The following is a 72,089-nucleotide window of genomic DNA, read 5'->3' on the forward strand; positions in this document are numbered from 1 at the left end:
TTCTCCCCTGCGCCGGCCGGACTCGCTGCGCTGCCAGTAATCCCCCCTCCAAGTCTCCCTATGCATGTTATTCAATTCGCTCATAAGTAGTTAGAGAAACTGTTTTCAGTTGCCACTAATAACTACTGACCTCCAGTGACACAGGCCAACAATGGGTTTGTCAGGCCTGAAACGCACAACCAAAGAAGCTGATTAGGAACTCAAGAGGTTTGAAGCAAGAATCAATGGCCGCTCTGTCCTGCCATGGTGCTTGCAGCATGGCACCGATGATTGTGGGACCTCCATTAGCTATGCCTCATTAAGTCCCGCAAACTCTTCTTTAGGAAAATTTGTTTAGCCAATTTCAAACCTCCTACTAAGGTGTGTTTAGACTCAAAGACAGGCAAGGTTGGAGAGAGTCCTGCCTGTAACTATTTACTGAGATATGTGTGCGACCCTGTGACATTAAGCACATAACACTCAGTCTATTTTTATTCTTTAATCTTCCTTTAACACCACTACATTTCAAGTTTTGTAGAAACACTTTGACACATTTCGACATTTCTGGTGAGACTAAGCTATAACGAGAGTATCAACATTAATACACTGTTCCCACAAGTAATTTAGGAATTATCTCCAATACTGTCAATTTAGGAATTCCAAAGGAACATGCTCCCATACAAAATATTTGACATTTTTATTTGGTTTTGGTGTTTTTTTTTTACCAAAGACATCTAATATCAAAATAGTGTAGTAAAATCGGACAGTGACCTAAACAGAAATGTATACGGATGTCAACATTGGTAACCAGCGTTTTTCATGTCATGAAAGACGAGCTTCTCCACAGGAGCTTTGCAAGCCATTGAAAAAAAAACTCCCATCCGTCTGTCTGTTATATCGGCAGGGCTACACATGATGTAATTATACTCCATCCTTGGAATGGGTTTCAATCTGCCCGGAACAACAAAAAAGAAAATCAAACAGGCATAAAAGACTTTTAATCGTCACCTCTGAATATGTGAGGAGTTCAAGTGAAAATGAGTAAGAAATTGAGTTTTTGTATTCAGAAATATGAACAGACACATTTACAGGACAAAAGAGCTCATCTCTGTCCTTCACAACACTCGTCTTTACTTTTGAACTAGCGAGCAGTTTTCTCCCAGCTCACCGTTGCCACAGTAATGGCCAGCTGCCAGTCTGTGGATTACTGGTTAATAGGGCCAGGGCTGAAGAGCAGTTCAATGAAGGTAGGCAATGGATAAGATCAGTGTGTGTTGGCTAGGATCATAGCTATCTATGTGTGTGTGCTTTTGTTCTTGTAAGTGTGTGTAGCTTTGTTTCATTTCTTTTTTGCTGTCTCTTTTAATTTTATAGACACTACTGAACCTCGACATAAAGTGTATTCATATAAACACAGCCATGCATTTTGATTTAAGATAAGTGTGCATGCTGCGAACACATAACACACAAAAGGGTCTGAAATCGTCCAAGTGAAAAAATGCTCGGAAAAATTCAAGGACGGCGCTTTAAACGTGCTTGTTTGCAAACAAAAACAAACCAACTAAAAAAAATGCTCTCAGAACTAGTTAATGGGGGGCAATGATCCAACGGCAAACAGCCAAACACACACACACACACACATTCACACACAAACACACAAATCGACATGAATGGCAAAAGACAACAGAAACAGCCACCACTCAATAGCTGCGTCTGTCAAATTAAGCCCAGAAGGACATAATCGTTTCTTCAAATATAACATTCTGTAATCTGCCCCCTCCAAAACACGCAGGAGTCTCAATATAACTGTCCCAGAGGGCCACGGGGGCCAAAGAGGACCACCCACTTTCTTTTCAATTATCATCTTGCAGCAACCTGTCTCCTCTCCAGCATTCAGCAGGAGACACTGACTGCTCTCCAGAGGGAATTACAATTAGACTGCTGTTTGTCTCTCGAATAAACTTCCAGACTGTAGCCGACAAGCTCAACTCTGTGGAGCATGTGACCCCAAGGACAAACAGGATTACGCCCCAAATCCCATGTTCCTTTACTCTCTCCTCTCCTCCTCTTGAGCTGCTGTGGTCAGGCAGTCTCAGGGTGGAGGCAGGGAAGGGTATGTGAAATGTGAAATGTGGGGATGTAGCTTAGTTCCCCCCTACTCTGCCAATACACATACATCAATGGTAGGTGACGTCAGTACATTCTGATAGCTTTTAACTCCTGTCTGTTAAATTGAGATGCTTCTCATACGGCAAAAAGTGATTCGTTTCACAACTACAAAGTTTGATTCATTTTGGGAGGTTCAATACAGTGTCTGACAAGAGCAAGTGTGCCACAACTTGAGGAAAAGCATACAAACAAGACACAAATGTGTTGTACTTACACACAACACAACTGATTACAGAGACACAGAGAAATACAGAAAATACAGAGAAAAATATACGGCGTGGCAAACACACAAACCCGAAAAAAAAAAACGAGACAGAAAAAAGCTGCAGGTCCAGCCGAGACAAGAGAAGTTCTCCAGGCCTCTAGGAGCGCTAAATGGACTAGCTGGGTTTTTTACCCAGTTAGTGAGGGACCAGAAACATGGAGCATGTTTTTGACATTGTATTGTTTCTGTATTTGCACTCTCCTTTTTTAAAATTTTGTGTGTGTATTTGTTTTTATTGCGTTTATTTGCATCACGTTCCTATGTTTATTTATGGTGTGTGTTCTGCGGTGCATTTTTCCTGAATCCTGCACATGTGGTTAAATTGATGAAGGTGTTTTCTCAATGTGACCATGTTCTGTCTGTTTGCATGCATTTTCTGAAGTTGCAGCGCCTTTGCCCATTCTGGCCACTGTAGTTTAAGTTTGGGTTAAGTAATTTAGGTCAAGTTTAGCATTTAAAGATACAATACCTAACATTTCTGCATTAAAATGTCTAAAAACAACTAGACATTTGCTATATATTTTGTTGAGCTGTGTACTGACATTATCTGTACATTTGTTCACGGTAACTAAGTGTGTTTCATTTGGCCGACTGTAGCTTTAACTTCCAAGAGAGAGTCCCAGAGTGGGGACGGAAGCAAGCAAACGTGACTACTGTGAATTAAAGTTAAGAACCTTACCTCGTCCATTTTCATTTCTGCCTCAGTTACGTAGATAGGTTTTAATCAGCAATGGTGGTTGTTAATCAGTGAAGAAAACAACTCTCATGATCCCACATTATTTACACAGTGGCAGAAATTACATACTGTACATTTATAGCCAACGCAGTGGTTCCCAACCTCGGGGCGAGATCACCCAAAGGGAGAGAATCAATCATAGAATTGTTTCTTCTTTCTTGTGACATATTGCATAAATAACAATCAGGCCATGAAAACTAAAAGAAAGTTAGGAAACGACTGATCTTAAAGTCAGTCAATAGTTTTAGATTAATATAGATTGAGTATTTATCATTTAAATAGTTTGGTTGCAAAGTGACATATTGTATTCAGCTCGATAATGTTTGATAGAACAAAATTTTAACATCAGCTTAAAAAAAATGTATTTAGATAGATTAATTATTTTGTATTTTAGTCTATGAATAACAACATTTGGATTTTTGTGGTTACATGGCTTTTGATATTGTAAAAACAAGGGAAGTCTACAACTAAGTAATAGGTTAGTTCGTTAAACTCAATGCATGTGTTTGTAGTACTATTATAAACAATTTTAAGAAACTCATAAGGCCTTTATTATGTACTTGAGCAGTCGATAAACCATGTACAGGTTTGTTGTACATGCTTATAAATGACTTATAATCTAACAATAAATATGTTTATAATGTTAATATAGTCTTACTAGCACATAAAAATGTCAATATGCATCTTATGATTACTTATACCAGCCTTATTACCTATTAACTAAAGCTAAATACAAGACCTTAATTTGCAGTGTTAAGAGGGAGTTTCCCTCTTTTCTTCCAGCAGGCTAACATTAGCCTATTATTTACTTGTAACTTGTATCTTCTGTGTATTAGCTGTCCGTTAAAACCTCATCAGTGCAAATAACAATCACACTGAGAATTTGTCTCAGGGACACCAATTAGGGCACAATCCACATTGGACAAAGGCTCTGTTTCAGAAGGGAGTCACACTGGCCAGTGGATCTAGAGTGTTTATTTGCCCCGGTGTAGCCAGCTGGTCATACGAAGGCACAGAAAGGGTACATTGACTCCACCCTGCAGGGGGTAGCGGCATAGCAAAGGGGAAATGGGACTCTTTTTCAACTCTCCTCTCCACAATGCAGCACACCCAATCAAAGAGCCCCAGACCCTTTTGTGGGGGTGGTGAGTGGACACGGGAGGGAGGGAGGGTGAGACGCTGAGATGGAGGGGGTGAGTTTGGGCTGCCAACCCCTCCTTCTGCTGCTGTCCTGTCTGTGCGGCCAGCCACACTTCACAGCTAATTAGCGGTCAGATCCACTGGCCCCTAATCAGCAGGACATGTTAAAACTGCCCTAATCAGGCCTAATCCTGGCTTTGTGTCACACACGCACCCTTCCCCTCCCTACTTACTCCGTCTGCTGTATTGATTATGGCATCATTTGGGGATTCGATGGTCAATACACTGCAATCTGTGATGAGCAACAGGTGTGCCCTGGATAACATTGCATGATGTCATCCAAATGAAACTTTAAAGTGAAGTTTGTTTAGGTGGCATGGGGTTTTTCTCCTGCCTCCTCAAATGATTCAAAGAATTGTAGAAATGTGAGTTCAGAAAAAGTCAGGAAAATAAGTTTTAATAACAGTCTATTGATGGGATAACTGAAAATACTTGTGTGAAAGATATACAAAACTTGTTCTTTGAAAAAATATTGCCAAATAAGATAACTGAAATAATGTAGCTCTACATAAGTAGAGCAAATTTTAAAGCTGTTTTACATGCATATGCTGTACATATTAAATTACAGTCCTGGATGATTCTGTTAAAAATAATGCCTTCTGCCTTATTTTCCATTCAGTCTTGGCCCACTGGGTAATAATTTGTTGTTTTCACATGTTACTTGTGTTGAGTTAGTATTGGACTAAGCATTAGTGAACATTATATTTCCAGTCTTTCTGACATTTTAACTTTTGCTCGATGTGGACTTAAGTTCTAAAGAATACAACAGACGGATCTTCAATAAAGAAGAAATGTGATAAGTAAATCGTGTGCAGGAACTTGTTTTTCTTCTTTCAAAGGGTCTCTGTGTTAAGGCTTGCAGCAATATACCATATCACGTGATACATGTATATTGTAAATGTGAGCTGATTCCTGACGTGATAAATTAGACCTTCCCCATCTCTCTCTGTTGCCTATGGAAGCCTGTGGATGATGTGTGGATTTAAGTTGTTTAATTTTGCTGGACTGTGGATTTCTTGGGTCGGATTTTGCACATAGATGGAGACAGTCCAAAAGGATGTGACTGTATGAACGCTCTTGATTGCGTCGCCTCGGTGCCTCTTTCCGCTCAGCTTACAGAGAGCAACAGTATATAATGTTTAAGAAATGGAATCCGCTAACATAACGACCGGCTTCCAGCACAACCCAAAGGTTCCACAAAGCTCCAAAACCTACATGAGATCCTTCCGCACAGCACCTAAAATATAGTTTATTCCTGGCTTATTAGTTTTATTAATCCATCTGTATAATCAATGTTTTTGTGAGTATCATCCAGAGTAAACAGACTTTCATTGAACAATCGTGTTGTAAAATTAGAATAAAAAAGCTTTGAATTGAAAATTATGAATCGCCCCGCACAATCTTTTTTTTTAAACAATGCACTGTACTACCACATACTTGATAAAACTAAAGCTCCAACATATCTGTTTTGCTTCACCATTACGTAGAATGCCATACCATTCAAATGCTACAACCACTTATTTAATGTATTTATCCAATTACTGAGCTGGCACATTTGTTGTAATTTATCACTTATTTCAGCTCTTAAGTCATTACCTGGTCTATAGTGTTAATTAGGATATAATGCACAGACACTTGTGCATGAATTATAAAACATTTTTTTCCGTGTGCAGATTATTCTTTAATCATTCACAAGTAATAGGCTTTTTGCCAGAGCAGAGAGGATGTAAACACAACCATGAGGAAGTGAAATGAATCTGTTATAAAGTAGACTGTTTATTTTTATTCATTATACTGTTCATAGTCTTTTCTCCTCATCCTGATGTCATCACCCCTGACACTAGTGCTGTCCACCTGCACCTAAATGACAGCTGTCCTATTTGCTTGATTCAGTCAATTCAGAGGCTACTTGGAAACTTTAGGAGGAAAAATTAGGTCATCAACATTGACAGTATGGATGGATTTTAATCCTAAAACTGAAGTGTAGAGAATGGATTAGGTAATTACCATACTTTCCAGCGATATAAGGCCATAAATTAAAATCTCCAACAACTTCTCAAGTGACAACTCATCTAATCAGGGGGACAATCATGTGGAGGCCTTGCTGTTTACTGATTGCTCTAATCAAAAACGGCTTCTTCAAACACAGCTAATTGGTCAGTTTACTCACGGAACGGGGAGGCAAATGTAGAGGGGCTACTGTCGTGATTTCAAGGACCCAAATATCTCCCATTTGCATTGAGTGCCACCAGAATACACTTGACTCCCACAAGTTATCAGCAAACCAGACAATTATTCATCAGGCACAAATTGGCACATCAAAGTCAAATCAGAGAATTACCGTCAGGAAGACCCCAAAGCAAGGGCTGAGAGAGGAAAAAGGTGGCCTTTGATTGACCGCGTTGCCCTTCGCTCAATCTACTAGCCCTATACCGTCGAGCTCATCACCTTCCAGAGAGCTTCAAACTGTTTCACAAGTAAAACCCCAGACCATCTCAAGCTGAAAAGAGGCAGGAAAACTGTCTACAGTTAGGCGGTTACCAAATAAGTCTAAACATATGCATTACAGGTCTCCAGACTAACTTTTTTTGCTAGGAGCACAGTGGCCCCTGACTGAAAATGTTAGGAGCACAATCACAAAATGTAGGGGCACACACCTTAAATCAATTATATTGACTATATAATATATATATCATAATATATATTATACAATATAACAAATATAATATAATAAGTAAGAAATTATTATATGTTGAGTTCAGTTTCACGCCGTTCTTCCTTTGCAGGTCAAGTTGGCCTTTATGTTTGGTAAAGGGTAGTTCTTCCTTGGCAATGAAAAAGGCTGTGTTAAACTTAAATATTAATTTGGCCTCCTCAGCGCACTGATTAACAGCCTCTTGCCTTCTAAATGCAACTGACAGTGGAGTTGCATTTTCAGGTCACGGCATATTTTATGCCTTAGACTAGCACTGTGTTTGACCAGTGTGTTGTGTTTTCACTGTGTAGTGCCAGCATTATCTGCAAATTTCCAGTTCCCCACATGTTGTGGGTATCTACAGCAAAATTTGCAGCTCAAGGAATTTATCTCTCTGAGACCTTAACCAGTCAAATTCTCACACCCATTCTTCATGAAATCAGTATTTTCTGCCCTTTTTCACCACACTTGTGTCCTCAGACTCAAACTCATCCTCTGAGTTAAGATTTGACTCTGGCTCACTCCTGGGCTTATTGGGGAGAAAATAAGTGTAAAGACTTTGTTTTGTCATTGTTTGCTGAAAGTAAAACCTCCTTCTGCACTCGGAACAACTTCAGGACCCGCCCCCTACACATTAGCCACTTACAGTGCCATTCCCCATTCCCCCCCTCTCAAACACATTGGCCTGCCACCTGTGATTCCAGATTCCAGATTATTTGATTCGCCCCTTCAACGTACCAGTGTATACTGACAAATTCACTGGTCGCACATGCAACTGAATGTCAAATGTATCTAAATGTAAATTTTGTCGCACTGTCTCAAATTTGTTATGATTACATAAATTCTAACTGAAAACTATCAAGTCTACAGCATTGCTAACACAGCCAAACATTAAGCAAGTGCAATAACATGAGACGTTGCAAGCCATCTTATATTACTTACCAGTTCAACAGCAATACATCCACCTGTCTTGCAGCTTTTTATTCATGTTGTTTTCTCCAAAGGCAAAAATCCAGTCCAAGATCCACTCTTGCTTACTTTTAGCTTCCTTCGTCAACGTTCTGTTTGTTTTTTCGCCTCAATCAACATTTACGTAGAGGTTGCTTAGCCCCAGGGGTGCAGATCCTATGTCAGGATTGGGAGGGACAAGAAAGTGATTTTTTATTTTTTTTTTGCCCGTATGCAACTCATACCATGCCACCATAAATCACAACTTTATAGAGGCTCGCCATATTATTCAAAAGGTACTGTTCACCTCCCTCCAACACTCCCAGATCCCCAATTCTTCTCACCATCTTCCTTTTCTCCCAGTGTATGGGACTACTTCATGCATGATTAATTGATATGGATGAATATCAAAGTATGAGGCCCTAACCAAGTTGTGTAAACTAACTGATCATGTTTTTACAATGCCAGTTATGATTGTAAACAGTTCTAAAAAAAAACACAGTTCTAAGAGAATCTAAAATGTGAAGAATGTGAAGTCTGAAAATACATTTGTTCAATTTTGAATCATTTAGGTTATTTTTATTGGGGGGGACAATTCATGTTTTTCAGAAATTGGGGGCGACATGTCCCCCCCGGTATCTGCACCCTTGCTTAGCCCGATTCTGTTACCTACTCGTCCGGCTTGTAAACCTCCTCCTCCAGTCTAAAAGTCATGCGTTAGGGGAGTCAAGGTCAGCCTCGCTACACAGCTAAATGAGCTAGCTAACTGGCAGCTACAGTTTGAAGTTACTATAAAAACAAGTAAGGCTATCTGTCCATTAAGAAACTTTAAAAAATTAAGAGGAGTTGAGGCAGAGGAGCCAAAGAACATCAGATTGAAAACCAGAATAAAATAAAGCATATAGCTTTGAAACAAGATTTTTTTTCAAGATGGCGGCTCGCACGGATTGTAAAGCCCTGTGTCTCTCCAGATTTTGCGAATTAGTGGTTGTCTGCTTGTTTGTTTAAACACAGTTTAGCAAACATATCGTACAGCTGACAGGAACTTTTGAACATCTGTTCCTACAATTCCGACAACTATCTGCACTATTTATACTGCAGATACTTTGCACTTTACTGCTTTTTTGCACTTCTGGTTAGATGCTAATGGAATTTGGTTGTCTATGTGCTTGTGCTGTGCACAATGACAATACAGTTGAATCTAATCTAATCTAATCTAAGTTTACTCTTCTACTCTGGACCACGGAGGGCTTCCACTTTGCAGATGGGGTATACATCAAAGTGCAGTTTCTCTTCTTTAGGCTTTCATTAGTTCAGAGATATTGTCACAACATTTTTGGCAGGATTAGAAATAACAAATGAATCTCTGACCAGCTCTTAACTGAAACTACAGTGATACTATTCTGAGATTTTTCCCCTGACACTTGATTAAAAAAAAGTAGTATTACACTTCTGTGACAGAATTGCGATGGAAACTTAGTCCATCTCAATCTTTGGGGCCGAACCATAAACATTATGTTCTTCAATTCACTCACTCTTCTGGCCTTGCCAAAACTTGTAGTCTGAAATATCCCCGACTACAAATAATTTGGTTGGAGATTCAGAGGTTTTATTCTAATAGCAGCTAATGTATCCTTATGCTGCTAGCCACATGCAAAGATGAGAAGCAGGCAACAGAGGTTGTGGTGAGTTTATTTTTTTATTTACAATCTCTTAAACCCTAACCAATGCTGACAGTGACATCACTAAAGGCAAATTATGAGATGTTTCAAATATACTACAAAATGTCATCTGTACATCCTGCAACAAGCAATGTAACACTCAAATCATGTGAGTGTGTAGCAGCACATGGGACAAGGACAGGAGAGCTCCAGTGACAAAGGACAACCACAGTATAATTATGCAAATATTGCAGTACTGTTCCTTGCCATATTGCACAGCATTACATAGACATGGCAGCAATGTAAAATAGAATCAGTAAAGCACTTAGTAAGCCTATAGCACTGATAACCACTGTGGAACAAACAGCATATCAGTGCTGATGGTAACAAAGTGAAATGTGTAGTATATATGAGTATTACGTATCATGCAGTAGAGGTGAGCTGCCTAGGAGAGAGGTACAATGGAGAAGCAGGCAATGAAAAAAGTCTGAAAAAACATGACTTCTGGGTTCAGATCTGGTGTAAAATCTTTGTAAAAGAGGTAAAATATTTAAGATACTTTCAACAGGACAACTTTATTGACTCCAAGAGGGAAAATTCATTTGCGTCCATACCAACAACTCCAAAACACAAGCAAGGTATTTCTATCTCAGAGGCAACAGATCAATATACATGGATCAAAGAAAAAAAACGATGAGCAGCACTAAATAAAATAACGAAAGTTTAGGGATTCATATATTTAACAATAACAGTAAGAAACATGTCAATGCCGTCTCCCATTTAGCCTGGTGCCATCATTCCTGGGAGTCAGGCAAAACCACTTCAAGAACTATGGTACATGATGGAAAGATATATTCATAATGTTACATTTCATGAACACAGCAAAACAACACAAATTGATGCCAAGTTATTCTGGTCTAAATGGTAACAAGAGATGCCTTGGCCTTTTCTAGCTAACAATAATTCATGTGACCTTAAAACTGTGTGAGCAACAAACCAATCTGTTGGTTTTCAAAATCTTTTTTTAATGTTACCACAGAAAAAAGGTGGAATCTAATCTGGGTGATACTGATGATCAGACATTAGGCTAACTCCTCTTGATGTAACGTTGGCTAGGCGTTATACGTTAGCTGGCTAGCTTGGTAGCATTAGCTATGCTCAAATGGCTTCTGCCGTCGGCAATGTAGCAAAAATGCTGGAGGCACCAGGTGTTAAAGGGGAAAACATGCATATCACAGAGCGAAAGTCCCCCTGAACAGACATTTTAAAAAAAGAAAAGAAAAAAATCCCATTAAGTGAATGCGTAAAATTTATGCTGTAATATAAACATCTAGTCAGTGACATCCCTTAAGTGCCCTTAAACCAGTTTTTTTTTGTACTTGCGCTGCAAAAACATGTATAAAGGACCTTTTTGTTGTTCAGGCAATAGAGAACTTTATTGTGATACATTTAAGCGCATGAGCAGTATGCAAGAAGCACATCATTTGAACTAGACTGCAGATAGACTGCATGTAGTGCTCCTGCAGCCATGTGGTGGTTACATGGATTTTAATCAACTGACAGGGACTGCCCTTCTAATTCAGTAGTAAAAGCGATTGTAGATATTATTGTTTGTACCCATTTTATCTTGCGTTTGCCCCTTTGCCTGATATATTTACTACCATAAATTGGAAATGTGAAAAACTTAAAATATTGTAGCTTACAGAAAAGTGGCCCATTATAGAGATGTGTGATGACTCCATCAACTATATATATATGGCAAAAATGCTCTCTGTAATTTTTGCAACAGGACATGTCTGGATGGACATAAGTGAAACTGCAATTTTACGATCTGCATCACCACAGCTGCATCTACATCACTGTACAACAGAAGTGAGTTTATTCAGAGCTTCATATCAACACAACAACAGTAGCCCAAACAAACAGCATAAGAAGGCTGATATCAATCATCTCTTAATATGAGATTATTGTTTTGGGTGTCAGAGAAACAATTCCTGGCCTACTACCCTCACACAGTTACTAGATACAGAATACTCATTTAGGGCTGTATGATACATTAAACATCTGTCAAACATAATTCAGTTATTACAATTTAAATGGAAAATTTTTTAAAGTCTATTTTCAATTAAATTTGCAAAACAGTGACAGGATTTTACTGACTGCTCTGCTTTAACCTGGACATTTTTGATTTGATATTAGTTTACTCGTCTTCTTCACCCTTAATTTGTCACAAACTTTCAACACTGAAATGAGCTCTTTCTAAATACTATACTATACACCGCCTCTATATTGACAAAATCAAAACAGAAAAACTCAATTTGGTATTTTTAAAGCACTCCTAATTACTTCCAATTAAGGTATTGGGTCAGAAATTAGCAATGATTTCATTAATATTCAATAAACTCGATAATAAATTTCATTTCAACAAATGGACACCTCGTTTTTGGAAAGAAACAGTTGTCCCTCAGTCTCTCTTAAATTGCTTGTCAATGTTTGTGGCATTGCTCACTTAAACCATTGGACACTGCCGACAAGGTTAATAAGGTGGCTTTTATGGAAAACAAAGGACAAATCTAACAACCCGTTTTGAACAAAGTGATAGTGGGAACGAGACATTAAGTTATCCTTTAAAATTCAAAATTAATTCAGAGATAGAAACATTCATATTTTTAGCAGTCCACATGCCTTTATATTTTAATCTCAACCTTTATGCAACAAATTACATGGTCATTAGTGTCTGAGGGCTCATATCTGATGAACCAAATAGAGCAGCAGTACTAAAGCACAGTTGCTTTATTCAGTCAGGTGAAAGCACTTACATTAAAGTCTGGTTAATAGTTGCTTCGATTGAAGGATCCACAAACATGTCCTTTCCTTTTTATACCTTTCAACAACTACTGGATGGATTGCTAGGAAATCTTATACAGACATTCATGGTCCACAGAGGATAAAAGCTGTAATGACCTTGGTGAGCCACTGACTTTTCATGTAGCACCAACAGCATGTTCGACACACAGGGAAATATCTTAACATCTACTATATATATTGTCATATGTCATGTTTGGTACAGACATTCATGGTTCCCAGACAATTAATCGATCTGACATTGGGGATTCACTCAGTTTTCTGTCAGTGTTGCCGCCTGTCCTTATCAGAAAAATGACTATAAAGGTCTACTGTGCAAGCAGCTTATTACGACCCATATATACAACTATTGTTTATGGCCTCATGGCCATAGCCACTATAATGGTACAAGGTAAGGTGAAAAAGAATACAGAGCAACAAAGTAAGGCATAGTAAGACTGATGTGATAGCGTGGCTAGTTGGGGAAAGCAAACCCAGCACTTTCACACAGAAGGCATATGTTCATATTCAATGTGAAACTAAAAGTCAATGACTGAGATACTCTAACTTACTTTGTTAACTTAAGATGCATAACATATGTACATAACTTAAGTTACTTAAGTCACATGTTTATTTTAACCCAAACCACAGTGCTTTCCTAAACCTTACCAAAATGTTCTAGTGCCTAGACCTAACCAAGCAGTATCAATGCCTTAACCTAACCAAGTAGTTTTAATGTATAAACCAAACCAAGTAGTTTTAGTGCTATAACCTAACCAGTTTGTTGTAGTACCTTAACCTAACCAAATATTCTTAGGTCTAACCAAGTCATTTACTACTGTCCAAACTTAAGCAGTAAAACCAAAACAGGAATATGTTAAACACTATGGCTGCTACCTTCATCATGTTACCACTGTCAGTAGGAGCATGTTTTGCCAAAGGTTCTCCTCACATGTCATTTTTTTCAATGTCATAAATTTAATCGTGTCCAAAATGCTTTCGAAAATATTACAAATGGGTGATAATCTACACAGTGTTTTATCTAGCACCCACTTTACTGCCATTGCTAATATGCCACTTTGTCACTGTACAACCAGTGCTTCATTGTAATCTGTAATGTAATGATCTATGGATGAGCTGAAGGAATAAACTGCCCTCAGCAAAGTTCATTGTTTCTGAATAGGTGAAAATGCATAAAAAATTATTGTGTTTTGCTTTTCCTGGATTAAAAACAAGTACTGTAGTCCATCCTTCACACAGAACACATGCATACAGATATATAATACTAATCTCGCTTCTATCTGACATGGTTTCTGGTGTTGAATCCAAGGTCGACATAATCACAGTCAGGTTTGGAATGCAGTAATTAACTATGTTGGGCATTAGAGTAATTGATTTCTTCATAGTAGAAACTTGCCATACACTGGAAATTAGTGTATGAATACATGAAAGAAACCTCATATATTTCATTGACGAACAGGATTTGTCCATCACAGCTGCAGAGGCTCATGAATTTCTCCTTTCCATTGAGGGACCTGAGGCTGAAATAAAGCTGGCAGATTCACAAGCTGCCTTGCCTAGTAATGACTTCCCTTTGTGCTAATGCCGTGGTGATGAAGAAGACTCAGCAGCACCATATTCTTTAAAGATGGAAAATCCACGTTGTCCTTCTTCACATGATGCATATGACTGCTGTAAACTAATGAGTGAATTCATTAATAGATTGAAGGATGAATATTCGACTCATATGTCACATCACTGCAAGTCATTTGATGTGGGGGTCTTTGGTGATCTCTACCAAGCTGCTGCACATTAACACACCTGACCGGTCTAAATGTGCTGCTAACTGCACATGCAGAGCTTTGAGGCATTTCATGAGGACATATCCAAAGCGAAAAGAGAGTAGCAGTTAAGGGGGAATTATTTAAGCCTCGCAATTAGGGCTGGGGTTGATACAATTTTAAAGCAACAGCAAAGTATATTTTGAAAGTATCCAACTGAAAAGAAAAGGTACACCTCGGCCTTTTAGAGCCACTCCACCCAAACACATGGACAAGCACAGCCTGTATACACAGACTGCCACGTAGCTCTTACTGGCCAGCTGGGAAATGTGTTAATGGCTAGTTTTCTACTTTCGACATGCTCTCTTAGCATTTTAGTCTATCAAATGCATACATAAAAACCTCTGCTTAATGTGAAAGTGCCACAATATTGTGAACATAAGCAAAACAGCCACCATGAACGTTCTTTAGTCTGAAAAGGCTACCATGCGTAACAGTTAGTCTTTACTGCGGTAGGTTTGTGCCTTGTGCTAAATGACCCAATGACAGGCATTCTATTTTCTGTTTCAATTTGTCGGAACTAGGAGTGACGTCATACCTGACTGATTCCCCGCACACCAAGTTGGAATATCAGGTCTAGCCAGGGAGATTGATAGCAATTTTTCCAATACCAGTTGATTAAAAATGCATTATGCAGTATTTTGCAAAGACAAACACCAAAGCAACATGTCTATGGATAGAAATTGGAGAGAACTGTCTGTAAGCCTGATTTAATAAGATAGTGCTACTGTAAGTGCTATCCATCGTCTCACTCACATATAGGTATATATAGGCTAGGTTTGGCTGCACTTTCACTGCCATTCTTGTGCAACTAGCTCGCTAATAGCTTGAGCAATTCATCAGCCTTGTGGAAGAGCTGAATGGGATGAGATGAAAGGACAGGGTTATCGAATGCCTGCAATAGCAAGAGATACAGGATTGTTTTTCTTTTATTTGTCAGAGTATTGGATTTATTGATTGATGTCAGAATGCTAGGATTTTTTAGGATCAAATGTTTTCACAGAGTTCAATAACTCTAATACTTATTTCAATGTATGAATAACAGAACACTGTTGAAAAAACAATACAAAAACTACAGATGCTATAAATACATAATGTAGAATGACAGCTGTTTTCTGTGGCGTTTTACGTAACGTTTACGAACTGTAGTACATAGTACATTGTTTGTTGTTCACTAGGTCTGGGACACATTTATTCCTCCTGAATGATGACCTAAATAGAGGGAAAACACAGGCTTACCCATGAAATGTTTTTTTTTCTCTGAGGGGCATTATCCCCATGCAGTACAAATAGTAGAGCAAACAAATATCAAAGCATGGAACTAATGAATAGGCCTACTGCTTGGCCTTCCTTTGCAGAGTTTGGAGCTTTTGAAAAGGAAACTAACTGAATGGCATATGTCGCTGTACTCATGTCAGTGTTGGCATACAAAGAGCTACACTTGTTTCTCTTGAGTCTACATCTAGAGGTTGGCACAAAAGATGTTTCTAAATCAGTCCCTAAAACGTAGAGATAAGCATCAGCTGGAGAGATCTTTGAATTATTCTTTGACCTTAGCAGCTGTAAAATGTTGATATCATTAATATTTAAAGTTCTATCCATTCATCCATCCATCCACCCTTCTCTTAATCCCATGCACCATTGTTACTCATGTGTCCTTCAGATTTTCATTCATCGAAAATCTGCTTAACACACACAGGTTGAAACCACGAGTCACATTTTACTTTCATGGTTTTCCTTATATTGTACTTTTGTTTACTACTTGCTGCTGCAACAATCCATCTGGTATTTATTGACCACTAGTTCAAGGCTGCCGTTGTCTGCTGCTATTCCATTTATTGTTCGATACAACCAAACTCAGTCTTTATACTGTATGTGCATGTGTTCGAGTAAATTCTAAAAAGACCAAAGTAAACTTTGAGAATACATTTGGCTGGAAACTCAGGTGTGACCATTGATATGGGAAATCATTCAAGATTGTTTGCGTATTTGCAAACTATCTTCTTAAATTCTATTTATTTACATTTTTATCCAAACCAACTTACAATAAGTGCAATCATGTACACATCTTGTAGTTAATGATCATCATACTGACCTATACAGTAGCTAAGTTATTGTTATTTATGTTTTTATGGCATTAAATTGTACAAGTGCTCTGCTGTGTTGTTGCTATGACAAGGCTTTGTCTAGAATCTCTCTTGTACTGATTGATTGAACTGACAATGCAATGTATTTTTTTTTCATGAAGTATTAATACCTGACCATATCACTCTAAAATGCTTTATAATTTGTTATGAGTATTGTAATAGATCATTCTGAATATTTATGATTGTTTAAAACTATAGGCACACCAAAAACACATTATAAGTATGGTAGGTTATGATTGTGGTTATATAGCATTATACATATCAATCCATTTGTTTTTATACAGGGTTAGTAATGGGTTATAATGCATGGGATTCATAGAAAGGGTTACTCTAAGTAATGCATTTCAAGCCATTTTTTCTGTTACCTGTAATAAATCATATAATAAAGGACATCCAGTTATTTAATTTATACAGACTCCACAAGGTAGACAAACTTTGCATTAAATGTGAACTTAAGTTATAGAATCAAATAGAAAATGTACATGTCAGTAAAATACTTAAAGTAACTGTTTCAAGCAAATTCTCAATGTAAATGTTTAAATTATTAAAATTATTTTTAAACATTTTTCGTGTCTTTCATATTAAGGTGCACTAGGGGTGTCCCTAGGAGTGCAAAAGATCAGTGAGACAGTGTTACCTTGAAAAAAGTAATCTGATTACTGATTACTCCTTTAAAAAATACAGACAGCACAGAGTGTACAACGAACCTTAATATTCTCATCTTTAGCTGGCAAAAAACTCAAAATAATGACTGTATTTCCCGCTAGAAAATGTGCATCTCTCACCTCCCTCCATTGTTGTCTGTGTATGTGTGGCTTCGTGGTGTTACACGTAAGTTTTCCTCGTGCTGAAAATGTGACTTTTTGCATACTTGACATCACTCCCTGAGACGCAAGAAGAAAGCAAAAATATATATATTTACTAAGGAAAATGACAAAAATAACAGTAACGCACAGTGACTTGAATAAGTGACTTTGATCTGATTACTGGTTTGGAAATATTAACACGTTAGATGACTCATTACTGAAAAAAGTGGTCAGATTAGAGTAACACGTTACTGGCATCACTGCCCACAGGTAGAGTCTTTTTTAAATGGGGGTCAGGGGATTTCTCCCCCTGGAAATTTTGAAAATTGGGCTGTTAAAGATGCAATTTCAACGCAGTTTGAGAATGAAAGGAAGGCCAATTGTTGGGGTCCTCATCATCATATTTCTCACTATAGGCCTACTGAGTAATGTTTACATTAAAGATATTATAGCCTGTAATAAGACCTGTGTTGTGTGCATAGGCTATTAGAGCAAGTAGAACATTACCTATTATAATTACTTCGCTTCATTGTCTATCTGCATTAGGCCTACAGTAGGCTTTGTATGGTATTAAGAGGAAAAAAATCGTCATTTAACAGAGACTACACACCCAGACTACACCCACCAATTCAATTTTTCACGAACCTAAGCTTATCGAAGTATTATCAGGGGTTGGGGGAGATGATGTCTCACTCTTCACATCTTCTTGCTCTGGCTGCAACTTTTTTTTTCCAAAGAACCTCCGTATATCCTTAATAACTAGCTACTATAAACGCTGCAATGGTACTAAACAGTAGGCTAGTAGACGGGCTCTGGTAATATCGTGACGCATAGAGGGTGAAAGAATAACAATGATGTTTTATTTGCAACATATTATTCTGACTCTGCCCATATATGGGCATATGCCATAAGGAAAGTCAGGTCAGCCACTGCAATTTGCGCTGGTGACATTGTGGCAGCTGGCAGTTCAATATGCAACCACATAAAAACTTCTGGGGCTACTTTCATCATTAGGCAATTATATTTGATTTTTTTGATCTATTTTTTTTTTTTTTAAGGCACAGAGATCCGGGGCTACGCACCTGAGGTGCACATTCTGTATACTGTATTTACTGCAAATGGTTTGAGTGCACATGTTGTCTTTCAGGCTGTCTTAATACTACCCCAGTTGGTAAGATCAACTAGAGCTTTGCTGCTCCCCAATGTGTAAGACTTCACACCTGTTACATTAACAATGTAATGATTACCAGTAAAATAGCGCAAACACTTCCACTTGAATAATGCCATACTCCCATCTCATGCCTATAGTGAAAGCTCGGATCTTTTACAATATTGTTATTTACCAAAGGAAATTGGTTAGCCTGAGTCTGGGAACAGCATTGTGCGACAAATATTGATAGCACTCATGTTTTGATGCCGAGGGAGCCAAATTCATAGGGCTAATTGTCAAAATACCTCTTCCAGTCAAGCGCTGCAAGACTTGAGGGCACTTGTTTGCCTCTTCTGCTCTGATGATTCAATAACTCCAAACAAGTTTGCAGCCTCAGGAGTGATGCCTCATACTTCCTTTTATCACTGCGAGAGACGAGGGAATGCATAAAGCTCTCAGCGATACTGCTGGGATCTAATCGTGCATTTTGACCTTTGTGTTGCCCTCACAGCTGGTAATATTTGTGATGCTTTAGGTTCAAATGTGTCACACGAAAGGCCAGGTTGCACATGTGATGCTATGCTGCAGCCTCACACCTATTTCACCGAACATGTGCCTCGTGACAAAGGGCCATTCCTTGGTTACCTTACAAGAGACTTTGTGCCCTAAAGAAAGTACCCAATAAGCTGAGCAGCAGAGCCACAGTTCACCTGTTTGTGTCATTGGCTAATAACGGCTTTGAAACTTCAGCAGGAAATAAACAGTGGCAGGCAGTCAGGGGTCTGTTGATTCAAGTTGAGCATTAGCATTTCTCCTCCATGCTAATGGCTGACCCTGTATTCCCCCAGTGAGGACTAGTGAGCGTGCCAGCTCCCAGATAGCAGCCGGTGTTAATGACAGGGAGTCCAACCAATCCCCTTGCTGTGTCTTGGGCTAATCTGCTTTGATCACCTTTTCTAACATCTCTATTATCAACAGATTTCAGCCATCAACAAGGAATTACTTTAATGCCAGTACCTGTGACCCAGCTGCACTGAGCACAGGTGTGTGTGTGTGTGTGAGTGTGTGTGTGTGTGTGTGTGCATGTGTGCGTAAGTTTGCTAAAATGTATTCCTTTGGGAGAATAGAAGAGGTCGTAAGGGTGAAGATTTGCAAATGGAGTAACATTCACTAGGCTGACATTATGCATTGTCTTTATTTCAGAGACTCATGCGCGGAGCAGAGGCAAGTCGCACACCCTGAGTTCACCAGGTCCCTGCAAGGATAGGAATATAAGACACTGCAACAACTCCCTCAGATCATTTAGTATTATTTGTGCATTCGGGGAAAGATGCAGAGCAGGAAATCTGTGGATGTGTGGCAGGCGGGCACAGCCACGTCTCTAGTGGCTGTGGGAGAGCGTACCATGAATAAATTTAGCGCTGTCCCCAGGAGATTGCCTTCAATCACGAAGCATAAGGTGTCAATGCTGCGCCCTGTGTGCATGGAGCACCAAATTACCTTCCACCAGATTGCTGAGCTTGGTCTAATAGGAACGGGGGAATGGACTGTTGAGGACGGACTGCTAATTAATCTGGCCAAAGTCAGAGCTCATGTCCTGGGCCCGCTGACAACTGGTCAAGTTGAGACCAGGGATACATGAATTATCAAATGAATGTGGCTGGACAGAAAAGTGAGCCTCGAAGAGAACATTCTCATGAAAGAAATTAAGTACCCTGTTGTCTTCGTATGTCTAAAAATCAGTGTGTAAAGACAATTATATGTGTTTATTCGGTTTCGATCATAATAACTGTGCTAATACTGAATGCTGAATGGTATAAACAACAACAAAATGGTGCATTATCTGCCTTGAAACAAATATTTGACAATACATTTGACATAATGTTTATAATCTAATATTTATAGCCTTTGTTATTCCGTGGAAAAACACTGTAATGTGAACCCATAATCACCAAAGCATTTTAATGTAGCATAACAGCATCAAATGCTCCCAGTGAATCCTATGGTGTATGAACCATAATATTAAAGGCCATATCTAGTATTCAGCACAAGCTGAAATATTAACATCTCAATTTACATACAAATTTCCGTGTATCTAAAAGCAAAAAACTCTTTACCAAGCCATTTTCCTATTTTGAATAATAGGTGGTTTTCTGAGATCCGGTTGATTGACTAAATAAAGACATGACTAGTGCATTAAAGCAATTGTTTATTGCCACTGAATCATGGCGTATGTATAATTTTGCAGTAAATGGTTATTAACTGATACAGAAACCATGGATTTGTATAATAGCTGGTAATCATTCTACCTCAGGATGTGTTTTCACCCTCATACACAGGGTTAAAGAATTAGAGTGTAGTCAATTACATTTAGCAGGTCACAGAAATTGATTTACTGCCTAAGGAATGTTTTTTTTTTTTTTTTCTCCTGCTGGGCTTCGGCTCTGTGGTGGCATTCTGCTCACATAATCAAGGATGAGCGTTGCCTGTCTACCCAATCTACTACTTGGTCCCACAGGGAAAGATGACTTGCAACAGGAAAACCTGCATGAATACTAATTTGCCTACTTGGCTTTAACAGCTTTTGCAAGCCAATCTCATAGGAATTTGTAGAATATGATGCCTTTCCATCTTTCCATATTAATTACCCCAACTGAAAATGGGGACAGCAAGAGATGGGGATGGAGGAGGAGAGTGACAGAGGAAGAGGGAGAGAAAGAGAGTCAGAGAATCATGGGAATAGCTCTGAGCAGGGACTCTCTGCTCTCCATCCTAAATGCGGTTAATTATAATGTGATTTGAAGCATCTCAAGCAGGAATCTGGCAATCTAAATTTTGAGCTCTCTGACCACAGCTCCAGTTTAGGTCTCTTAATTATGGCTCAGCATAGCCGGCCCTTCTCGTCTCCTGACTGAGGATCACATAGGCTGGAGTAAAACTGGGGCACCTTGGCTACATACACACCAGGCACATTTGGAGAAGATTATTCCATTCCCTGAACTCTTACGCTTTTAGTTCATTTCAATTAGATAGGGGACGACCATACCATCTAAACACACAGTTTATCATTTCTGTCGCTAGCGGTCTTTCAATCAAAACAATCAAAACGAAAGATGTAACTTGATGATGAGCATGGGATAATGGGAGTTGTTGTTTTCATTTTAAAAAGCACAATTTGTAAGACATGGCCAGAATTTTAGTTTAAAACATTCATCATTCAAACAAAAGTGTGAATGGTCTTAACATGACTACTTAAGTTAGCATACTAAACAGCTAGCCCCAGCCCACCCTGTCTGATTATACAACTTTTTACCACAAGGGGCGATTGTGCGATAGTTTCAACTGGGAGATATTAAACAATGAGTTGGACAATTAGACTAATATGTAAAACAAAATAGTTAGTAATAGATATTTCTACATTTATTTTCCTTAATTAACCCCCCGCCCCAAGTTTCCCTCTTTACTGAGCTAAGACAAGCTTAAGTGCCTTAGTCAAACTCAGCTCATCCAAACTCTACATAAACAAAATAAATACAATAAAATCAATAAATTAATCCTCAATTCACTGAGTAAAATGTGTGAATATTCTTCATGCCACTTTAGCCTGGCGCTAATGCCAAACTCTCTGTCTCGTCTGGCACTAAACGCCTCTCTGCCCCTGCCAGCTATCTGCCATGTCTTCCTGTCCCCGACCCATAGTCCAAGTCAGAGCCAAGTAAATCACTTACATACTGGATCCCCAGTCTTCAAACTAGCATCTGTTGCCCCACTCAGGCGGTGCGAACACAGTCCTGTCGGCAAACTGGGCCATTAGCTTCAGGCTTATTGAGCTACTTGCTAACAGCAGTTAGCATGTCAGCCAGTTGCTACAGCCAAAAATAGCAGCAGAAAAGAGTAGCAAGTCCAGAATAGTGAGCAGCAGTAAGCATATTATTGTTATAGTATTGCATTGAGGGAAAATTTAACTGAAAATTACTTGACAAAAAAAAAAAAAATCCACTCCACAGTTAAGAGAACCACAACATAAGGTACATTATAACAGTGACCAGCCAACTGAAATTCTGGTGAGTTTATCTCATGGCCATGAGGGATGTGTGAGATATGCCCAAATGCTTCCGAAGCACCGATGTCTTCATTGCTGCTGAGCAGAGGGAAAAACACTGATGGGCAAGTGTAGTGTCGTCTTCTATTCTAATGGTAGTAAATTGGAGATAATTTGATTTTGTTTGATTATTTTGATGTGCCAAGAGTTTCAACCTGCAAATAAACTTCAAAAACAGTTATAAACCACTGTGTACTCGCCTTCATTATCAACTCTGAGTCTGAACATTTTTGCACATTTGCATGCAGTTTGCTGAATTCTGACTTTCCTGTTAGTTTGTTAGTTTGTCACTCACTGTTTACATGAATTTAATGGAAGCAGAACTGGTTGATGATCATATTTTGTGCTGTCCTCCAATTTACTGTATACCATGAGACTGTCTACTCAATTTTGAAGTGCTCGTACTTTACTTGAGTATTTATTTCTTCTTCTTTATGTCTACTCCAGTACATTTGAGGCTAATATTGTACTTTTTACTGCACTACATTTTTGACCATAGTTAATTCTAATTAATATTATGAGTACAAATTATAATCAAGTAATGATTATGAGCCTATTTATGATATTTGAATTTGTTATATTAGTTCATTCAATATTTGATTATATTACTTATGTAATATTAGTTGTGTGTATTTGTGTGGGGGTTGGGCCTGCATTTGATGATAGCCTGCATATAAAAAGGGCCATGTAAAGTATTAAACATACTGATTACATTAAGTAAAATTACATTTCCAGTAATGATTTCTATGGGCTATTACTTATCATCTTATGAGTTGTTTTAATGAGCAATGTTAACTATGATATCAAAGTTGAAAATGTAAAGTTCATTTTTGAGGCAGTTTTTGCACAGTGGTAAATGTTTAGGACACAAAATCATGTCATATACACGACCTATTGGTAACTGCCGTAGCCTAGAGGGACTGTGCATGTATCTCAGTTCCACAGAGAAATGGAGACTGCTATGTCAAAAATACAGTCTTGTTATCTACAGATCAAAGCCTTATGGACACGTAACAGCAATCCCTAAAGACACGATATCCAGCTGTAGATGGGAGCACCTCAGTGCTTTTATATACGTCCACTGAAATCCTCCATAAAGCATCTCCATAATAAGGGTGTTAGGCATCCGTGCTGAACAGATTTTCACTTGGCCCTTTGTGTAGGAGAATCTCACCTGGTCTTTGGAGTGGGGGCAGAGGGGAGCAAACCTTCCTGCCCCGACTATGGAGAGACAGCCTTCCTCTGTAACCCACTCTCATTCACAGACATCATTCATGTGCAAATCATCCTTGGACCTATTGTTCACCCACTGCGCTTTCAGATACTTGCTGAATCAAGTGATACATGTAATGGCAGGGCTGGAGATAAGTTCCATATGAGTAAAAAATAAATAAAAAGACATATCAGAGCACTCACATTTGTCCAAAGGGGAAAAACTAACTTCATACAAGTTTTTGAGTAGTTCTAAAATGTCTTCCTGTTTGTGTATTTGAAAATGTATCTTTTGTACCCAACAATGTTCAGTCTTTAGTGAGCATAGTTCTTACCTAAGAGTGTACCACAAAATGATTCATTCCTGTCTTTAGAGACAACAGTGATAAGTAATCAGGTTCTAGTGTTTGGGCTTTCATAATGGCTGGTTTGACTAACGCTTAAATTATTTTCATTAACATCTTGTCCTCAAAGATGTAGTATTTATGCAGCATTAATATCAATCAAGGGTCTCTAGGGCGATGTCACTTGGTCAGTATAAGCAGACAGATGTTGTTATATGCAAATTGCGATTACAATGTTATTATGACCATAAGAAAACAAAGAAAACAATTTATGAAAAAAAGTATTTTCCCAGAGTTGTTGTTCCTTTTTAATTGTAGCTATCTGAAGAAAATAACCTAATAAATGTAAAATTTACAGTATGTGTTTCTTAAACATACAGATTAGTGACTGCAAAGAATCTTAAGTACTATTATTATTAAAAAATATATATATTTTTGAAAAGATACATATCTAAAAAAATAAAATGCTCCATAAATATTGAATCAACAGTAATGAGGCTGAAATGTAATAATTACAAAGAACATATAGGCTTTTTTTCCCAGAAGACATTGAGACAAATCACAGCAGAGAAAAGTAGATGTAAAGAGAAATTCAAGATGGCTGAATTCCATTTAGCTGCTCCCGAATCACTCCTCCATTCACTTGTTCACTACTCCCTGTATGATTCTCATACTATTTTTAAATAAGCAGTAAATTTAGATTCATTCATGTTTTGTGTATTTTGTGTAACGTGAAGCGTTGTTTATTTTATTTAAATCGATAATGCATTTAAGTCCTAAACTTTGGTCAAGTGGTTATAAGTCTATGTAAGATGCTTACTGACATTATCATGTGTTGATTAGACTAAGGAATATATAAGTAATATAACGCTTAAAACTATGTAAGTGGCAATAACAGAACCATAAACAAATACATTGTTAGATTATGAAGCATTTACAAGCACTTATAAGATGCTTAAAACCTTCCTAGTTTCTAAAAATTGTCAACAGTCAACTAAAATACTCTTCAACACTCTTTAACTAACAACTTCAATACTAAAATATAATTTGTACTGTAATATATAGAAATAAATGTTAATAAATGGCTAAATTAGTATGTATTATAGTTAATAAAGCAACAAAAAAGCTTATAAATGATAGTAAGTTAAACCCATAGTGCTTTTAATGTTATTATAAGCAATTATCAGAAACTCAGAAGGTTTCGTTAACATTCTAAACTCTTAATAAGTGCTTATAAATGTCTTCTAAGCTATACAACCTGTATATTCTGCTATCAATAACACTTACATAGTCTTATTAACATACGATAATGTTAAAAGCATTTTTAATGTAAAGTGTTACCTTTAAATCCATAAAACGTGATACTGATACCGATATTGGTGAGTAAAGAATTCAAAAAATTGATTGATATTCCCTCACATACACACATTATTTTGCATTGATCCATAAGAAGTGGTCATCAAACACTTGTGACAAAGATATGCAATGGAGGCATCTTCCAGTCTAACAATCACCTTCATTGTTGAAATGACATCAGTGCACTGAAACAACTAACTTCACTTGGAATTTATTATGTAGTAATTACCCCAAACATATTTTTCTGCATTATAATCTCTTCGGAAAAATCCGACAATATGCTGTTATCAATCTATCTGTAATAGGCAAACAGTATCAGTTAATTAATCAGTCTGGCTCTATTGTAAATTTCCCTCTGAATTTTGATTTAAAAAATGGCGAGGGTAAATATAATTCACATACATAGATAAACAGGAAGGGATTTTGGACATGTTGTTACTTAAATCTGAAGGCTGAGTGTTCTCTGTAAAATGGCAAATACAGTGGCTGATGGTGAATCAGTCACTAGTCTGCGAGGTATTCTGTCAGGAACTGAAAAAGTGGACACCTGCTGGTGGCCAGGGATTACAATAATCATTAAGGTTCATCCTCTGTGGACAGTGATGTGTTGACCAAATGCAGACCTATCAAAACTGAATCAAAAAGTTACTGATCGGTAATGTTGGATAAAAATGTAAGGAATAAGGGTACCATCCCTATGTTTGACGCTAACGTCACCATAATGAGTAATGCTGAATGTTTCCTTTTCCTTTATAACCCTGTAAACTCAATTATGTGCAGTGTGGTACTTGCTGTAGATTAATACCATTGAATACAATTTCAGGTTGAATAAATCGAGCATACACTCTTGTAAATAGGCAACAAAACAGGGCATAGCTGCAGATGTTTCATGATGTAGCAGCACATGACCCATGGAACAGAAGCCTTGGAGACACAGCTTGATTAAGCTTTGAATTGCAAACTGAATAACTGAATTGTTTTTGTTTCAGTGTTCAAGGACAAAATCACTAATCGTAGCCAAAGTAAACATTTTACCAACAACTCTGCTGATCAGTGGAAGAGATTGTTTAACTCTATATAATGGTGCCTGATGTCTTTGAAAATCAAAAGCACAGCCTTTTGTCTCTTTAGCACACATACCAAAGAAGCTGCCGAGGAGGCCACATCAGAACGAATGAATATTTAATTGAGGCCTATTGAGGCAGGAGATCAAAATGACCTTGCTCTAAATGATTATTCACTGATAAAAATAAAAGTAGGCTAGCGGAGAATGGAAGGCGCACACTCGAGAGCCTCGGTTTGTCCAGCGAGTGGGAATATATTACCCAAACATATGAGAACAAAACCATAGCATTGTTGATGAATGTGTTTAACTTTGCCACTTGCTTTCATCTATGTGTCCCCCCGACTTACAGCTAACATTAAATTCTTATTTGAACAAAGCTCTGAAATACATAATAGCCATTCTAAGAGCACATATGGGAAGAGCGGATTGACAGACTGTTAAAAAAATAAACTATTTTTACACATTTCTCATGATTACGTATGCATTGTACGCATGGTATCTGCTGTAATGGAGAGATAAATCCCCTCTTTCACTTAATAGTAACACGTGTCTTGGATGAACAATTTGGACGCATGCATGAGACTCAAATGCAAGACACCAATGAAAGAAGAGTGACCCTTTCCTATTGGAAGTTGTCTGGACAAAAAGCAGGTCAATCTGGCTTGTGAGGGAGCAAGACCCTCCTCTCAACTTTCCAGACACTCCTGGCAGCCATTGGTGAAGGGGAAAAAAAAGGTCTGAATCGATGTGGACTGAACATGAATGGCTTTAAGCTCAGTTCTTGATAGCGTGCCAGACAGAAAAGAACCGGCTTCCATACTCGAAAAAAACACTGTAGTGGTTGTGAGTTCTCGTTCTAAAGTAAATTCGTAATATTTTTGTGTGTTGAGTAACCTGCTCTGGTCTTAAATCTTTGCAGGATTCTCGGGATCACTGCACTTTTCATGTACATTACAAAAATGACATTCAGGGGCCACATTTCTGAATGACTGGCCATATTTGAATGACACATCATACAAAATACTGAACTCAATCTTCTGTGCAGCTACAATGAAGAAAAAGAAATGCTTCAGTGATCTAACATGTCACTCAAAACATCAGCTTTGGGTGTCAAAGATGCAACAATATATAATTATTATTTATTAAAGGGCTTCGGTGTAGCTTCTGTGTTGTGCCTGAAGACTGTCACTTGCTTATATTAATGGCCTTTATTTCAAAACTAACGTGAGCTACGGTTGCCTCTCTGTTAGCAGAGCAGAGAGTGACGCTCTGAGACAAGTCACTCAAGAATGTGCGTTAAGTCAAATTTGTTTGGACTGTAGGGTAATATCAACAACTTCAACAAATCGTCCACAGAATTGTACAAGCAACCGAGAGAGATGGGGAAGGTCTCATTTTTCACGTCACGTTGCAATGTGCTCATATATGGCAAATACAACAAGTGATTAAGATTGCGACAAATGTTACCAGAGCCCCTTTAATCTACAAGTTATTTTGTTGAAGAAACTGTTTGGTCTATAAAGTGAAATGACGACTTGAGTTTACACTGAACTAGCAGTTAGTACGAGATACTGCTGTTGGACCAGTGTCAAAGATGCTTGCAAAGCAACATGGTACAAAGAAGCATAGCAGAGATGTCAGACCACCGTGTTTACCTAGTATTCTTTAAATGTTACAGCTACAGCTGAAAATGACAACAGAAATAAACAAGTTTGCGGATTTCACATGTCTCTGCACTCAAGTCCACTGTTGTTTTTAATGACGAAACCACAGTTATTCAGTCTGTAGGAGTTGTGTACATGGGCAAGAATTGTAGACTGGAAAGTGGAAAATATGTGTCCATGTACATAAATCTTACAGTTTAAATTTTGTAACTATTTCCTCAACTCATTTTAATTAACTTATAACTGTAACCTCAACCAATGTTAACTCTACAGATTACACTTATAACCCTAACCCTGACTGATAAATGAAGTGGTAATATCTTTTCCTAACCTTAACCACAGTGCTCTTGTTGACTAAACCTAACCGCAGACTTCTGGTGTTACAGTCTTAGACTATGCACCTGTCATCCACCCCAACCTTCTTCTCTTCGATGCTAACGCAGTGTATGAATATAGTGTTTCATTGATTCAAAGAAATCTGGTGCAGACACAAAAGATTATCAGGTCGACAGGCATGAAAATAATTAAAATTTACATGTACACAAAAAAAGATTAGAGTTTATTTTGTGACAACTTCTCAAACAACGATGATCTTATGCAGAAACTCACATATGTTGTGAACAATGATGCAATGGCAATACTGTTACAAGGCAACGAATAAAGACATTTGAGCAGATTGCTATTTGAATTCGCAAAGTTTTGTTCTTTGTGTAATCCACTGTAATCCATATTTGATGTCAAAATTCTGGTTGTTGCTGCCGGGTAGCTGGTTTGTGATGTGTGGTTGTTTGTTGACTGCTGTGTTGTGCAACAGCAGACCGGTTACTATTACAGCACCTTTGTAACATACAGTATACATTGATCTCTATGGGCACACAAAGAATGAACAATAGTATTAGATGTATTTACAGACTCCATGTAAACAATTGATTGTGTGCATGTTATGGTTTTGTTTACCCATTTTGCTTGAAAACATAATTCTAAATTGTAACTAATTTTGAAGCTGATGATGAAGACAAGGTTCTCTCTTTGAGCAAATGTAGCTGCTAAAAGGCAGCAAATTTGACAGGAACTTTTCACAATAGAAGGAACGAGAATGTTAAGTCTGGCATTGCTCCTCACAGATGTTCTGTTATGGTTGCTGTGCTTATTATCATCTGAAAGGGACATGCTTGCAAGGGCAGTTGAGTTTAAATTTGGGGCACCTTCACATCTGATAAAGAGACAAAGAAACCTTGAGTTTTCATTTTATAGAAACACACAAGAATTGGGTAAGTCCATACGCACACACATACTTTAAAATCCACCCTGATGTTAATTAATTTGACATTTAAACTCTTTAAATATCAATCTCTGCTACCATCATACTATCCTTTAAAATAATTATTAATATTGGCCGTGTTTGTATTGCAGGCTGAGACGACAATCTATTAACTTTGTTTAATAAATTGTAAACCAGAAAACCAGCCCAGAAAGAAAATGCTGATGCTTAAGGACACCTTTTCATCAAGAACCATTAATATCTGTGTAACATTAAGCTCAGCTCAGTCATCCGAAAAAGTTATAGATATGGCCAGTTTCAATGGAAAACTTCACTAAAGGCGACTACCTTTAGATCCCTGTGTTCTTTCAAAATGGAAAACATTTGCTTTAATCAAGAAAAGGCACATGATTGAAAAAGAAAATTATTTTTTGCATAAAAGATCATTTAAACACTACAGGGGTGGAAGTAACTAATAACAAATATTCAAATTACTCAAATTAAGTCTTCCTTTTTGGGTACTTGAACTTTTGCTTTTGTGGGTATTTGTTCATGTCTGCAACAGTGAAATCAACTTAAGTTAGTTTCAAAATCATAATTGTGTAGTGAGTACAGTTTTGAATTCATATCCAAACCTTCCATCTGCATTTTTGTAGCCAATGATGCTATCCAATCATAAAAGGGCCAATGAAAATCCTGACATTCCGACAAACCCCACCCGATTTTCTGCACCCTTTCCATCACTGCACATTTGTCTAAAGATTGATGGGGGTTGGGAAGAAAAAAAAAATCGACATGAACCACCTTCACAAAACCACAGCTGGAAGAACTGAGCTCTGTCTAATGTCAACTTGATGGCGAAGCCTACACTGCAATTGAGTCAGTCACTATATGGATAACACCCCTTAACCACAAGATAAAACCTTCCTCACATGACAGCCTGTCTACATGCGCTCGAAAAAGAATGAGCTAGATATCATCCTCCTCATCATCGTCATCCCTCTGGCATGGAATCAGAGAAGTTATTTTAAAAAATGTTATTGTGTTAGTACACATTAGTACAATATAACTCCACTTCCACTGTGAGCTATCTGTCGCACACAAGTATCTGTTGACATGCTCCTTAACATGGATATTATGTTAGGGAGCCTTTTAGCAAACTCCAAATTATTCTGCCACAGTCCCTTTTCTCTGGTGGGTCAGGGCTGTCTGAAGCCATTATTGGTAATGAATGTGGAGTCCTACTTTAAAAGGTTCAGGCATGTAAAGTCACCTAAAGCTGACTAATGGAATCCTGCTGACACTGAATGCCAGGGGCTTTTACCACATCCCAGAATGGCAGTTTTGGAAATTTACACTACAGACATAATGAACTATAAATGTAAACTTGGGAATGTAGCCTCCCACACAGCAGCTCGGAGTTATTAATAGCTACATAACGCTCAACATGCTGCAAAATCATAAATTGCAGAAGACTACCCTGTGGTTTCAGCAACAATTCTGCTCCTCATAACTCATTTGCACAATAATACTAAAGAACTTAAACATGCGTCTTTCTGTAGCATGGACAAAGGTATTAAAGAAGCAGCTGTGAAAATACGTGGAGGGTTTGTTGGAGGTTCTAAATATTCTGAGTTTGTTAGCGCTACAACACTTTGTGCCCTGGGAGATGGGCCTCTTCAGCAGGTTCATAGGTCGCGCAGCAGCGTGCAGAGTGGCCATTGTGCTTTGTCATTTCACAGGTGACTCACATCATTACACTCGAGCATGCTGGAGGTAGAGCACTCGGAGATGCTTGCAGCATTCAAAATGCATGATTTTCAGCCTAGTGCAAACAAATCGCTTTAAAAGATCAGTTTAATCTATTTCGAGCTGTTATTATGAGCTGGGAGAGTTGTTCAGATAAAGAGACTGAAGCAGGGTTAACATCAGAGTGTTGGACAACTCTTCACATACTTTACCCAGCGTGAGAGCTGTCAACTTTATTATTTGTTTTTATGATACAGTGTGCATATGATTTACAATGCAAACCACTAAAATCATGGTCAGGGGGTGAATTACTGTGAACCAACCTGCCTGAAATTTTTCCAGCGATATAATGTAGTGCATAAAAATAAATGTCTGCAGGAAAATATCAGTCGCAGAAGTCGTCAATGTCATCGTTGTTTGTGCTGAAAGGCTGAGGACGTAATGCTGCTTCAATGTCTGAGTTGCTGTCATCCGATTCCCCCCAGAAGGCTGTGGAAAAAAGTGAAGTGAAAAGAAAGACAAGATTACATTATTAGAGCAGAATGTTTACTATTGCACGGTCCCCATGAAGTGTAACCTTTTACACCGCATTTATCATTTCTTTATCGTTACAATTCTACACTCTTTTGACAGGCACTTCAAGATTTAAATGCGCTGAAGCTGCAGCTTACCTTGAGCTTGATCTCACCATGTAAGTCTTAACATTTGACCCTTTACATTTATGAATCTCTTGTCTCGTTAACTTGTAGTGACAAAATGCAGTTCACGTGATCAGATCACCACTGAAAATTAAATACAGATGTGACAGTGGCAACCACGGAGTCCAACTGCTCAAGCCATATTCAGAGTATTGTTTATCTATCTGTCTATCTATCTATCTATTTATTTATTCAGCAGCTCAGATCTAAATTTGTCAATGGAGTGATGAACTGAGATGCAATCTGTCTCCAGATTTATAAAGACATGTCATAAAAGGTCAACAATGTGATGAAAATGCACTTTTCTGATTGTTCTCCATTAGAATCAGCAATGCTCTGATTTAAATCATATAATATCTTGTTACCTAGGGTTTTTGTTGAAGGTTTCATCAGTGGCCAGACATTTCCCTAAAAATGTACCATTTTACTTATTTATTAGAGGATTAGGTAGTGCTTGCTGACAACTTAAATCTAAGCTTGCAGTAACTTGAATTAGGCTTCAAGGTCATTTTCTTTCATTTACACACACTCAAAAGACATGGCTGCATTTACAGAGAAATTTAATCAAACAGTTGGTGTTTTTACGAAGCTCAAAATTTGTCATGTCTACACAGGAACCTCTTTACGGTAATCTGTTCAGTGTAATTAACCTTTTTTTGACACCGTGTTTTCACACGCAATTGAAATGACTTTGTCTATACTCACCTTTTGACTGTAGAGCAGAATGAGCCTTTGAGTTAGTGTTCTCTTTCCTGGAGACACAAAAGACAGTTATTAGCCTTGTAAAGTTATTACCTTAGGCTATTCTCTGAAAAAGAGCAACTAATTCTCACTAAAAATAACAAAAAAGGGAAAAACACAGGCAGACCGTGTAGCAGAGGTAAGTTCCTTGACTCCTGTTCTAATTGTGCCAAAAGACTTCCACAAGGCCCTCTTTATTCAAAAATAGTCCAAAGACAGGGTTGCCAGGTTCCCATAGCTCCGGTGATATCGCTATGTAAATGTGTGACCTACGAAAAGGCTTTGATCTACCTCAATGCATATGCAATAAGGCCCCCCGTCCCAATTTTAAAGGCCCCCTCTTTAATTTACATCATCACAGAGCCCATTCAAAACCCCACAATATAGCCTCATCATCTCCCAGGTTAGCATACATATCCATATGGCTTACTTGTTTAGTTCGGACTGCCTATATCCGAGCAGTGTCAACGCTTTTCTTGGAAACAGGAAGAGAAAAGATGCCGGATTTTAAGTAAATGAGCTTGAGCAAGAAAAAAAAAAAACAACTCTTGTGCGGTGTGTCCCTCCATCTGCGTCATCTCAAACCCATGACCTCTTTGATTGTCATCCTCTCAATCACACTCATCTCCTCATCTCTTCCTGAGCTAAGTCTTGGCACATGTGACTGTACATTGAGTATAAGGACCAAATTACGCTGGCAGCGTTCCAATTGCTATCTTCTAAACTATATATTGCAGCTTTGCACCACTCAAGGCAGAATGAGAGAAAAGGGATGCTACATCTCATTCTTAACAGTGAACAGATTGCTCCATGCTAAAAGCAATATACCATACAGCCAGTATAATCACAGGAATATAACCTTTACATTCATATGCTGATAGGACTTCCTATAGCCCATTCGGATGATTCTTGCTTCTGTTTAGCCAGCATGGTGAACCTCGGGTGCTTAAAATTCTAACATATCAATGCAGAGGCTGAGTGAGGAAAAGCAGTGCCAAATAAACACCCTGCAAAGAAAGCAAAGAGACAATGACAGACAATCTGACTGCAAGCTTGAAGGGACGCTACAGATGAGGGTGTTGCAGAAAAAGAGAGCCCAGTACCTATATTTTGTTTTGCCAAAATATGTGTATGTCAGAAAATGCTTAATTAAATCTTGTGAATTTGGTGAATGGAGAATATTGCAGATGGTGTTCCTTTTGGTCAGCCCTATTTTTAGACAAACACTATGACAGGTACAGTGTCTGGTTTGTAATATTTCCCCAGCCTGTGTTATGGTTATGAGCAGCAAATGTGAGTTTTTAACACTTGCCAAAATCGTTATGTACTGACTACAGTGGACTGACAGACGACTGTACACAAAATGATTTAGTTAAAATCATGCATAATGCAACTTATCATTAGAGCTGCAACAATTAATCGAATAATTGATCAGTCAATCGAGAGGAAATAAAGTGCCACGTATTTTGAAACCAAAATTGATAACATTTGCTGGGTTCAGATTCTTTAAATGTAAGGATTTGCAGCATTCTTTGTCATTTATGACTGTAAGTGAAGAATCTTTGTGTTTTGGAGTTTTTGTTTTTTTATAGATTTAACAACCTTCTTATGAAAATAACCTGCAGCCTCATTTAGAATGAAAATAATCTTTAGCTGCAGTCCTAATAATTGTTACCTATGTTTGTAAAACCTGATATATGAATCGTGAGTCCTTTATTAAAAGGGGCACTATGTAGTTTTGGAGAAAAAATTCAAACACAGAATTTCATTAAAACATTAATGAGGAAATAATACAAACTCAGAAATACATGTTTTTTTATGACTGAAAAAGCAAACTGTTCTAATGGGAAATGAGGTCCCCTCAAAATTGTTTGAAGCTAGAAAGGTGGCAGGGTGCGCAGAATATAAAAAAAAGTAAGTGAGTAAATCAGTCAGTGAAGATCTTTGTCTTCTGATTAAGATTCCTTCCCCAAAACTGCAAAGTGCACCTTTAACATTCAGGTTTTGGAAGGAGAGGACCAAATTATATATCTTTTGTATGTCCATTAGTGACAATAACATTTTTTCCCCTCCAAAACTATACCATAAAATGCATTACGTGTTGACATATTTGGGGATAGACTATGGATGGATAATAAACTGAGGAATATATATATATATATATATATATATATATATACATTTTAAAAAGGGGCAGTCACATGCACTTTCAGTTTCACATTAAACTGCATACGAGATAAAGTAGAGTCATCCAAGCAGGACTCCACCGCGAGGACTAGTGCATCCATTTACAACTGTTAGGAAACAGACCCTGCAGCGACAAAAATACAGCAATATTCTATACGATTACTTCCTCTCCTTTGCCACAATAATAGCTGTTACGGAGAGAAAATTAGGCTTTTCTTTTCTTGAACTTCCCCCTGGGATGGGAATGGTCTATCAGCTGTTCCACTTCAGTGAGGGACAGGACTGATTTCAAGACAGGGTTATTACCATAGAGAGCCCAGTCTGGATCTGACCCCACCAATCTAATATTCCGTTTCCATAAACATTTATGCCAGTTCATCTTCTGCTGAGTTTCCCTTAATTGAGGCAATAATCTGAATATGTAAGACTGGGCTGGCCAGTGTTTTACAAGCTCTGTTAGACAGAGGTGAATGTAATGTGTAAAATGATGCAAATTACAGCTATTGTAATGTCCTCTTTTTTCCACAATGGCTCACTCATTCTCTTTCTTTGGCCTCTGCAATCCTTCCATATTGTTGTTTATCTCAAGTTTTAACAGTTACAGTTGGTGTCTGCTATGCATATAGCCATGATGACCTTTAAAAATTGTATGATGAGTTATATGCACAATTGGAGTTGGAGGAGAAGGGTATTTTTTAGTGCTGTCTGTGTATTTCCTTAATCAAAACTCTGTTTTGTCAGATTACACAAAAATCAGATAACTCTCAAAGGTTACACCTAAAGCTCCTAAATTTACATGTTTTGAAGTCATTCTCATATCAGGTTGTAAGAATATAAGTTGGCTGGAAATGCAGTGATTTATATTCTGCAAATACTACAAAAACCAAGGCAATCATGTTATCACGGTGTGCGCACAAGATGAGGGAATTGGTACTATTTATCAGGTACAAGGGGAAAAGTGACATGTTTCTTTAAGAATAACACAATGACTACTCATCTTGCAGAAATCCAGGCACTCTGATGGAAGTTAAAAGCCCTTCTGAGACTATTCTCTACATTTTTAGATCTGGCGTAGGAAAACATTTTGCTTTGTTTGCCCCTGAGAGCAGCATCATTCTGCTTTGCCACATCTTTTGCGATATATTTATAGGCATGTCTGCTGTGGAACAAATAAACAAGATCAGTTGGGAAGAAGACCAATTCAGCTGAAACAACATGCTGTATAACACATTTTCATATAATACAGTTAATGCAGCACAGAAATATAGAAATATGAACAGCTACAAGCTCACACCTAACCTGGGTATGTGTGAGTGTTGCTGCTATATGTTGTGAATAAAACTGGGATTCTTTTTTTTATATATATATATATATATATATATATATATATATATATATATATATATATATATATATATATATATATATATATATATATATATATATATATATATATATATATATATATATATATATATATATATATATATGGTACATACTGTCCTTTCAAATAGCAGTTTAAAGTAATTCCCAAGTAAGACCAGAACATGTGTTCTTCGAGCCACTAAAGACAGATTTGACTCATAATCCCACAGTCACATTTGGGAATGTGGTGGCTGTAGGAGGAAATAATGCTTACAAAGCATTTAACTGCCTTGCACAGACCGACAACTAGAAAACTGCTTTTATTTACCCTGGCTTTTTTTAAGCTACTGCCACCCACACACAAATGCTAATAGCACAATAGCACTTTTGCGCAGCGGTGCTTGTCTAAAGGTAAAGGGAGACCCATCACCTCATCATTCCCATCAACTCCTACTCCCATCCCAGCTATGACCCCACAGAAACATTGTTTAGGCTCCTGTTTAGATGTACTCTAACAGGCCTGAATGGTAGCAGGATATAGCCCTCAGTAGGGGGCAAACAGTGAGAGGCAACTGTGAGTGCACTGCGAGTGGGCACACTCTAACGTGTGAGTGCTCTCTGCTGGCAACAAGTAAGTACTGCAGCTCAGAGAAAGAGGTACTGGGCTCAATGATTTGAGCACTGCGTGCTCTCCTCCTGACTGTTGGCAGTCTAGTGGAGAAAGCCAGCGGAAGGGATGGCTGGAGGACAGATCATTCATCTCATTACTTTTTTTTGGTGATTTATAACCCGTGTGAGCGTGGACTAACATTTGCTGGCTTGTCCACCACATACACATCAAAGTATAAAGAATGTGGAAAAAAATTATATGAACAAGTTGCAATGTAAAGCAACGCAACAAAACACAATCAGACACAACAGCTTAATAAATGACCACAGATTTAAAAACTGAATATGCGTCTTTTGTGTTTTTGGCCTCAATAAACTTAAAGAAATCACAACACATGTACTTTAGTAGAGTAATAAAAGCCAGAGTAAATATCAAAATGAACAAACAAAAACACAGAAAGTGTTAGAAAGCCAACTGAATTGTTTGCTGGTTGGAGGCAGCCAATGTTGGACAGTGACCTCCTCTGGTTGGAGCCTCTAAATGCCGCCTCACTCTATAATCACGGTATTGTTTGTCCTGTTGAGACCCAAGCCTACACAGAAGGAGGAGATTAACTATTGCATTGTCAAATCTAAAAAGAAAAAGAAAAATGCATAGTAAGTATGTATCGGTCATTTTCTGAGAGGATATATTGTCCAACGGAAAAATTCACAGAAGTACAGATTCCACCTTCCTTATTGTGCATCTACTTTGTGCTCCTAATTATATTGTGCGTATAACTGTTTAGAGAGATTATGGAACAGGAACCCTCCAACTTTCACTACCTCTTTGTCCAGTAGCGTCTCTCTGTCTCCCTCTATCTCCTGCTCTCCTCTTTCTACGTCCCCTCCCCTCCAGTCCTTTTTCTCAGCTCATGTCCCTCTTACCCATGCAATCCCTCCTCCCAGTGAGCTGGAATCCACACACATCGAGAGAGAGAGAGAGAGAGAGGGAGAGAGAGAGAGAGAGTCTGATTTTGACACTCTGAGTGATTTGAGGTCGAATGCTTGAGCACATCCTGTTGTCCAAGGCAAAGCTGTAAACCACTAATTGTTGAGTCAAGGTTTTTGTCAAGCAGGCACTAGGCACAACAATCATCACACCAGCTGATGGCTGGAGGATTCTGTGTGTGTGCCTGTGTGTGTGAGTAGGCACATGTTTTGAGGCATTTTTTAGGATCAAAAACAGGGTGGAAATAAAAAGGTCTTAACAAACCCAAAATAAAAATAAGAAAGGAGTGGCATCTGAAATGCCTACAGTAGAAAGGAGCACAATGATTCTTTGCGCCAGAGGAAGCAGTGGCATGCACTTGCATACAAAGGGGAACAAGTGGTCTTTACATGGAGTGCAGCTGCTTATTAAGACTCACTCCTTCGTGCATTATTCCTTTCATCCCCACTCAACCACAAAGTGATTTTACTTTGCCACTCACAAAGACAGCAAAAGATTTCTAATGGACAAATCAGTCGCTTCCCCGCGAGTTATAATACAATAAACAGCACATTCTATAAAAGTATCTGACTGAAAAACACTGTGTGGGAGAGAGCGGGGAAGAGAGAGAGAGAAAAAAGAATATGAAAGACCTCAATTCTCTACAACGCCATAATAGTGAAATGAGCACATATAAATGTGTTAAGAGTATCTCTTTGCATCTTGTATAGACTGCATGTATTTAATCTGTAAAGCTTATTAAGGCCCTAGTCATTGCTATGCAAAGCAGCACCCAGTGCTTTTCTCTCGCTTTTCAGCCGAGTGCAGTGTTTGGCCAATAGGACTGGCCCCCCGCCTCTCATTCTGCATTCATAACATGCAACATTTGCACAATGTATCTCTCAAAGGCCCTGAATAGAAGGCCTTAATACTCATGTAAACAACTGCAAACCAATTACTTAATGAATCGGGCCCACACATAATGAGGAGCCTCACAAAGGGCTATAAATGCATTTTTTGCACTAAAGCCTCTGCTTTAAACTACAATCCCTCTGCTCTAGTCTAGGCTTAACTGGCAAATCATAATTATTGTCTAAGACAACAGAGAGGAAGCCATTTTTTTTTATTTTGAGTCCAGTTCCATCCTCCTTTTGATGTCACTCATCAGCTCGCTGACAAAATAAAGCAAATAATTAACTAGTAGGATGGAGAAGGGGTGGGTGGGGAGGGCAGTACAGGAAGACAGAGAGGAAGAGGGGCAGAGAGATGAAGAAAGGGCAAGACAGCGAGAGAGTGAGACACAGAGAGAAAGGAGAGAACCAGGGCAAGAGCAGGCTGCAGTGTTATGCTGCCGCTTAAGTGCAGGGCTTGTAGACCACTTGTGGAAGCAATAAAGCGCAAGAAGTGACTGTGGTAAGTGGAATGCTTAAATCTAAGCGTCCAGGAGAAGCAAGAAAAGACAGGGGAAATTGTTGTATGACCAAAGAAACCATGATAATGACTAGAAGCTCTTAGCCCTGCTCCCTCACGAACCCTAGTGAGATTACAGTTTTTCTTAAATACACAACTCTCAACGCTGCTCACAGCATTCAGTTTCTAATTTTTTGTCCTGCAAATTTTGTTTAATCACACATATTTTGGGCTTCCCATGCACGTTAATGACAGGGAGACAGGCACCATCTGAGAGGGTCTGGGCCCGAAAATTGGCTCATGTTTATTAAAGAGGGTAGTCACTGGGGCTGGCAGTAGCAGACATCAGCAGCTATGAGGACCACAATAGAGCCAGCCCATTAGGCCCTTCCCTGGGCTAATAGGCAGACTGGGAGCGCCTGCTTGCCAGGCCAGGGAGATACGGACTTCACCCCTTGTGTCAGCGTGGTGCCCAGTAATCACATGAAATCAGAGAAGATTATTCCTCATAACGTTTACCCAGCCATTACTACAGCCCAAATGGGTTCGCAGTGAAGAGGTGCTCTGAGGACCCACATGCAATTGCAGATTTGATGAAGTCGTGTTGATATTCAAATGTAACCACGACAGTGTTAGCTTCCACCAAGCTATTTATCATTAGATCTTCTTTTTCAAACCACTTAGGGTGCTGATTTGAGCAGCCTAAATGCATTTCAAGGGTGAAAAATGAAAGGACATTTGTCCTTGTCAACACTTGAGTCCCCTTCTTTCAAAACAGTTGTCCCTGATTCTCTTCTTGACATCATCTGTTTGCATTCTGACAACAAGCGTAAAGACAGTGATATTATGACTCCAATTTTTTCTTTTTTTTGTGGTAGTTTTATTGCTTTTGATTTCTAAAACCTGGCTGAACCCAGCAAACAGTGAGTGAGAGGGGCTTTAGGGGCCTTTTGTCTTTGTAAGCGAGTTAATGGGTGGCGGCCCCTTGATCTTATGGAAATGAACAGGGAATTATGAGAGTGGCCATGCAAATGTACATCAACCACTTTGGTGTCTGGTGGCCCATTTCCTGTGGCCCGTTGAATAATAACAATGTTCTTACCGAGGGTAAGGGTCTTGATGTGAGGAGCGTTTGGCCCTCCCCAGGTCCTCTTCACGGCCATGATTTATTCCTTAAAAGAGCAAACAGGGCCCGATAAAACCATCTGATTTGGACATCTCTTCACAAGCTAATGCACAATGTATATTAATATAGAATCTTAAGACACAGATAATGAGAAGTTAAGGTTGAGTATCTTAACCTTAGTGTTAGGATTTCTTGATGTGTAAAATTCATTTTTTGTTTATGCACATCATCTTTGGCGCTCCTGGTGAATTATAAACATGCAACACCTAAATTCAGATGACAAGATTACCAAGATGTCGAGACTTTTTGAGGGCTACAAATGAGGATAGGAGCCAAAAATGGTCAAGAATACTAGGAGTAATAGCTTTGTGCTTTGACTCTCATTAACCTAGCACCTATGTATACAACAAATACATCTTTATGGGTTGTCCTTATGTGTTGTGAGAACACATGGCCTTTTTTTGACCAATGGTTAGGCTCCAGTTGCTAGCTACTTGCCTGGCAGAGTGGATCGCATCACTCACCTGAGAGGTCATCATCGTCCTCCTCCTCCTCTTCAGAACTCTGCAGCCTTTCCTGCATGGCTGATTGTTTGAGTAACTGATATGCTTTGGTTTCTGTTCAGACACACACAAGCGTGCACACACACACACACACACACACACACACACGCACACACACACACACGCACACACACAAAGTCACAGTCAAATATTTGTTTAAAACCAAGGTTTCCAACTTTCAGAGGTTTCTGTGTTTGATGAGACAACACGCTTCAGTAGCTGAGTCTTTCGGTCTCACTGCTGAACAGAGTGGCGGAAAACACTGTGCTCAATCAGCTAAGCTGTTGATTCTAGCCTACAGTCTGTAGCAACAGTTTCCATGAGACAGCAATCAGAATCTCACATTATCTCAGAATCCCCTACCAGGAAGGCAACGATTGATTTTCTGTTTTAAAAACGCTCATAATTACTTTCCACCGCACTAGAGCAGGTATCACATTTGAAAGGAGTACAGTGACTGCGCAGGCAAGAAACAACGGAGCAGAGGTAAATAATTAATGGGCTGTTGTCTCAGTGATGTTGCTTAAAACACACAAATCAAATCACAGGACAGAGCAAAGTTGTGATATTGTATGGCCCAGACATAACATTTTTAAACTTGGTTTCATTACAAAGGTACCACTTTTAATCATTTCCTGAAAACAATGCAACATTTACAGTGCATAAAAATCTCCAGTGTTATTCCACCCACTGCACTTTACACAGCATTGCTTTTACACGTATTCTAAACACACCCCCACTAGATACACAGATGTGCATGGCTCGGCAATTACTATCAGCTCCAAGGTCATGGTATTTGATTGTGACATTGATGTTGCTCACCCCAGCAAAACCCCTTCCTTGAAAAATCTTTGGTCTTTTTTTTTTTTTTGTGTGTGTTGGACCGGTTATGGCTCTTTTGATTAAGTGTAGCGATCGGAAACTGGATTCATTCTGCTGGCTGTGCACCTTAGGGTTGCAGACACATGAAACACCCTGTAGGAAATCTGATAGCCAAGGGTAATATAGGGTTGCTTTACATTTCAGAGGTGCAGCTCAGGGCTGGGCACACCAACTGCTTCCAGGATGCCTTCACATCTAGTATTTTTCAAGTCCAGCCTTGCCAGAGCATTGTTTAGAAGATAATGAGAGCCAGTGACAGATCTCTCAGGCTTCCCACCCTGGCGTCCTGACAATTAAAGCAGCCGCATTATGCCGGGCCAGCGAATTATCAATTTTGCCAGAATGCCTCAGACCAGGCTGAAAACATAGCTAGTGTTTTCTCGGAGATAATTAGAGAGAACTAGCGCGGCTCTTCAGGTGGGACTTTGACCCTGGTTTCACCTTGATCATCCTGCCTCAGCCATTGTGTAAAAGAGCCCATTATTCACTGCAGTGGGAAGAAAACAAACCACAACATAAGGACAGTGTGAATGCGGAGGCACCGGCGATGCCTTTTTACCTCTAATAGGAACACTTTCCACAGGGCTTTCGTCCTGGCTGTCCTCTTCAGTACTTTGTAGTTCTGTAAGAAAGGGAAGGGCATAGTGAGAAGCGGAGGCAGGGAGGAAGGGAGTTTAGGGATAGAAATGGGAATGGGGGGTCTTTCTTTAGCTCTGAATAGAAGGCTGTATGAAAACTGGGCTGTGAGGGATTTATAAAAAAGCTCTATGGTGAAATTGATTTCTTTTATAAAGGGGAAGTTTTAGTTCTCTGCAGCGGTAGTTTGTAAAAAATAGCAGTAGTCTAACATTTGTTCCTATTAATGGTCTTGTTACATATTACTGGGCAAAGACAGACTTATCTCAGTGTGGAATGGTTTGGATATGTGTGGGTGTGTACTACTGTCAGCCGCAACAAGACCAAAACACTTGCTGGAGACAGATTTTTAGAAAATGCCACCATTCCAGTGTTACTAATAACCAAAAGTCAGCAATCTAATATTGTCTTATAGTTAGAATTTCTCAGGCTTATTTAATATCACCCTTATAATCTTCAGTAACCTTGGATCTGTTGCTTCTGCATCGGCCTGGTGGGCTTCACATCACCGTCAGCCAGGAGAGAAGGAGGACCACACGAAGAAGACAAGTCACTCTCGTCCTCTGCTGAGGGGCACTCCTCACTGGACCGGGACACAAGTGTCCTCAGCAGCACTTTGGCCTGCGAGCAGCACAAATTAAAACCACACTCTTAATTGTTCCCATTTTGTGAAGGAAGTGTCAAATTGAACTCTCGCCGATTAGGCAAGTCATTTACTTTGGCCACGGCTGCTCGCACAGAGGTGCAGCTGTAGTGCGTGTTCAAACGCCAAGAGAAAATAACTTCAAATTCTCTCGCTCGTTTAACTAAAAAAAGATTATTTCGCACACTTTCGCTCCCGCTCTCCCTCTCAATCACACTTTTTTCCCCCCTCCCTCCCCCCGTCTCTCCCTCTCTTCTCATCCATGAGATTAGAGAAGCGCCTAAAGAATGCAATCACCCTGGCGTTAATGTGCAACACATTCCAGATATCTCCCCCTCTTGGCTGAGAGAATTGAGACAAACTGCTCTCTTCCTCCCTCTCCAGCTCATTTTTTATCTCTGGGGAGATGAGGATACACAATTAAGAGGAGCTGTTCCGGGAGATGAGGAGCAGGGAGATGCCACACACCGATTTCCTTTCTCTCCTTCTTCCCTCCCCCATATCAAATCCTGCCATCATCATCTCTCTTTTGTGATCAAAGACTGCCTCTCAGCCTCAGATGGCCATTTGCTACTTTTAATGAGCACTAATATGGAGGGGATGATCAGGAGGATTTTGACAGTAACAAACTTTAAGTACGTTGTAAGTTGTTATCAATAGGTCGCAGTGAGCATCGACAATGTACATGCTTTCATTTTCTGAGAGGGGAAGGGAGGCAAACACATGCCAATCTAAGCTCGCCACTTGGTATTTGATGCTGCTGCACAATAAAAACTGTCTTGATCCTTGTCCCCAATATCCGTCTTTGTTCTTTTTTTAGATTTAGTCAAATGTACCGTGGGTTGAGGGCTCTCGCAGACCCACTGCATTTTAAATATCAATGAATGCAACTGTTAGCACTTGAATATTCAAAGGGCCTCTTTGAGTGTGTGCATGCGAGCTGCATGCTCCCATTTGTCAGTGTAGCCAGGCTGTATGGCATTACGTGAATGGAAATTTCTGTTTGCTCTTGTGTGTGGAGAGTAAGCTGTTGTATGAGAGGACAGAGGGGAGAGAGAGAGAGAGAGAGAGAGAGAGAGAGAGAGAGAGAGAGAGAGAGAGAGAGAGAGAGAGAGAGAGAGAGAGAGAGAGAGAGAGAGAGACAGACAGACAGACAGACAGAGAGAGAGAGAGAGAGAGAGAGAAATGAAGGGAGAGAGGGAGAAATAGAGGGAGTGAGAGAGAAATAGATGGAGTAGATGGAGTGAGAGAGATAAACAGAGAGAAAGATTTTCGCTCAGGCTTTTCCTGATGCACTTGGACACAATGATGTAGATGGCAGCGCCTCTCTTCCTTTTGTCCGTTCATATTTTCAAGAGGCTCTACAGTCTCCCTCTTTCCCTCTCTCATTGCACTGGGGACACTGGAGAAAGATCTCCAAGCCACAAGAACCAAGATGAGATGAGTCCACAAAAAATAATAACACAAAATACTTGTGTGTGTGTATGTAACTGCTTCTGCAGATGGAATGGTGCACTTTCTTATAAAGTGGGATTCCTGACAAATCTCTTGACTTTATCTTTGGCCTTAAGTGTGAATATTAATTGTAATTTCCTTCTTTGTTTAATTGAGCATGATCTGCACAAGGTCAATGAGTGGGAAATTTAAAATAATCCTGTCCGTTGTGGAGAAGGTCCAAATGGCTCCCCCTTTCAATCGGACCCAGCTGATGGCTATACTTTTGGCTAATACCAAATTAAAAGCAAGTGTTTCTCAGATGAATACGCCACATGAGATGACAGAAGCCAAGCAGGGGCTGTAATTTGCGATTAGCACATGGGTCAGGGTTTCCCTTCTGTCTAGGTCAATGTGTGGAGCAATCTGATGAGTAGGCAGCCGGAGCTTGGTTTCAAACACCAGACACAAAGAGGGCACTCAGTACCAACTACAGCTCTCTTCTAAAAAAACATGCAAAGAAACAAAAACACTAGCCTTTTAAGAAAGAAGAAAAAGGAAGCCATTTTACTCCTGTAGTCATATGTGTGTGTTTATGTGCTCTGAGTGCCAGTGAATGCAAGTGTGCGTGACCCCCTATTTGTATGTGTAATGGGATTGTACGTGCCTCCAACGCTACCTGGTGGCTGTAGGTGGCATGGCGCTCCAGCAGCAGCGGTGTGAACAGCTGGACCAGGCGCTTAGTGCTGAGGACACGGCGCTCCTTGAGCAGGAGGGCGTGCTTGAACCAGCGATCCCACAGCCGAGCGGCATCAGGAGGGAGGCTGGCGCTGCAGTGAGGGTGGGGGTGGGTTTGGTAGAAGAGACAGAGAGGCTTTCTTATCAAATAAACAGTAGGACATCTACAAATAGTCATAATTCTACCTCCTTCCAATGAAAAATTCTTCGACTATCAAGAAAATTGAGGTTGCTTAAAAGTTCGACCATTATGTGAAGACATTTGAATGTGTTTGTCAAGCTGTTTTTTATGAAATACTCTCAAAAAGGTTGTGTGCTAGTCCACCTTAAGACACTTTAGAAGATAGAAATCATTAATGAATTCCAGTTAACACTGAATACACAGAGACAGCAATATAGCTCCTGGTTTCAAAGTGGATAACAGGTCAAAAAGCCAATAGGTATCTCGACAGAAGAGAGAGGGACATGTGTGTCTTTGGACTGAGTATATAGCAGGGAAGGTCTCAGTGGAATCAATAGAGTAGTGAAGCAGAGCATGGATTTGGCTCAGAGTATAACTACTCATTATCCAAAGGACTGGAAGTCACAGATAGGGCATTTTAATTTACTCATGACATTCACCCGTGCAGTGTTACCGCACAAGGTGACACCAAAGATGACCTTTACATTTGTGGACAAGGAAGACTGTATCGAATGGTAGCGTGCAATATCGCAGCGTCTCTTGTAAGTGCGTGCTCCCTCCCCCACTTTCTGGGCCACAAAAAAAAAAAAAAAAAAAAAAAGAAAGTGCACAGGCAGCTACCCACTCTTGGTCTGAAAAGTAGAATTCACCTTTACAGTAAGTCTGTTCACTGTCTCTTTGAAAAGAGAAGAAAGGTCTACTGACCTTTACATTTCAGCACATTGATATTTCTGCTGTGCTGCTATTCTATTTTAGCACTATTCACTAGAGTTGTTGAAAATGTCTTTGTCCACACAAAACACACACTTTATTACATAAACAATACTTTATTTTAAAATTGTTTGTTATTTTCTTCTCAGAAATCTCCAGTTATTTTAAATGCAACATTATGTAAAATATGTATATGACTATTAATGATAATACTTGGTTAGGTCATTGTGACTCCATTTCAGAATACAAAACAAAAGGCAACACTTTAGCTTCAGGTTCTTGTAATAAGGGTTAATTAATTAAGGTAATAAGGCTCCTATAAGGCCTATAAGATGCTTATTAATATCAATAAGATATTATAAGTGTTAATCATAGTATAATAAATATTAATTGTAAGACTACAAATACCATAAATGATAGCATTATAAACACATTTATTAAGTTTAACTAAAGTGAGCCATTGTTAAACTTTTACCAGACTATTCTGTTACTTTATTATGCTTAATATATACTTAATCATGCATTCATTTGTGGTTAATTATGCACTTATTAACAGATGATTATGCAATAAATACTTTGAAATTCTATAAAGCTTTATCAAAACAAACACTCACGATACAAACACTGACATCAGCCTTTGGTGTTAGATTGACAGAGAAACCAGGAGCCTTACCTTATTTCATTAGGCTCAGTGCAGGACTGGTGAGCCCTTACTAGATCCTGTGGTAGCAGGCAGCCCTTTGCTGTGCTCCATGACAACCTCTGAAGCTCATGAAGGATGACTGCTCCACATGCTTCAAGGTCCTCGTCATTCAGACTTGCTCCACCGTTACAAAGGCTGTCCAATATATAGAGAGCAGTCAGCTATTGCCCATGGAGCCCCGGCCTCAGCCTGCGGGTCAGGAGTACATCCAGCAGCAGCTAACACACCACACACAATATAGTATAATCATACACATCAATGCACATACACATTTGCTCACATTATATCATAGTAAGACTAAACAAACATGGTGATGGTCGTGACACAAGACGGCCACCCCCCCTTACTACGCAAGATAGTGTTGACATCATTTACAGCACTCATGTTTGCACAGATGGGGATAAGTGTATACTGGGTTTAGAAAGAGTGAGAAAGTCTCCCTTTGCCAGACATTTATCCGTGCTTTACAACAAGAACTCCAATTACGGTAAATTAATCGTGCTATGAAATATGAAAAGGATTATGAAAAATAAGCCCAGTCTAATGAAACACATTCTCCATCCTCCATCTCCCTGACTCCCAATAACAATTCAACAGGGTGGTAACTAGAACAATCCCATGTGTTTGAAAACCCCTCAGAAATAAAGACATGTGCATGTCGGTTGATGACACTCCATCTAAAGTGAGAGCCCTTGGCAGGAGGATAATATGTTTTCCTCGTCTGCACGGGCTTCCCCATGGCTGTTAAATAAATATACAAAGCATTTAGTTAGTGAGAAAAGGGATAAGACTGTAAAGTTTGAAGAACGACAGGAAGAGCACACCTGATAATTCTATTGAGTCGTCTTTCATCAATTGAAGAACCTCCATACACGCAAGTCTGTTCACAATGGAGTCGTCCTTCGATTCTGTCTAGCAGATTAAAGAGTCCTTCCTGGGAGAGACTAAGGAAAAAAAAAAGCAATACCCATTAATGTAGTGAAAAGAAATAAAAATGGAGGGTGCAATGTGATCGATAGACCTGCCATTTGTTTCCAAGAAAAAAAAGAAAAAGAGGATTCCTTTTGATCAGAAAAATCTGTGACACATTTTTTCCAGGCAATTTCCTTGAGGCGCTCAAGGACTGCTGGAAGAATCTGATCACAACAACGCCACCGCAACAATACAGGACTTCAATGATTTAAAGCGTGCCTGTTGATGGTGCCACTTGTGATTACAGGTCGCATGGGAAAGATTGTAAAACCTGGCATTCAAACTAGAGCTTGTAGAACAGGCTGCCTACTATTGAACTCGAACTTTAAATCAGCTATATGCACTTACATTGCAAAATAAACTTCATAATGAATATTCAATATGATAATACAAATAACCAAATGAAAATGTTAAAGATCTGTTACATTAGCAGAGTATCACATTAAAAAGTCTATGGGAAAAATGCAACCATAAAAAAAAAGAGAGACCTCAAGATGATTTCTTTTGGTGAGAGATTTACACTTTAATCTGGTCCTGTTTGAGGCTGCAAAATAACAAATGGAAGCCTAATGCATGTGGATATTGGGAATCCATCTCTTTTTTGAGAATTAAGCTCTGGGTGGCCCTCATTGAATTCTCCCGGAAACCCCAAGCCGAGAGATCCTGAGACCCGCTACATAAAAGGAGCCAAAAAAGAATTTATGACAATCTGTAATGGGCTCCTGGGTTAGGGGTCAGCAAACAATTGCTCCCTCTTTTTTGCAGGTTGTTTCCTGGTAACATCCTGATTAAGCTGGCAGCTTGAATTATATCCATGACATTCTGTAGTGTGCAATCCGTCTGTGCTAAGTCCTCTTCAGTGTGGCTGAAGTAGCATAGGCAAAAGCTCTATCTTTCTCTCTCTCTCTCTCTCTCTCTCTCTGTCTCCCTTATCGTCAGCGTGGGCCTTGAAATAGTCATCTTTCTCTTTCCACTTTATTTGTCAATGCTCTTCAAAAAGAGACCTTTAGAGAGGGAATTAGTTGTGTTTTTCTGCAAACCTCTCTCTGTCTCATTGTATTGTTGCCAGCTTCCATGTCAAGGTCTCCAACCTCACTTTAGATGCCGCCGTTGTCCGTGTGTCGACATCATCAGGAGCGCATTGTTAGCTAGGAGGAAGAGGTCAGCCTCTCTGCAGCGATATTGCTCCACATTGTACAGTGCTGACTCTGGGGTGATTTACCACACAGAATGGTCTCACCGTTGAGTGATTGGTGTCAGAAGAAGCTCACTGTGCTGGCACAGGCAGCAAATATCACACACACAGGAATAGAAAAATGTACCACAAGTGATAACAACACAATGAGTGCAGGGGCCGCCTGACTAAATATGGGATATGTCCCACTGCACTATGAACACATGGTTTACATAGTTCTGTGCTGAGATTTGAATTGAAAACCAGAAAAACACACATCTGAAGGATATTTGTGAAAACACGCTGACCTAATGACACTGCAAAACATTTACGTTATTGTTCATTTTTTTTTACACATGAATTGGATTTTTAAAAACTCAACTTTAAATTGAATGACATGCTGTCACCATCATGGTGCATCGTGCAGTTCAGGGACGACATATTGGAGAGCAGGACACAGTGAGGCCATTATGTTGAGTCTCGAGGAATAAAAAAAAAAACCTGGAGGATATTTCAGTCGTATACTGTCACTCACCCGAGCTATGCTGGAGAAGAAATATAATGGGATAATCTAATGAATTGCCCAGGCTTGTTTTTCCTGACTGTGAGCTGAATGGAGGCAGCGATATAAACTCTAACCTTAAGAGAGCAAGAGGGAGAGAGGGAGAGAGGATAGAGACTGGATGCTCTCGGAGCTTTACATCAAAGCCTCCGGTTTTCTCCTCGTACACAGAAGCCCTCCGTGTTAACAATGAAAGCTGCAGCCCCCACCATCGTCTCCCAGCACAGGCTAACTGCGGTTCCTCTTGAGGTCATGCTATAAACAGTATAACAGACCACACAAAAACACAGTCATGCACAAACAAACATACTACACCCTCAGAGCAAAAATACAAATCTTTCATACTACTCTTGATACATAAAATGAACAGGCACTTTCTTTTTAAATACAGCATTTGATTTTAGATAATGTTAGGAAAGGTTCTTCATATTTTGCAGTCACAGTAAAATTATGTGTTTGTTTGGATAACATGATTGTGAGCATATGTGCAACTGGATGCTGAATCTAAAAAAAAAAAAAAGGCATATAGTTTTAGACAAGCATAATGCATGTAACCCAAAGACAGGACACAAAAGTTAGGCACTGGGACTGTCCCTAAGAAAATGGTAAGGAAAGAAATTACACACCAAATAAAGTTTTCTTCTTCTTCTTTGAGAGCACAAGAGGTCCTGTTCAAAAAATACTACATATTCTAGTGACAATGCAGAGGCTTTGGGTGCAAACATTCACATGGGATTTTCTGTGGCTCTAACCCCATCCAAAATGATCCTTCAACTCAGAGGCCATCATCACGCCAAGGATTTGTGGCTGTAAGTGCTGTCCACATGCCCACCCTCCAGAACACTCTATGGTGCCACAAATTTCCTCCTCCATTGGGGACTTCCTGAGGTCTCTCAAGCAGAAAATTGCTCTGTTACAGCATTATCTTGGATTATGGCAATATTGTTGGTGACAGGTCCTGAGCTCTCCCTATAAGATGCATCACTGCCACCACCACCGCAGCTGCTGCTGAGCTATAGAGAGCATGGTGGCGTGGAGCGTGACTCCCACAATCCTTTCTGTCAGCCTCTGATGTGATGGTGGCAAGGACTGAACAGTGTCTTCGCCCGCTCCTATCATTACCAGCCCTCTGTTGTTCGGCATGGCTGTGCACAACACTCTCCTTTCTCACTTTGCTTAGCTTTAAATCTTGGAAACACATTCTGACTGCATTGTGCATTTAAGAAGAGCATATGCCATAAAGCAATCAAAATGTTGATGCACTTTTAACAATTCCAGCAACAGTAGTACAGAAGTCATACATACTGTACCTTTCCAAGGTCACTAGTGGAACTGAATTTAACTGTGGTGTTTTTTTGGACCCATCAGATTGCAGGGATGATTCACGGCTGTGCTGATTGTGATCATCGCTCCCTTGAGAAGTGGCACTCCTCTCAGGTGCCACACCCTCTGGCAGATCCTCTTCCAGCTCAGATTGTGTCAAAGATATGGACAGGTCACTAGCACTGCTCTCTGACAACTGCACATCAGAACTTGGGGGGGTGACACTCTCACATCTATCTGAATGTAAACACAGTGCAGTGCACAATCACTTATTTTAAATCTTCAAAAAGGGCTAAATAAAGTGTTTTCAACTGTCACTTTGAATAAAGACACTAAAAAGATATAACAAGGTAACAAGCAAGGAACAGCATTGCAAACCTGGTGTATCTTGAGCTTCTTTTCCAAAAGTGGTCTGAGGCATCAAAAGGCTGAGACCTCCCTCTCCGTCTTCCATTATGGGTGTGTGATCAGCGACCTCACGGTAGTCAGTGTGTTCTGCAGGGGAATTCTCAGCCTTCATTGGGCTGCTGCCGCTAGGAGAAAGATTCTTCTCAGGACGCGTCAAGGTCACCAGAGGTGACCATTCTTGTTCATCATCACTTCCAAAAGGCACATTGCCAGCTGCGCCTGTTAAGGCACTAACAGATGGGAGCACCACCATCGTTCTTTCATGTTTGTCACTCAAATTACAGCCGTCAGGGGAATCGTTTGAGCCTGAAATGTCATCTGATAAATGTGCTCGGTTGCTGTCGGCATCCTCTCCGCCAACTCTGAAGTCCTTCAAAAGGCCACTTGGTAGACGTTCACGGGAGTGCACGCTGCGATTGGGTGAACGATGCAATGCTTGGCGTGAGTGTACACTTGTGGTGCCAGCTTCAGCGTCAGACCCTCTGGAGGTCTGGTGGCCCATAAAAATTACTGCTGGTGGTTGTGTAAAATCCTTAGCTATGTGAGAGAGTGAGCGGTCCTGATGCTGGCTGTGCACAGCTACGACCTGCAAATATAGGGAAGAACAGCGTATGTAACATGAAATGTATTCATTTTCGGCAAAAAAAAATTCCATTGCCTCATTAAAATTATATTTTTCAAGGCATAAATATCATTCTAAACTTTTAGATTTCTTGTTTAGCTTAATTTTGAAAGATATTCAGCTCAAGTGTGTTAACTATCCACTTTGCAACTTTGAATAAGTGTATCTTACTTGGGCCAAGGTCGGAATTCTTTTCACAACATCTTTCAGCAGAATGTCTCAGGATCAATGTTTTAACTTTTCATCTTATTAGAAATCCTTTAGACAAGTTTTGATTCATGTCTGCAATGTCACCAAGGGGGGGAGAGAGTGAAGCAAAAAAGCCTCCCTCCAAACATAATAACAAAAAGCATGGCTTCTGTTTCTTTTCTGATAAGCGTCTTAAATACCAAACAGTTAGCTGCTTAATAACATTCACTGTAAACCATGCAGCCTGCCCAGCAGATCCACAAAGTAGGTAAAAAAGAGGAAAAGTTAATTTCTTGGCTGAGTGATTCCATCGGTAGCTGCAGGGCAAAGTAGAAAGTGTTTCACTAAAGTAGCAATTGATTCTTCTATCAATCTGCGGCACGCGTGTGCTCTTCCAAGGAATGTATTAAATATGAAAATCATATCCCGTTATCATCTGTCTCCAGCTTTCAGCCCGGTAAGCTTCCCTTAATGAATGCTGCAGCCTGAGGGACATGCACACTGCCAGCCAATGGCTTGTATGCATAATGGAGTGACGGTACCATTTTGCTCATTACAATATCGACAGGCTGACGGGGGTTTTGCACACAGTTACAAGTGACTGCTCTAGACAGCATGCTCCAAGTTATTATGAGATGTCTTAGACATTTCATCTAAAAGAGCTTTAACTGCTTTAAGTGAAGGGAGAAAGCAGCTATGGGCTTGAACTACATCGCTTGTACAGATGCACCAGCTAGGATTAGACACCTGTGCTATTACAGATACACAGTTTAAATGTAGACTCCTCTACAGATTTACGAGGCATAATGTCTACTTTCCTTTGTTGTTCTAAACCTGAAAACACAGCTTGATAGAGCTGAGATTTGCATAAACCTTGTAAATATTTCAAAAAGGAAAGATCCAACATTAAAAAAAAAAAAAACAAGTGCCTTTTGCTCAACCATACAAAAATATGTGTAAAACACCCACACACAGAGGTCACAAAATACACAGCAGAAGAGGATTAAAAATACATAATGCAGAATTATGTTACTTCCAAACAGGAATACTATTGTTATTACTATACTAGTAGCTGACATTTTATGTTATATATATCAATATTACCTTTTCTGCATTATGCTCTTGTTCCATTTTCTTTCTTGCCTCCATTAAACTGGAAATCCTTTTTAAAAATCCAGCCTGTTAGAGATTTGAGAAGAGAATGATACACAAAGATAAGAGCTAGATAGATAGATAGATAGATAGATAGATAGATAGATAGATAGATAGATAGATAGATAGATAGATAGATAGTGCTGTGCTGGTGAATATTATCTGCATGTGGCATGAAAGAGGTTGAAACGTCAAGCATCGGTCAATCACGGTCAATCAGATGGGGTTTTCCCCTGTGAGTGTCCTCTGTAACTACTGACACCCTTTAACATTTATCTAACCGGCCAGACAAACTGCCTTAATCCCAACTCCAATTAAAAAAACCTAATGGCCTCTTCAGGGGCACTTGGATTAGCTCAAACATGCCACACATTTTCATCAGAACAATGGCTGCTTTACAACAGACAACTTTCAGAATTTTTCATTTATTCGCTTTTGTATTTGAACATTTTTTTCACTAACAAAAAATACAACATGCAACATCTCAGCACGTGCGTGTGCACCTTCACCTTTCTCACAGTACATTTGAGAATGTATGCTCTCCATTGTACTAAAACACAAGAGTTTAAACAGAAAAATCCGTGTAGTTTTACTAAATGGAAACAAAGAGCGATAGGACAACCAAAATAACAACAAACATGTAGGACTCATAAAGCATAAAGAGGAAATAAACCAACTGCTTGAGGGGAGAAAATGACTAAACCTCTGGAGCACTTCAGAGTCTCTATATTGGGCAATTAACTCAGCGAGTCATAATTAGCCAATTTTGTTAATTTGATATTAAGCTGTCAAGCACTGTCGTTGAGTTTTAAGTGATAATCTGACTGGCTCATTGTTTTCTCCCTCATTCATTTGCTTGTCATGACAAATTGCACAGTTTGAGTGTTTACTATTGTCACATCAAGCAGTTTCAAGCAAATGTTTCGACTGTGTGGTAAAAATGACAGCACAGCATTAGGGCAAATGTGAAGGAACCTGCTTCATTAACAAATATAGATTCCAAATCAAATAACTGGTTAAACTGTAGGTCTGTGATTTTACTGTTCTTATACTAAAGTCACACTGCATTTGGCTACCTGTTAGATCACGTGTTTTTTTTTTTCTAAATACACAGTTTTGAAAAATGAAAAGATAACTTTTTTAAAATTTCAATTTTTTTTTTGAAAAAACAGAAAAATTGTCTGAAACTGGATCGAGCTCTGTTGACAGACTGTTTGGAAAGATTTATTTTACCATACATAATTAAAAGAAAAAAATGTTTTATTTTTCCACTGAATGTGTGTATGCGTGTGCGTGTGTATACCTTTTCTTGTTGTAGAGGGCCACGGTCAGGACTGTATTCCTTAATGCCAATTTCTATGCACTCCACATCTCTCAGAAGCTCAAGGTTTCTCATTTTTGCTCGTGCTTCCCTGTCACAGATTTCCTTGAGATAACTGCGCAGTTTGGAACATTTTATCTGTGAGCTGAAGGCAGTGGAGAACTATTATTCCAAAGATATATTATCTAGGACCATTGTCAAAAAATAAGAGCTAGACTTTTCACAAGAAAAGGTTAAGCACAATATGTTTTAAATTAAATGGCATTCTCGACTGTCTTATCAACCGCAGCTTTGCTGCTTCGACCTGGCATGTTAATATTTATGAGTATCAATGTACAATGAAAACAGGATGATCTGCACACTTCCAAATGTGCATTGTGCTTGTAAAACACTTGCGTACTTGGGTGAAAATCATCACAAATGCCTGGACCTTCTTTAATTTTTCCAAATGAAAATACTAACAAAACTACATACAGTATATACAGTGATGATGCAGTGGTACATGCAGTATATATACTCATTAATTTATTTATGTTGTACATTTGCAAAACTAATTTAACATGAACTGACATATACGAAGCGAGGACTCCAACTTAATTATGTCAGATGTTTTATTAACGCCTCGTGTGAAGGTCAGGGGATACACGCTGTCAGGTAAATTCTTTTATATAAAGTAATCGGTATAACTTACATTCGTTTGTCAGATCTGGAGTAAGAGAAAAGTTCCTTCTCCAGCTGCAGCCTCCGCCTCTCCCTGCACGCTCAACAAAGTCAGAGGAGCTGTCACACACACAACACTGCAGCATCTCCGTGGCTAATTTGTCGCTAATTATCAGCACTATTGACGGTACTTATCAATTTACTCATTAAAAAACGTATGAAAAAAGTGTGCCAACTTACACGAATACGTTACATACAGTTAGCTTAAAGCATATGTTAATGTCGACACAATTATTGACTAACGCACCCAGTAAAAGGGCACGAGCGTTAGCTTCATACGAACTTTGGCTAATATGCTGACGCTAATGATATGTCAAGATACAGATATGTCAAGTTAGCTTTCCATTCATCTATAAACATGCGAGAACACCCTCAACGTCACTGTTGTGAGCAAACTGTGGCGTCCGAAGTAAACAGGCTAATTAACTAGCTAGCTACACAGCATCTCCGTCTTCCCTCTCTTGGCTCGTTAGCTAAGCAGCTAGCTGGTTGTCTCTCCGTGCCAAGCGGGCAGCAGGGATCACAACTCGAGCTCGCGGTCTCCACCAGGCCTTGTTCACGTTATAGAAAAAAGGACGAAACCTCACCTTTTATGCATGCTCAGTTGGATCGATTTGATCTTTTCATAATACTGGTCCTCGCTGGGAGTCAGGTTTGCCATTTTCGCCCGGTTTTGCGCTACTGCAAAGCGGAGACGGGGAGGAGGCGGGGGCGGAGGAGGGTGGATGGTGTTTACGTTGGTTGCCATGAGCACCGCTTCCCAGAAACCACTGCTGATAAACACAGAGAGCACGTGGTACGAGCTAGGGCGCGAGCGTCTCTTGATATTATGTGTTAAAACCAACTTTAAACAGTAAAGGTACGGCGTTGAACACGAAAATGAAGTCTTGCTCGCACACATGTGTGGTAAGGTGTCGGGTAAGGAACCTATTATTTAGTTAAACACAGAGCACATTAATTGTATACGAATTTAAACAAATTAAACGAAGTATAAAGAATACCTCCAGGATGAATTATTACCTCATAGTTCTAACATTTGCTTCCAAAAAATATTCTGTAACCTGACTGGCCTAAATACCAGCCATCAAAAGGCTTCCTTTGTCTTCATTTGATGGCTTCCTTTTCTCTATCAGATACAGATTGATGTCTCATTTGCTCCGAAGGCTGTAGTATCATCCCCTGATCTTGTCTTGCATTATCAAAGTTCACCACTGACAGCTCTCATAATGTCATGTTTTGACTGCGGCAGCACGTCATTTGATCAAAGCGACAACACTACATGTCCATGCTGGGTTTCTGAAATCCACAGCCCTTCCAAATGCAAACCCTAATCAAGCAATTTCCCCAATTCCAGTCCCATCCAATTGCTCTTTAGCCGTTGAACTGAGGAGTTTTGTTGTTCTTTTCTAATGCTAATCTGTCCTATTCAGCGTGTCTCTATGAGGCTATTTGTTGTGAAATAAATCCCCTTGTTTGCCTCCTGCATGTATAATTGATATTGTTGCCAGGCCTTTTGTTTGTGCTGTGGAGAGCTGAAAGGCGGTACTTTGGAGGTGATGAAGAAAATGGGACTTGTAACATTGCTGTTCCAGCTGAGCTCAGCTGAGGTTGATGCAAGTGATCAACCTCTGTTGGATGTCATATCAAGAATTCATGATTGTTTTCGGCAGATTATGGGTCACAAAATAGATAACATCCACATCCACTGTTTAATATGCATGTGATGCTCTGCTCCGCTTTGTGTATCAGGCAGAAAAATCATCAAGATGTAGGCTGGCATCTTGGGTGAGATTGCTTGAAAAGTGGAGCCCCTCCAGTTAAGGCAAAAAGCCTGGACTCAACTTGTGACTTATATGTGTTGGTGAGTATAATTTCTGTCACTTTGCTCTGACAAATGCATAGAAAAACTACAGAGCTCATAATTTATTTTCTTCCACACTGTTTTCTTATCTACGTATCTTTTAAACAGCATTCATTTGAACTCTACTGTGAATTTTCTGCAGTATAATTCCTTCCGAGTGAGAAAAAAATGTATATAGCCCAAATGCAAAATAAGAATAGTTTTGATGATAGAGAAGGTATAGTCTTTACAAGTGTTTATCAGTAAATACAAAAAAGTGCCTTGCCTACATTTTTCAAATCTTACTACATAAATGGCTGCACTGAAAATATTATTTTCCATATTTGTAGTTTCATACAGTGTTTCTGCCTGCTGCTCCTCTGAAGACATACAATGTGTATGGCCATTGATATGCCCTAACAGAGGTCACAATTTGCATGAGAATTAACAGCTAGTAAATTAAATTGATATTCAGTGCACATCTCCGTTGAATCCATCAGACCTTTGTTCCCCCTGCCTGGCAGAGCCCATGTTCAGCCCCTAGCTAGTCAGAAACATCTGTGCAGTTAATAATTTGATAAACAGCTTACACAAATGCTAAATTATCTTCTCCGCCCCCTCCCCTTTTTCTTCCTCCCCTTGTGTGAGACTTGGAACAGTTGGCTCACCTCTCTGTGGTGTTGGGTTTATCTGTCTTTTGTGGCTGTTATTCCACAGCTCTGGTTTTTTTATGGCCCTCCCCTCACTTCTTTCACTATCACTTAGATACTGAAGCAGTGTTTGGGGTTAATGCAAATCCTCAATTCTCATCTATGAAGAAAAAAGGCGTAGGAGTCGCCTATTGTTGCTAAGTTTGAGATGAACTTGGTGTGAACATTTGTTATTCATTCATTCGCAGTTCGGTCTGGATAGCATTTACAAAAACGTTGGAGAAGAACTGTGACATTTATCAACACATTTTAACATTTACAATGCCATTGTGGGTTCCATTGAGTTAAAGCCCATTGTTTGCCCAGAACTCAGGTGACTGCCTGTGAAATTGCAAATTAAGGTCTGACACGTTTTTTTCCAGAGAGCATTCTGCATCAGAGTGCAAAAGCTTTCAAGTTCCATGTGTTAATTCAATGGTCACTTGTTTCTATAATTGGCTGATACCACTAGCGAGAGAGATTTGACCGGGCTTTTATAATCGTTTCAGAAAGTAGCCACTTGTAGTTGGCACAGGTATAGTTTGATTTTCACAAAGTTATATTAAAAAGATTAAATGTGTCCAGATGATGATATTAGTAGTATCTGTTCAAAAGCAGGCCTGATTAAATTTTAAAAAGGATACAAAATATCACCGCCTAATCTTTATATGTTTGTGTGTGCGCACACGTGTGCCCGCATATGGTTTACGTGTGTGTCTGTGTTTTGTGAGTACGTTTTTGTCTATGAGAGGACAGCAATTAGTTAAGTGCTATCAAGTGGATGAAAAGCTGCAACAAATCCCCTTTATAATTTCATGGAAAAGAAAGCTGACAAAATAGAATAGGATGGAGGGGAACTAGTTTCCAATGTTTGCCTTTTCATTTGCGACTTAAGACGACATTGAACACCAAGTGGCTGTGCTAAACTGTATTAAGACGCATTGTGTACATATTTTTTTTTTTTTCCAAACAAAGAGTTCTTTTCGCTTTATTTTTTTCTGCATAGGTGTTGTCTCTTCTAGCACTAAGGATGAGTGAGGAGATCAGATTCACCATGATGCTGCACTTGTTGGGTATTTGAATAAACATCAGTGCAGTCTCGAGTGCTGTCTGAGAGAACAATGCCTTCAGTGTCGTTTTGAACAAAGACTCACAGGTCTAATGACAGTGGCCTGTTGTTAGTGCACGCATGCCTTGTGATGCCGTAGTTTGCAGAGTGGATACGTTCTCTGTTTTCTTTTTAGTCTTTCCTATGAGTGTTTACCGCCAGTCTCATCCAGACTCTTCCCAGTCATTTTCACATGCTCACAGTCTGTGTCACATATCCTGTCAGTGGGCGAGAGAGACAGGAAAGAGAGGATCATTTCTAACTTTGACAAGAATCTGTGAGCCAGGAGTCTGACTGACAGCTGTTAGCAGGGGCGGTGTGGTACACGGCAGTGAATAAGAGCAGCGTGTGCGGTCGTCAGATGATGAGATTCATGTGGGCTGGGCTGTTCGGGTCAGGTGTCTGACAGGCATGGCTTGCTGTTTGCACCTGTAGTGGGCCTGGTTGGTTACACTGATCCCTGGCCTTGTTAAGACGGTGCCTGTCCACCTCCATGTTCACTGGCTCAGGCTCAGTGGTAGTGAACTGGCTGTTGTGCAGCTGGTGACTTGCGCTGAAGTGAACCTTTTATTGATGCTGAACTAGAAGGTGGCATAATTTGTTTTTATCTCTTCTTATTGTGCATCAGCATCCCGTCGGAGAGGGCGTTTTGGCCAAAAATATTGTGATGATTGTAATCGCAGTCATGAGCCACAATCTAATTGGCTGTCTTTTCTCTCAATTTTTAAATGCCCTGTAGACTATTTCCAGACATTAAATATTCAATAAATCTCTATGTTTGCACCACTAAAAAACAACATTGCATTAAAGATATCTAATTTTGGCACAAGCTCCTCATCCTCAATTTTGGTGCCCGTAACTCACGTTGCATTATTAACAGTATGTCACCAAATGAAGAGCCACATGAAGTAATTTTTCCAATAAGCTTAGCCATCTAGTTGGCTTCATCACTCTTTTGGTTTGCAACGTAGCGCAGATCTGCTAGTTACTCAGGTTATGTGAAGTTTGGGAAAAGGAGCAAGAGAACATTAAAGGTGTAATATATGAAAATTAAAGTATTAAACGTTTCTAAATTTACTAAAATTATTAACATATTATAAAGAATTTTTTTTTTTAATTTTATGTCAAAAACGTCCATATATTGTGTTGTGGAGACTTACTGATGTTAGCATGTTAATTAGCTAGCATTGGCTCTGAAAACCCATGGTAGTGGTATAAATACCAACACCATTTTAAGTTGTCTGTCTAGCTGCTCAGCTAGCTAACAAGCTAAGAGAAGCTACAATCATATTAACAGAATACAGTAAGCAGTGACTCTGGTGATATGCTGTTTGTTGGTATTGTGAATTCAGCAGATGTCCAATTCTTAAATATTGCACCTTTAAAGACTGTGATCTCTTCGTTTCGCCTGAAAAGTAGATTGTGGACACATTCAAGTACAGTCATGATCTAAAATAATCAGATTGCCCACCACTAGTATCCTGTGTCTTGAACTGATGTATACAGAGGTTTCGAATAAGCTGCTTTTCTTGCTCATATCATTTAGTAGTGTGTATCTTTTTTTAAACTGCATCTGACAAAATTTTTATATCGTACGTACAGTAAAGTTTTGGGGCTCCGTATCTTGCTCAAGGACACGTTGATGTGCAGCCAGTGGAGCCAGGGAATCGAACCAGCGACATTACAATTACTGGACGACCCACTCTACCTCCCGAGCCACAGCCACCCCGATAACAATAGACATAATCAGCTTGGACTCTTCCTCGATACATCTTAATTTAGAAAAATTGTGCTACAAAAATATTGAAGTTTATGTCTGAGCCAGAATAGACCTGTGGCCAGGAATAGACAGCTCATCATATGAGCACCTATTCTTACGTCTAAAGAGTCCATCCAGTCCTGGAAGGCCCATTTAACCTCCTTCTGCAGAAGAGGCCCACAGGGCACATGTCACCTCCACAGTGAAGCGTTAATACAGGGAATGCTTTACTTGTTTGGGTGAGCGGCGTCCTCCCCTGTCTCTTCCGCAGGTCAGACTCGGTTGACACTGCTGCTGGATGTCATTGTGCTTATGTGGGTTTAGTCTTCCTGGTCAAATTATCCTTCGATTTGAACTGAAATTGGTAATGGCGGAGGCAAGGATCAGCTTGGGCCCATGCCCTCTCTGCTGTATTAAGCCATCATCGTGGTGCTGTAAGGCGAGCTCATATAATGAACCCTGTCACCGCACCAATATCCCCACAACACAGCGTGCATATTGATTGCAGATTGTGAGTGCATATGTGTGCATGTATGTAATGTATGTGTGCATGCTCGAGCCAGCTCACCTTTTTGGAGCGAGGAGCAGGGGAATCGTGTTACTCTCTGACTGATTAGAAAGCTCATGCATAGGAAATCACGACAGAGACACTGCTCCCCATCTGCCCGCAGTGCAGGTGAAAACAATTTACACATCGGCAGGCTAATGGATACATTCATAGGGAGCACAGACAGAGGGAAAGAGGGGGGAGAGGGAGGGAAAAACGGAGCGAGAAAAGGAGAGGGCTTGTAATGGGCCCAGGCCGATGCAGGCCACTGGCCCTGCTCATGCGGCCAAGCCAGATAGCAGCGTATCAGATAACACATAATCACCGGGGTCAGGGACTAATGAATGCGGTCGTGGCCCACCAGAGCAGGCTTTTGCCCGCGCTAAAGACACTTGTAAACAATTCGGCTGGGTGAAACATGGCAATAATATGTTGATTCAGCAGGTAATGAGGTTCTCCCTGAATCAATACCCCTAGCTAACCCCTCTCCCAGGTGGGCCAGTGAAGAGCAGCGAGCCAGGTTGGTGAGCGCACACCTCTGCCGATGACCTTTCTGTGGCAGTAAGGACGCGAGGCAGTCTGAAGAGGACTATTCTCGTATTGCACAAGGCGCTGAGTGTCAGAACTTTCATTCGCAGCAAGCAAATGAACAGGCAGGCGCTGCATGCTAATGAGTGGCAGGCTATTTTCCACCTTTTTTATCTGCACATTATGCTCTTGACTTTGGAGAAGGTGGGAATTAGGTTGGACCTCAGTGTCAGGCTGCCTGATGGCTCCGCTCAGGAAAAACTGGTAATTGAAGCCGATGGCTGCCGCGGAGGAGGTCTGAATTTGGAAATAAACAGTTTCAAGCACTGCACGTCATTTCTAGAGAGATGACAGGGGGAATGGAAATGAGCTGTCTGGATCTAATGTGCTTTTGCAGCAGGGAAAAAAAAGGGGGCCATCTTTCAGATAACAATTCCACTCATTAGGACTTCAGTGGCACTGTAATGACGAGAGACCAAGTTGCTAAATTCAGAGAGGACAATTAGGAAATGCTGGCACCCAGACAAACCAAGTAAACAAGGACTCATGGCTCTGAATCGTCTATATACTGTTGCTCAGCATTGTGAGATACATCTAATGGCTTTCAAGAGGAATTACAAAATCAAAAGCAATAAATAGCCTCCCCCTGAGTAATTTTCACAGTAGCAGCTTCTGTATTATTGCTTGTTTATTAGCATAATGGGAAATAGACCAATTAATCAGTCAGTGATCGGTGAAGTAAGCCATTTATGTCTGTGCTTATTAAAGGGGAATGCCACAGATTTTAAGTTTCACACCCTACCGTTTGTATTCAGATTTGGATTTGACACTTTAAAAGACATCATCTGGATTTATACATTTTTTTAATGGAAAATGTAGCTTCCAATTGCTGTCCCTCCGTCCCCATTCATTCACAACTGACATTTATGTGGTTTGAAGAGCTTGGCATTTTTCATGGTAAATATGAAGCATTGTTATAATCACAGATGCTAAACTGTGACAGAGTTGTTGCAGGAAGTGTAAACAGACTGCACAAGACTTTGGTAGCTCATTTTCTCCAGTTACACTGCAATGTTGGCAGATGTGGCCTCTTCACCCACCTCTCATATGGCCCCTATCCACTGTACCCCCCGTGGCTACCACCAACTTCTCAGGCTCTGCAATGCTCCGGTGTAGCGCTGCCATGTGTGTGTCCGCCTGCGTCGCTCTCCCTGACAAGCCGCTCCCTCTCCCTATTACAATTTCCAAAGGATTACCGACAACAATGCATTTCCTGAACAGTTGTCCAAAGTTCCTCCGCTCCCCTCCTGCACCAGCTCTTCCCCTGGTTGCACAAACAAAGCCCCCTGAACCCTAAAATGTGGCTCGTGGACATTTCAAGCAGGATGCCACGAGCTGAATGATGTTTTGCTAATTATGATTTTTCAACACGGCCACTGGGTCGATCTCTCTCATTGCATTGGGGTGAAGGGTTTGTTTTTATTCTTTCAAATGACAGCAGCAGTTAATCTCTGATGCGTTTTAATGTGGCATGTAAAAAAAAAAAAGAAAAAAAAAAGAATGCAACCTTCCATGGACGCGGCATGCAACCTTGATGTAGCAGGCGCAACCACGGGGGTTTCTTAGACTGCGATAGCCTTCATGCTCATGAATAAAACAGGGGGTTTAGGGGGCTTCCTGTGCAGCTAATTCACAGTGCCGAGCTTCCAATCTGTTTTTATGGTACTTGGGCGGAACAATTTCTCTTCCCCTGCTTCAGGGCTGCGTACAGCCAGAGAGCGGATTCTCGGCAGCTCGTACAGGGATAGTAATTTGCCATAATCAGTCATTGTGCACTGGTGAGTTCAGCGCAAGCTGAGACACATGATACGTTGTGGTATTTCTTCAATTTTATGCAAATAAACAAAGCACAGCTTCTAAAATTGCCCTCCATTTATAACATGACTATGTCTGTTGGCATGTAACTGCTAGCCCAACTTTCATGTAGCTGTTAGGTATGACTGATTTATGTGTTAGCTAAGCTCCACTGTTCCTTTTATATGAGTTATGTATTCGGCATTTGTCATGAAGTACGACAATCTTTTAGAACAAACAACCGATTATGCTAAACACCTTATCCTTTTAAACCAGAATTTGCGCTAAAATACCAAGCAACACATTGCCATCAGTCACTGCAATTAGTAATGAGGAACGCAGTCCTCTTCCTCGTGACTCCTGTTTGCAGACTCATTACTAGGCCCTGCTGGTTCCTCCAGCACTGAGAGGAAGTTAAACAAAGCGCCACTCACACACAGCCCCTCCGTGGCGACAACAGGCTCCAGACCCATCGCCAAACGCTGAGAAGTGAAGGACCTGTGAAAACAAACCACTACGACACCCTTCACTCTTTCTTCTACTCGACCGCACCCTGTCACCGTCCGAGCCAATCACTAGTACCTCGAGCTATGTTAAGAACTGAGAAAACAAACCACTGGGCAGTAAAGCCCCAAACCTCTCCATCTTTATTCTGCCAGGCACCTCACCACGTCTCAAATAGCCTTTCCTGTATAAGCACCCCTCTCTCCTTTTCTTGAGGTGAAATCACTGATTTAGCTCTTTGATTAGTCCTCATTACACAAATAATGAGTCATGATTTTTCATACATAACTTGCACAGACAAATGCACCAAGATAAACAGAAGTGGTTGCAAACGTAGAGGCAGATGTACATATTGATACACTTTGTGTGCAAACACATACACACACACAGTATACAAGAGGCATAGGGGACCTAATTAAATGCAGACAGTGACTGTGTGGACTGGCGTACAGTGGAGCTGGGCCCCCAAGCTGCCACAGCAACAGTTCATCTCGGCCAATTAGATGTTGCATCAAAGCCAGGGCAGCCATAAAGCGGTGGGTTCACAGGCGACATTGTTGTGTGCGTGGTCAGCAATCAGCAACGTCCCCTGCTGGGATCTGCCGCCGTTGAAGCCGTAGAGAGAGTCACCTGACAACAGCAAGTACAGCAGAGGCTGGCCTGCCCGCTGTGTGATCTTCTCCTAATGTGCATGTGACTGAACCACAGGACTCCGGGATGGAAGTAATGCGACGTTGGAAAAAAATACATATCTGGAACCCCCACTAAGTTTTCTGGTTATTGGTCCTCTGTCAATCAGAATATGTGTGTGCTTGATGCTCACAGTACCTAAGTGTGATGCAAACAAACTAAAGATAAAAAGTAACTACTTTTAATACAAAGCTGTTGAATCGCAGCAGGTTTCACTCATTGTTTTACCTCCTGTTTGCCAGGGTCACGAGCAAGACATCAAGTGTTTACCTTCCTGGCGTGGCGCTACACCTTCATGTTTTTTGATTCACCAGTCCTAATTTGCATGGTGAATTTTTCCACTAACTCAATGAGAAAATTACCCCCGAAAATTAGAAAGGATTTAATTTTTTATTTTTTATTTTTTATTTTTTCACCTTTTGCATTTTTGTGCAGCTGTCTTATCTGAACTACCATAAATGCTGACGTTCATTTTCCAAGAAGTAATGACACGAGGATAACGGATAGTTTTTGTCCATAAAATGAGCAAATATCTCTGGTACTTATACCTCGGTAGTAAGTCCTATCTAATGTAGATAAGTGATCCCATAAGAGCCGCGAGAGCCAAGACAATGATGACAGAAGGAGCGTGGTGAAGAATGAGTCTGATGTTTAGCCTGTGCATGGTTACAGGTACACTGAGTCCGAGACTGAGCACCAGCAGTCGGTCTGTTCCTCTGAGTGAGGCGGGAGTGAGCCCAGGATGGGTTTCCCAGGATTAGGAGGGGGTCAGGACTGGAGTGCTGCCACTCTTCCCTCTCAGCAGCCGAGCCACAGCTCCCTCATTATACCTGAGGAGTCAAAACAATGCCCATGGTGCACTGGGGCCTCTGGGACAGGCCCACCCCTTGCACCATACAGGGCAGGGTGGACCCGCTTCCCTTTGGCAGGGGAGCAAGTCGATATTTCTTTCATGCTAATTATTAGTACATATTGAGCTTCAGATTTGCATGCGGTTGAGAAATAATTCGAAAGAGGGGAAAACATTACGTTTGAAATTGGTTTTCAGTATTTAAACTTATTAAGAGCACTTGAGAACGCACGCACTGTCTTCTGACTCTGCCTCTCCAGCATTCCTGTGAATGTGTCTTTTGTAGGTCACAAAGTGTATTTCAGTTCAGACCTCGCCTTCACAGCACGTACGGGCATCCATTAACCAATCACATCAATAGGCTTGGTTAATTTATGTATATTTATTTATATATTTCTTCCTTTCCTTCAGTGACACATAATTACAGATTATGTAATGTTTAGGCCTGGCATGTTGATTACTGTCCAGTGTGTTTTGAAAGGCTGCAGTTCTTAGTGAATTAGAGAATGATTAGTGCATGGCAAACCTACTTCATTCTAAATATGCTAATTAACAGTCTATGCAGTGGGTGCAGTAGTTAAAAGCACTAGTAACCTCACACAAGCTTCAAATGTAGCCACACTCTAAATTGCTTGCTGTGGGTTTCTTTGAAAGGCTATATTTAATTAAATGCCATACAGTAGCCATTTCGGGGCTAATGGAACTTATATTATATGTAAGAGATCTGGTGAGGAGTCACTTAACCATCCATTACGACAGGCGGTTTCAGTTCTGCGGCACCGTTTCCCAGCCACGTGGAATCGATGGGGGTTAAATCAGCATTCTAATACAATTTAGCCGAGATGTGTGAATCAACCAGTGAGTTAGATTCCCTTGATTAGTACAATTTACTTTCTTGCTCCGCTGCATTGTGACATTCTCTGCTTTCTTTTTCGTGATTGACAATGATCTGTAATAATTCTTCATGCAGTTTGACATTCATTGTTAGATGAGGACAGAAGCTTTTGTCAAATCTACAGTATGTAAACACAAGACCAATCCAGTAAGACTGAGAGGCTCTTCAGGACCACTAACAGAGCACAGAGCCACCTAGTGTTGGCACTCAACACACAGTGAACTCCTCTAGCAACCTCAGGTACCGTGCTGTCGCTGAATGGGCCAGGAATCACATCAACAAAAGTGTTTGAGTACATATCTGCTTACTTGTTTATGATAATTGTAAAGAAAATCCATCCGAGGTTGATGTCAAAGCATATCTTGTTCAACACGCAGGGACGTGTGCATTTAATTCAAGCAGGTGTATCTGGGTAAAGTGTCGGAGGTTTGTATTTTTTACGTTTTTCAACTTTTGAACAGTCTCAAGCAAAACAACAAACCCACCTCCTTGTTTCATTGTGCTCCACTAATGCAGCGTGGGTTCTCATATCTTGGTTAAGGGTGCCCCCATCTGGCCAATAGCTCACCAGTGTGTGCACAGATTGTGTGAGGCTGTCTGGTTTCTCCTTCGGTTCCTTGCTCTCTTTGCACTGACTCCTAGAATGAAAGATAACTGTTGGCTAATATGGATTGTGTATGTAAACCACCTATTCTGTTTTTGCATCGACAAAAAGTGATTTTAAACGTTTGTCGAGTGATAAATGATGTTTATAATATGGGATATGAGAGAACAGAAAACACTTAGGAGTTCTGGAGGATTATATATATATTCTTTAGGATTTATTACCATCCCTTTTTGCATTTCTCACTCTTGCACACACCCACACCTACTCACACCCTCAGGGTCCATGCAGCAACAGTTGTTTTGGGGGAGTCTTACTGTATTGGGTGAAATAAGTGTGGCGGTCTACGGCGGTATAATTTGGAGCCTTTGCCGGAGGAGCCCATTTTCTTGTGCTTGGTCACTGCGTGCTGGCCGCTGTTCATCACTATGGAAGTCTATGAGGTGAGGAGAAATTGAAATGATGGACACTGAGCGGCGGGAATCAGCTGCTCAATAAGTCCCCCCTTCCCCCCCTTCCTAATTGCTTAGCAACAGTGTTCCAGGGTCTCTCATTTGAGATCAAGAGTTTAGTGGACTGAAGACTCCGCTTTGGAGAAATAGAGCTTGTGCCATTCGATAAGACGGCGGAGAAATGGGCTCTATCTTCTACTTCCTTTGTGCCCTCCCTCCCATTCCTCCACCCCCTCTTCTCTCTCTCCCCTTCTCTTTCTCTCTCTGTCTCTCTCCTACTGACCCCCCCACCAACACCACCCAACCCTTTCCCTACCAGGATGATTATGTTACTTTCAACTGCATGATGTATTCAGTTCACTAGATTATTTTCTGTCATCTCAGTTAATTGAATTCTGTCCATCACATATAGATGTTTTCACATTTGCATAAAGGTTAGAGTGGTGAAGAGTGTCAAACTTCAATTTAGACAATGTCACTCAAATAAATATACTGGCCTCTTTCTCTCCCTCTCCCTCCCCTCTCTCCTGGCTCTCCGGAGGTGGGTATTTACGGATTCTGTCTGAATTTAAATAGATCTGTATTCCTGGGCCACTCTGGCTCTCATATACATGTAAATATGAATATGAGAAATGACCGGATGGCTCTCTGATACGGGGTGCGTGACCATGCGTGGTTGGGTGCGTGTGAATCTTTTCAATAATCTGCACGTTTGCACGTGTGTTATTATATGTGTGTGTGTGTGTGTGTCTGTCCACATGGTTGCCCTCATGGCAGGTTTGTGACACAGACAGTATGTGGGCATCACTTTTCTCTACAGAGGCTCTCAGTAAGCACTTCCTCCTACTCCCCTACTCATTGTCAAGTGCCTCTAATATCCAGCCTACAACTGTCATGTGAAAATGTAGGACCACTGTGGGAGGAAAAGAGAAAAAGGGCCTACCTGAGTATAATGCGTGAATGTATCTATGCACATAAAGGCATGTGGTGGGACATGCACACATTTTACACACACATACACACACACACACACACACACACACACACCCTCCATTGAGATTTTAAAGCAGTTTCTCCATGGCAGGCAATCTGTTAAATGGCTACGACTGACAGAGGGAAATGGAGCATAATAACATGTCACACAAGGAAACATAGGAAAAGGGGGGGGGGGGGGGGGGGAGCAGACTTGTCTGACAGACAAGAAGACCTGGGCCAATTCACATTTAATAAGTGTCCCGGAATATCCAATTATGTTTGCTTTTGAAAATTGATTCATGTGTCTTTAGCTGCAATTTTCATATTAGCCTCTTTCAAATAAACATCTATTAGGTTTATGTATCACATTGGCGTGTGGCGACAGCATGCAGCCAGAGCTAAAGTCTAAGTCTGTGTCAGTTAGTCAATAAATGGGAGCGCGGAGACGACGGACAGATTAGAGTGCTTATCTCTTTTCATCAACTCTGAATGCCGGCTGAATTGAAGGTCAATATCTGAGGATTCTCCAAGCCGAGCAGGTGTCTGGAGAGTATGGATTGGCTAGTGCTTGCAGCGCCTCTGTCCGTCTTTGTGGGCAGGCCAGGGCCAATTTCAAATGTGTCACAGGCGCATTTGAGCCAACAGTTACCTTGACAAAACCACTATACATTATACTACATTCCTCTTTAACACTCCTTCCCCCACCGCTCTCTTCTTCATTCTCCTTTCTTCCCTCACAGCCTCAGAATTCTCTCCGTTAGTCTAGATATGTCACTGTGGGCTTTGTCACGCCTTGTGACACGTGGTGTGAGCTATCTGTAGGGACTTGGGAAAATGTCTTCTGCGATACAAGCAAAGGTGGGTTATTATTTATGATAACATGAAAGACAATTGTGTTCTGGTATTGACTGGGAGATTTGAAATCTTTTTTTTTTTTTTTTTTTCTTTTTCTGGGAACAGATGCAGCCAGAGGCTCAGCAATCGAGAAAACTTCCTTTTTGATTGTAAATTAGAAAACAGAAATATAGGAGGGTAGTACAGAAGGTGAAAGCATCTTTTCAATGGGCCATCTGTTTACAGCCATTTTCAAGGTTGCTCATTATTGATTACATCTATGTTTCTCCTTGCAGAGACACGGTGGAAAAACACTGTAGATAAAGAACTATTTAAAACTAACTCAGGCAGTGAGCAACTCTATCTTGCTTCTTTTCTCTCCCCTGGTTTGCAATGAATGCAGAGGTTTGCTTGTTGGAAATGGACAGTGAAAGCCTGATAGGCCGTGAACAGGGCAGATGGCGCTCTGCTCTCGCCTCCGGCTCCCAATGTTTGCGTTTGAGCTTAGCTCTGAAATCACACACACACACACACACAATACAGTAGATAAAACAACTTCGGCACTCGTGGTGCCTCACATGCACATATGCAGAATGTGCGCACATGTGCGTGTTTAGTTGGAGGTGTGGAGGTGGCGCTTGTATATTGAAGGGTCTTGTCCAGCATGTCAGAGGGCCCTTTCGGCTACTCTCTTCTCAGACAAAGCTCTGGTGAAGGGGCTCACTCCAACAGGACATGGCTGCTGGGGGGGGAGAGAGCAGCCGCAGCAGCACTCCAGACCTACTCGCCTGCAGGAGGAGGCTATCTCAGCCACCTAGTCCACTCCTCGGGCTGGCCGATACCCTCCACCACCACCGCCGCCGCCGCCACCCACGGGGAAGGCCATATCTGACCTTATCTCAGCATGTGTGCAGCTGTCTGGCAACACACACTGGTTGAGCCACAGAAAGCAACCTTTAATGGAGAGTGTAAGAAAATCAGAAAATTGCCAGCACTTAAATGTGAACACTGACAGGATAGTCTTGAAACAAGACGTGACAGAGTAAGAAATTGCTATTGGACAATAGCAGGTCTAATAAAATCAGTGATTGAACATGCTGAACAAAATTGTACATTAATTTATTTTTGTGCTTGGAATAAAATCGCACAAGAAATTCATATACTTTTGCAGTGCTGAATAAAGAGAAAGCGCCTGCTGAGTATTACAAGGAAATGAAAGGCTGGCTTTATTTGGGTATGCATCTGTAATGTTATTGTGGGCACTTTTATTCATGCAGGCAAAGTTGTGAGCTCACCCTTGGCTTTTATTTACATGGTAGTCTTTCGTCTGCTCAACGGGAGAGCCTAGCTAGCTGTAGATAGGTCCTTTCAGATTCTCACAAAGGCCGCTTCAGCAGCTTTTTGTTGCAGTAACTACCTCTTTCTTCCTCACATTTCAAATATCTTTGGTTCAAACCTGGTGGCCTTGATGAACAAGGTCTATGGAATCAATCAACTGCTACTCTCAGAAGATCTTAACATGGTTTAATGTTGGCCTTGCCACATTGTCCTTTTGAGATATAAACCTCATCCAACTTACGCCTGATATCCAAGTTTCTTTTCTGAGGGGTCTTTTTGTGTAGAGTGGATTTCAGAGAGGCCTCAGTGTGGGGGGAAAAACACAACCAGAGACGAGCAAGGCTGAGGCATATTGTTCTCACTAATAATGAATGACAGTATACCTCAAGTATTATTTGTAACTCATTTATTCAGAGCAGTCAAAGAAACATGTTTAAATCAGTCAACTTTATTTGATATTCAGGTTTTCACAAAAATGGATGAGTGCTGTATGAGTCCATTGATATTAAATGCAATTGATGCATTCCATCCATTATTATGAATATAGCTTTGACAGCAATTTACTAATGGAATCTTCCACTTCCTGATTAATGAACTTTAAAAAAAAAAAAAAAAAAAAAAAGATTGCCACAAGTTATAGTAGGACAAAAAACATCAGAAAATCTACAGTGATGGGCTGTGACAAATAGACTTATAGACAAATAGACAAATATGTTTCCCGAATAGAAAAATTTCATCCTATATGACAAGATAACAAATATTACCTGTAATTATTATTTTTTTTTTTTCTGTTTAGTCACGTGCGACAGGAAGTATTGTTAGTGAAACAGACAGCTATTCATGGTGGACATATGTGCGGAACCCCATCAGCGTCTACAACCTCTCCCAGCTTCAGTAAAACAGCAACATCTGCCTTCAGTTTTTATAGCCCACAACATATGTCCCTTCTTTGGTGACAAAGCTGGCTAAGGCTCTCATGCTGTTCCTGTCCCCTAGTCCAAACATACATCTTTAGATACCTGTCAGCGTTTATTATTCTGTCCTCTGTCGCTGCAGATAAGGGAAGTTAAAGTTTAATGAAATGCAGCCCGGCTACAGAGGCCTGGCTTTTTATAATTTGTCACAGGCTGGGTGCTGGGAGCCCACTGCTATGTAAACACAGAGGCAGTGGTCACGGCCATTACTTGTAAATGACGGAACATGGACGAAGTGGCAGAAATGTCACTCTGCGCCGGCCCATTTTCCCGTGGTTGCCACGCAGCGCGCTGTGCTTCCCCCATAAACCAAGACGGAGACATCAAAATTTGAAAAACACAAATTCTAATAAAGCCTGCGGTGGTAATGTTTTCACAGCAAATTACCCACAGAAAGTATCCAAATGCAGTAA

The 72,089-nt window shown here is 40.1% G+C and overlaps 1 protein-coding gene across 7 annotated transcripts; it reads right to left on the minus strand.

Moving 5' to 3' along the window:
- Positions 1–28,723: 28,723 nt before the first annotated feature.
- kiz (kizuna centrosomal protein) lies at positions 28,724–56,275 on the minus strand. 7 transcript variants are annotated; one of them, XM_030391529.1, is made up of 17 exons: positions 56,256–56,275; positions 55,823–56,008; positions 55,207–55,269; positions 54,498–54,660; positions 53,147–53,221; positions 51,202–51,817; positions 50,811–51,060; positions 47,617–47,736; positions 46,763–46,927; positions 45,127–45,289; positions 42,847–43,003; positions 42,306–42,368; positions 40,826–40,918; positions 40,278–40,347; positions 33,065–33,109; positions 32,599–32,645; positions 31,369–31,684 (listed from the first exon to the last, which is right to left on the minus strand). In XM_030391529.1, the coding sequence occupies exons 1-17, from the start codon at positions 56,258–56,260 to the stop codon at positions 31,581–31,583; spliced, it is 2,385 nt and encodes a 794-aa protein (XP_030247389.1). In that variant the 5' UTR covers positions 56,261–56,275; the 3' UTR covers positions 31,369–31,580. The 7 variants fall into 7 exon arrangements, with proteins under 7 accessions (XP_030247388.1, XP_030247386.1, XP_030247385.1 ...); XM_030391528.1 differs by lacking the exon at positions 33,065–33,109 and having other exon boundaries at positions 28,724–31,684; positions 32,599–32,605; positions 54,498–54,630; XM_030391526.1 differs by lacking the exon at positions 33,065–33,109 and having other exon boundaries at positions 28,724–31,684; positions 32,599–32,605; positions 45,139–45,289.
- Between the last annotated feature and the right edge of the window lie 15,814 nt (positions 56,276–72,089).

Source organism: Sparus aurata, chromosome 16 (genome assembly GCF_900880675.1).
Source record: "Sparus aurata chromosome 16, fSpaAur1.1, whole genome shotgun sequence".
Classification (NCBI taxonomy): Eukaryota; Metazoa; Chordata; class Actinopteri; order Spariformes; family Sparidae; genus Sparus; species Sparus aurata.

Coding starts and splice junctions, on each gene's coding strand:
- kiz (XM_030391525.1), bottom strand. Junction 54,661..55,206: donor TCCAGATCTGACAAACGAAT/GTAAGTTATACC, acceptor CACTGCCTTCAG/CTCACAGATAAAATGTTCCA. Junction 51,818..53,146: donor AAGAGCATAATGCAGAAAAG/GTAATATTGATA, acceptor CTATATTTGCAG/GTCGTAGCTGTGCACAGCCA.